This window comes from Zalophus californianus, chromosome 16, assembly GCF_009762305.2.
Source record: "Zalophus californianus isolate mZalCal1 chromosome 16, mZalCal1.pri.v2, whole genome shotgun sequence".
NCBI lineage: Eukaryota > Metazoa > Chordata > Mammalia > Carnivora > Otariidae > Zalophus > Zalophus californianus.
Genome location: NC_045610.1, coordinates 42420739 through 42481686, shown reverse-complemented (window position 1 = coordinate 42481686; position 60948 = coordinate 42420739). Strand labels below are relative to the sequence as shown.

The window sequence follows — 60948 nt, the reverse complement described above, 5'->3', positions numbered from 1 at the left end:
TTAGTAGGTGAAAAGGGACATCACTTTTTATTTTCGTTTTGATTCCTTTGATTATGAGTCAAGTTGGGCATCTTTTTGCATGTTTGTTGACTGTATCTTTTTCTTTTCTAGCAAAGTATTTTTTTAGCCATTTTTCTTTTTTTCCATCTTTTTGATTTGTGTGAATGTTTGTAAATTAAAGAATTTAAGTATTGATCATACTGCATGCCATATCCTACCACGTTACAAATACTATTTTTGTCCATAAAAGTGTTTACATTTCACTTAGTCACATGTATCTTTTTCTTTATAGATTTGGGTTTGGATTTTAGCTTAGAATGGCCTTCCCTCACTCCAAGATTATAAAAATAAATCTACTGGAGAAGTATTTTCGTGTGAGGAGTGAGGTGGGGATCCAGCTTTCTTTTTTTCTTTTTGCATAAAGAGTAGCTAGTTGTCCCCACACTATTTTTTTTTAGTAATTCCTCCCCCCACACTTATTTATAATGTCATCTTTCTAAAAAGTTAAATTACCATATACATGAGGATTATTTCTGCACTTTCTAATCTGTTCTATTTGTCTAGCTGTTGATGGTTTCTTCAGTATTAAACTTTAAAAAATTGTTTTCATGTCAGAAATGTTTCATATCGGATGGGGCTAGCACCTTGCACACCACACCACCTGGTCCTATAACTCTTCTTTTCTAGAATTTTCCTGCTGTTCACCAATGCTTATTTTTCCAGATGAATTTTGGTCGCATTTTATTTTATTTTAATTTTTTTAAAGATTTTATTTATTTATTTATTTATTTATTTATTTATTTATTTATTTATTTATTTATTTATTTATTTGACAGAGAGAGAGAGAGCACAAGCAGGGGATGCAGCAGGCTCCCCACAGGGATCCTGATGCGGGGCTTGATCCCAAGACCCCGGGATCATGACCTGAGCTGAAGGTAGACGCTTCACCACCTGAGCCACCCAGGCGCCCTGAATTTTGGTAGCACTTTAAAAGTTTCATCTGAAGATCCTTTTTATACTTTAATTGGGATTGCATCAGGTTTGGAGAGGATTTTAGAGCGAAATGACATATTTACGACATTAAGCTATTCTTCTCTGTATCTTTTGAGTTACTGTTTATTGTATATATGTTTTACTAGTGTTTTTAAGGTCCCTTCCCCCACATATCAATGAGTATTCAATCTTTTGGTCACTCTCTTAGTTTGCAATTTTTTCTTCCATTATACACTATAATTATCTATCTCTGTTCATAAGAAAGTTATTGAATTTGTAATATGAATTGCATATTCTGCTCTCTTAATCTCCTCAGTACTTCTATTTCTATTTATTTATTTTTAAAGATTTTATTTATTTATTCGAGAGAGAGACAGAGAGAGCACAAGTAGGGGGAGCGGCAGAGGCAGAGGGAGAAGCAGGCTCTCCACTGAGCAGGGAGCCCGACATGGGGCTCGATCCCAGGACCCTGGGATCATGACCTGAGCTGAAAGCAGATGCTTAATGGACTGAGCCCCCCAGGCGCCCTATGCCTGTTTTGCTTTTGTCTCATCCACTCACATTGGCCGCCACACCCAGAGCAATGTTAAATAACTCTTGTGGTGATGGCAGGCACCTTGAGGTTGGACTATTATGTTCATGCAGTTAGGGTTGACATGGCTTCTTGGCCAACTGATTCCTTCTCATTATAAAATATCCTCCCTTATCCCTGGTAATATTCCTCGTTTTGAGGTCTACTTTGCCTGACATCAAAGTAGTCACTTCAGCTTTCTTAATTAGTATTTCCAAGGTAAATCTTTAATCCTTCATTTTCTTTCATCATATCTGTATTTTTATGTTCAAAGTGAGTTTCTTCTAGCTGGCATACAGTTAAGTCTTGCTTTTTAAATCCAGTCTGATGATCCCTTATAAGTGGAGGCTTTAGTCCATTTGCTTTTTATAAAAACAACTTTATTGAGATATAATTTACATACCATAAAATCCCTCCATTTAAAGTGTACAATTCAATGGTTTTTAGTATATACAGAGATTGAAGAGTAACATTTTTAGTAGATTCACAGAGATTAGTATATTCAACAGACAGTTGTAAAACCAGCACCATAATCTAATTTTAGAGCATTTTCATCATCTTAAAGAGAAAGCTGGTACCCATTAGCATTCACTCCTCACCTCCATTCCCCCAGCCTAGCCAACCGTACCTCTTTCTGGCTCTGTAAATTTGCTTAGTCTGGAATCTTCATATTCATGGAATCATACAATGTGTGGTCTTTTATGAATGACTTCTTCCATTTAGCATCATGTTTTGAGGTTCTTCCACATTGTGGCACATATCACGACTTCATTTCTTTTTATTATTTCATTTCTTTTTATTCCATTGTATGGGGATGCCCCGTTTTATATATCCATTTATCAGTTGATAGACATTGGGTTTTTTTCCACTTTTTGGCTATCACAAATAATGCTGCTTGAACCTTCTTGTACAGGTTTTTGTGTTTTCATTTTCCTCTCTTGGGGTACATATCTAGGAGTGGAATTGCTGGATCATGTGGTAACTCTACGTTTAACCTTTTGTTCACCTTCATTTTTGAAAGATATATTTTTTAAATTTTTTATTTATTTTTTTAACAGAGAGAGAGACAGCGAGAGAGGGAACACAAGCAGGGAGAGTGGGAGAGGGAGAAGCAGGCTTCCCGCCGAGCAGGGAGCCTGATGCGGGGCTGGATCCCAGGACCCTGGGATCATGACCCGAGCCGAAGGCAGACGCTTAACGCGTGAGCCACCTAGGCGCCCTTGAAGGATATATATTTTTTAAGATTTTATTTATTTATTTGACAGAGAGAGACACAGCGAGAGAGGGAACACAAAGCAGGGGGAGTGGGAGAGGGAGAAGCAGACCTCCCGCTGAGCAGGGAGCCCGATGTGGGGCTCGATCCCAGGACCCTGGGATCATGACCCGAGCCGAAGGCAGACGCTTAACGAGTGAGCCACCCAGGTGCCCCCTTGAAAGATATTTTTAAAAAATTATGTATGGGTGCATCTATAGAATGAATATTAATTTTTTACTTTTTATTCTATTCACAGATTACTTTACATGGAGTTACAGTAATAGATTTCCAAATAGTAAACCATTTAATTTCCAAATACTAAGCGCTTTTTAGAATACACTCTACTTGATCATGGTGTATTATTTTTTGGTGTTCTGGTGAAACTGTCCGCTCATACAGTTTTCAGGATTTTTTCGTAAGTGAGATAGGTTTGTTGGGTTGGGTTTCTTTGTTTTTTGCTTTCTTCAATAGGTTTTAATCTCAATGCTATGTTTACTTCATAAAAAGAATTTTGAAGATTTCCTTCTGTCTCTATGTTTTAGAAGAAGTACGGGTACCTGTTTAAGTGTTTGGTTGAATTCTCCTGCAGAGCTATCCAGTGCTTTTTGAAGGAGAAATTTTTTGACAACTCTACTCCATTTTTAAAAAAATTTTAACTAGGCTCCATGTCCGGCATGGGGCTTGACCTCATGACCCTGAGACAGAGAGTCACATGCTTTACTGACTGAGCATGGGGCCCCCAACAACTCTACTCTATTGAAATGGGTCTGTTCATAGTTCTCCTTCTTCTGGGATAATTTAGGTAATACGCATAATAACAATAATACTTTGGGTTTCTGGACCAGTCAAGTCCTCCTGTGCAGTGACAGCATCAAGATCACAACACCCCACGAATGATACAGTATGTGTTTTTCTGTCTGCCTTCTTTCATTCAGCATAATATATTTTGACATTCACCTACGTTGTTGCATGGTGGGGATAATCTTTGGATAGTAGTTTGTTTCTTTTTAATGATGAGCAAATATACCACCATATGGCTATACCACAGTTCATCCGCTCACTTGTTGAAGGACATCTGGATTGTTCTCCATTTTTGATTATCATGAATAAAGATGCATTGGATATTCTTATACAGCTGTTGTGGCCAGATGGTTTTATTTCTCTCGGATTAATACCAAGGGATGGAATTGCGGGATCACACAGTAGATGTATGTTTACTTTTTCAAAGGAGCTGCCAAACAGTTTTCCAAAGTGGTGGTACCACGTTATATGCACATAGCAGTTGGAGAGTTCCAGTTGCTCCTCATCTTTGGCACCTTAGGTGTTAGGAGTACTCTTTGCTCTCACCCTCTAGTGCATGCACAGTGATACCTGCTAGGGGGCTGTAATTTCTATTTCCTGATGACAAACGATATGGGATGAGCACTTTTTCTTATGCTTATTAGCTATTTATATTCTTTTGTGAAGTGTGTGTTCACATCTTTTGCCGGGTTTTTTTGGCTGTGTTGTTTGTATTTTGTTATTGAGTTGCAGGAGTTCTTTATTCCAGATACAGGTCCTTTGCCAGATATATCTGCTATGAATATTTCCTCTCAGTCTGTGGCTTGCCTATTTTCTTGACAGTGTTTTCTGATAAACAGAAGTTTTAAATTTAGATGGTCTATTTATAAATTTTTTTAGGGTCTCTGCTTTTGATGTCCTTTCTAAGAAATCTTTGCCTACCAAAAGACTAAGAAGATATTCTCCTATGTTTTCTTCTAGAAGATTTATCAGTTAAGTTTATGTTTTGGACTATGGTCCCTCTCAAATTGAACTTTGTTTGTGGTGTGGGTAGAGATTGCAGTCTCCCCTCCCCCCACCCACTTCACATGAATACCCAGTTGTTTCAGCAATCATTTGTTGGTGAGCTCATCAAAAATCATTTGACCTTTTATCAGATGGCTCTTGGTATCTCTCCAACACTAAGCTCCCAGGTGTAAATATGTCTCATGCAGTGTTTTCTGTACTCAAAGTGAGTCCCCAAGACAAGGAGCATCACATCACCCGGGAGCTTGTTAGAAATGCAGAAACCAGCACCACTCCAGCCCCATGCAACCTCCAGATAATTCACAGGCACATTACGTTTTGAGAAGCACTGGTGTACATCATTTTTTATGAGGGAGGGGGAATGTCACCGTGACACACTCTGCCATTGACAGCCTCCCCATGTACTGCAGGCTGCGGGGTCCTGGGAACTCATTTCCACTTCTTAATATGCTAGACTTACTCCCAGACGCAGTCTCAGGGTCCACCACTCCCGACAAGGGCTGCTGCGCGTTCCTTGCTGCTGGGAGACAGGGAGGGAACTCACTCGCTTACTCCTCACTCTCTAATACCCACAGCCACCTGCTCACTCACCCAGCAGCTTCTGCCCTCTCTTCCATACACATCTTCCACCCCTGAACCTTAGTTTCTTCAATTACGGAGCCCAGATAATAATGGTGTCTATCTCCGGCGCTAATGTGATGCAAAGTGATCTGAGGAGTACCTGGGCATAAAGACAGCACAATAAAACTAAGTGATCTTCACGGCCATTTCAGAGCCCGTTGCCCAGGAGAAGCCCCTGCATACAAGCTGCCTTGCCCCTCCCCGCCCCTCACTCCCGCTCCGCAGCCCCACCCCCAACACCCGGGCAGAACTGAGCCTTGCAGTCTTCCCAGCTCGACTTCTCCTCCCTCCCTTCTCCGCGCCCCCAGGGCACAGTGCACCGATAAATCTTCCCCGGCACGCTGCATTGTTACAGCCACTTGCCCTCGCCTCTGACTGGTGCCCCGTCCGGCACGAGAGTTCCTCAAATCCAGGTTGTCTGTCTTGGTGGTCTTTGAAGCCCCAGCCCCCGGCACAGTGCCTGGTACTTGGAGAGGACTCCATAAATGTTTGCGATTTTGGATAATACGTGAAGCAAGCGTCCAGCCCTCAACTCGCGGGGGGTGGGGCATGTGCGGGCGGCGGGGGGCAGAAGGGGAGGCTGGCCATGTGCCGCCTAGAAGGACACAGGCGGGGGCTGCTCGGGGCTCGGTGGGTGGGCGCCGGGGCGGGGGCATAGGGGGCCCGAGAGCGGAGCCCGGGTCCGCAGAGGACTGGCGGGGTTGGGACGCCCAGGCTCCCCGCGCTCCTCCCACGCCTCCTCCCGCGCCCTCTTCCCCCGCCTCCTCCCGCGCCCCGCCCGCTCCGGCTCCACCGTCCCCGCCCCGCGCGGCCGCGGCAGGGAGGGGCCGGGGAGGCGGAGCCAGCAGCGGCCGAGGCTCCGGGCACCCGCGCGGCTCCCGGCGGCGGAGCGGAGATCCCGGAGCGCCCAGGTAGGAAGCCGCGCGGGGAAGCGACCCGGGAGCCCGACTGCGGCGGGAGGGGCGCGGCGGGGGCGGGGAGGAGGCGCCGAGCCCCGCCCCTCGCGCGCGCGGCTGCCTCGCGGCCCCCCGAGCCCCCCGCCTGGGGGAGGGGGCGCTGAGTCCCCGCCCCTCGGCCCCGGGCCTTCCTCCCCGCGCTCGCCCCCCCCACCCCGCCCCCCGTGCGCCCCGCGCCTTTCCCGCCGCTCGGCATCCTCCGGACCGCCCGCGAGCGGCCCCCGGGGCTCGCCTTCCCTTCGGCCAGCCGCGCTCCTTGTTCGTCCCACAGGTTCCTTCCGAAAGCGAGCTGGAGTCTGGCCTGGTCGCCTCGGGGAGTGGGGGCACAGCTAGAAGGAGCCAGAGCGTGAGTGTGGCGGAGGGCGGCGCAGTGGCTGGAGAGAGCCCAGTACCATTCTTTTGCATCTTGGTGTGCCCGGTGCTCCGCGCACTGGGGCTGGCTCCATGTTTGCGGAATGAATGAATCATTACTCTCCTTGTCCCCTTCCGAAGGAGGACTTTTTGAGGTCCACGTGCTGCAGAGCACGTTGGGGCGGGGGGCGGGGGGCTCCTGAGCTAGGGCTGCCCAGTCCTGCATAGTAGAGACCCGACTCTCATTTCTCCACCTCCTCTCCGCCCTCCGTTCTAGGGGATGCTCCCTTCAGTTTGGGACTTGGGGGTGGTGGGGGAGGAGGGAGCTTGTAGGCCCAGACAGGTGTGACCAGGGACTTGAAGGTGAACAAGGGACTTGTGAAGGACAAGGGACCTGCGCAGGGCCTCTCGGAAGGTAACAGGGCACAGGGGATGCTGCAGAGCAGAGCACCCACCGTGAGCAGGGGCCACCTCCTACCTTTGGGACCAGCCCGAAAAGGCCACCAGAGTATAGATTCTGACCTGCAAGCTACTGAACTCTGAGCCTCTGTTTCTTCACCAGTAAAATGGGGATATTAGTACCCATTCCTCAGGGCTTTGTGCACATTAAGAAAAATGTCATATGAAACTAGCCAGCAGAATGCTTGGCACATCCGGGGTACTAGCAAATCTTGGTTTTCTTTCTTTGCTCTCTGGAAAACAAACAAACAAACAAGCGGAGAGTTATTCATCACCATCCCCTCTGTCCCCAAATTGGTCATGGACAGACACAGCAGGTGTGTAAGCACTGTTTGTTGAATGAATATGCTTGATGGAGCGACACCACTCACTGTCCTCCTCTTCCCGGAATCCACAGGCAGAGGTCGGGAGCTGAGCAGCAGAGACATGCCCGTGCTGTCTGAGGACTCCGGTGAGTGCCTTTCCTGGGCTGGGCCTGCCGGAAGCCCTGGAGAAAAGAGCCTGCCCCAGCAGCCCCAGGCTGGGAGGAAGCAGGATGCTGCCTGCATTAGCTCACAGGAGCTGCCCTGCCCCAAAGCCCTGGGGATGAGAGCCTGTGGAATGTCCACACGGCAGGGTCCACTTGGGGTCCCACAGGGGCAGGAAGTACCCATGGCACTGGCCAAACTTCGTGTGTCTTATCCTCTCCTCAGGTTTGCATGAAACCCTGGCACTATTGACTTCTCAGCTCAGACCTGACTCCAACCACAAGGAAGAGATGGGCTTCCTGAGGGATGTTTTCAGTGAAAAAAGCCTCGGTTACTTGATGAAGGTAAAGCCCCCATATTATCCCATCTGCTGAGGGTTTCTAGAGGTTTTCCTAGCTGGCTGAGGCCCGTGAAGTTCATCTCAAGCATTCCCTTGCCCCGGGAAGGTCTTCGTTAGCCCACTATGAATGGCTTTCTCTTGGGCTGACCCATTGGTGACCCGCTGTGCAGCCATCCGCACAGTCATGGGCAGTCTGTGGGGTACCCAGGGTACACCTGGCAGCTGACTTGGGAGGCCCCAGCCTGAAATTGTCTGTCTTTGCAGATTCACGAGAAGCTTCGCTATTACGAGAGGCAAAGTCCAACCCCTGTTCTGCACAGCGCTGTGGCCCTTGCTGAGGATGTAAGCCCCGGGTTTTTCCTTACGGTGCCCGCTCCTGACCCCATAGAGCCCCTTCATCTTTTTTTTTTCCTTTTTTGTTATTGTTATGTTAATCACCATACATTACATCATTAGTTCTTGATGTAATGTTCCATGATTCATTGTTTGTGCATTACACCCAGTGCTCCACGCAGAATGTGCCCTCTTTAATACCCATCACCAGGCTAACCCATCCCCCCATGCCCCTCCCCTCTAGAACCCTCAGTTTGTTTTTCAGAGTCCATCGTCTCTCATGGTTTGTCTCCCCCTCCGACTTACTGGGCCCCTTCATCTTGCCCGTCACCATCGCTTAGCCTATAGGGGACACAGGGGCTCGGAGCCCAAAGGTGAAGAGACATCACCTCCCCTTCTCCTCTTGCTCCTCCTTGGGCCTCCTAGTGGGCAGGAAGGAACTTGTGAGCCTTGGACTGAGCCAAGGGACACAGGCACATGAGCATGCCTGCTTACTGTGTGTTCCCGAGAAAGTCTGTTCCCCCCGCTGTGAAATGAGAGCATTTGGATCAGATCAGCAGTTCCCAACTGTTGAGGACTGGCGATATGAAGGTCAAACAATCGCCTTGTACTGTGCTTTGGGGAGGCCCAATGTGAAGACCTGGGGTCAGGTGACTTGCAGTGTGTCCCTGCCTATTGGCTCAGGATTCCCATTTTTTTTAAGGAATGCTTCCTAACTTCTTTTGGACCTGCCCTCTATGTTGCATGGTTTGGGAAGTTGATGGTCAAGGTCAGCTCCTCAATAAACTCACCTAACCCAGGAGATGGCCTGTCAAGGCATGGGTGCAGACCTTCCCTCCTTTCTCCTATGTGACGTGATTAGGAGCACGTTAGGCTGTCAGGCTCCCAGGCCCGGCACTGTCTCTCCTACCAGCTCTGGGACCTGCCACAGGTCATTCAACCGCTCTGAGCCCCAGTCTCTTCATCTATAAACTAGCACAGTGGTGAGACCACAGATAACAGAGCCACATAGGCCCAGGTTCAAATCTTGGCTTTTCAACCTAGGGCAAGGTATTTAATCTCTCCTATGTAATTCTCATCTGTCAAATGGCAAAATAATAATACCTGCCATGTTGAGTTCTCTGTGAAATTTAGGTGGGAAAGTCCGCATTAAGCAAAGAGCACATAGTAAGGGCTTAATAAGTTAGCTCCCATTAGGAGTACCCTCCATGAGCTACTCTGGCTCTTCTGATCCAGGCAGGCTGTGATTTCCCTGAGAGTGTCAGTGCTGGGGTGGCTGAGGATCCCATGCACTCAGATGCTGTCACAGTTCCTGCGAGGACCCTTGGGTCTGAAGCTCAGGGAGCAGGGTTTTCCCCAGAGACTCCCAGTGGGCTCGAAGCACCCACAGCCGCATGTGATGTTCTGTCTCATTCCTCCACAGGTGATGGAGGAGCTGCAGGCCGCCTCTGTGCACAGCGACGAGAGGGAGCTGCTCCAGCTGCTGTCCACCCCCCACCTCAGGGTAGTCACGCGGTCCCTGCCTGCCCACGCAGCTTGTGTCCCCTGGGATGGGGGCTGTGGGGAGCGCTCGGCTGGGAAGCTGAGGAAAGAAGAGTTCTGCGTGAGGGGGTCCTCAGGACCAGCGTCTGGGTGGTGGTTTCTCTGGCATGTGATTTGAGACCCCCGAATCACTGCCCAGCCAAGGCCCCCTGACCCCTGGTAGCTTTAGGGCTGGCCCTTCACTTCTCTTGATTTCCTGACAGGCCATGCTCATGGTACACGATACAGTTGCTCAAAAGAATTTCGACCCCGTTCTTCCCCCTCTGCCCGATAATATTGACGAGGATTTTGATGAAGAATCAGTGAAGATTGTCCGCCTGGTAAAGAACAAGGAACCCCTGGTATGTGACACCCACCTCTCTTTCCCCAACCCCTCCATGTACCACTCTCCCACCTACCCAGAAACCTGGGAAGAGACCCCCCCCCCCGAAGTCCCTGGAGTGAGTGTTAGTAGCTTTGTCAGGGCTGCCACTAGTCCCCGTGGCACCTTTGTGTGTAGGGTATCTCTTTCTCTGGGTGGACACAGCCTCACTTGACTGTGGCCAAGCTCCTTTGTGCAGTAAACAACCTGCGCAGCTGTACAGGGCAGCCCTGATCATCATGCTCCGCATCAGAGGTTAGCAAACTATGGTCCAAGGGCCAAACCCAGCCCACTGCCAGTTTTTTTTAAATAAAGTTTTACTGGTGTGTGGCCATGCCCGCTCATTTACGTATCGTCTGTGGCTGCTTCTACGTTGCAACGGCAGTGTGGCGTAGTTACCACGGAGACGGTGTGGCCTGCGAAGCCTAAAATATTTACATTTGGCCCTTTACAGAAGTTTGCCAAATCCCGCTCTGAATACTGAGGAAGCACGGGGCAGCTGCCGTTCTTCTCCCCAGCTGACAGATTGTTATCATTCTGGTCCTAGTGCAGCATTGATTTACAGAGCGAAGGGACAGGGTTATTTATTAGATGGTGGGAAGTGGCGGAAGTCCAGAGAGTCGAGTGTTTGCCCCAGAGTATGCCACAGCTGGCATTCTTGATTTTCAGCTTTCACCAAGGGCGCTCAGCTTAACCACTTCTGCAAATGGAAGGGAAGCTCTTGGCCCCCTCTGTTTCCCCCACTGCAAATGGGGCAGGCATCCATTGACATGGTCAGGGTTGTCTTTCCTTTTAATGTTTGGGTAGGTTATGGGTCATAGCTGGGGTGGTTTCTGACCGAGCCTGCAGCCAATCATCGAAGGGGCTCCTATGAGTTGGGAGCAGGAGTTTTGGGCCCCATATGGGCCTTGTCTGACCTGTCATGGCAACCATTCTGGGGGAGGGAGGAGGGAGGACGGTGTAAGGGGTTAAAACCCACAATGTTAATGTATTATAATGAAGCTCTAGGTTACTGGTAAGGCCAAGGTCATAGGGAAGAAGGCAGGCATCTCGCCTGGGGTCTGTCCTGGCTGTTGGAACTTGGCCTCCACCCTTTTGTCAGTCGGAAAGCACTTGTTCCCTGCTGCTATCTAGCTAACTGCCTACTCTGTCATATTCAGGGAGCTCTGGGCTTCCCAGTGAGGATGTAGAAAGCCAAGTTTGTGGTTAGGAGTGACGGAGGTGGGGCCGGACCAGAGGGAGATGCTGATGGTCCACGCAAAGTGTCATAGCTTGTTCCTGAAGGCAGTGGGGGGGGGGGGGGGCGGTCACTGTAAGGTTTTAAGAAGCAATAACATGATCAGATTTGCGGTTTAGAAAGATCGCCCTGGCTGCTGAATAGAAAGTGGCCTCGGGGGTGAGGCCAGAAGCGGAGGGCCGATTTGAAGGTGGGGACCAGGTAGGGGGAGGGCCAGAAAGGGGGCTTGGCCTAGGCCTGTGGGGACAGGGAAGAGAAATCCAAGAAATAAGTCAGAAAAAAATTAATGTCACTTTGTGACTGCCCTGGTTTGGGCAGGAGTCTTGGGGGGGATGCCTAGGGTAGCGCTGAGGTGTCCAGCTAGGACGATTAGGTGGCCACTGCAGCCGTCATTCAAGGGATGGAGCTTAGGTCCCATTGAATTCAAAAGTGGAGGCATCCAGGAAGTGGAGGGATTATTTGTTCAGAGACACAGACTGGGCAGCTGCCAGCATCCGGGAGGGGTTAAAATCACACCTGAGAAGTCGAGACCACATGGGTAGAGAGCAGACAGTGAGGCCAGAAGGGGGCCAGGGCCAAATCCTGATTTGAAAGGCAGATAGAGGAGGACCCAGCCATGGAGACCTGTCGTCTCTGGGAAGACCCGGGAGAAAGGGGTGTCACCAGGGCCCGGGCTAAGAGAGGAACCCAAAGGGAGGGCGGGCACCCAAGGCAGACAGGCGGGAGGTAGAGGTGAGAAGGCTGAGAGTGTGTGGGAGCCGGCAGCTGGTGGGCGGTCAGCGCTGCGGCCAGTGCTCTTGAGGGTGCAGGTGACAGTGACTTGGGGGGTAGGAAGCAGAGACAGCAGGTGCTTGCTCCAAGGGAGCAGAGACTGGTGGTTACTAGATGGAGGCGCAGGCTTTTTACTGATGAGGAGGACGTGATATTTATGGAGCCAGGAGAAGGAGCCAGCAGAGAGAGGGCACTGAGTCTGCTGGAGAGGGAGGGAGGGGACGGAAGGACCAGCCTAGGCTGGGGGAGCCGCTCTGCTGAGAGCAGGGAAAGGAAGACAGGATGGACAGAGATGCCAGAAAGTTTGAAGGTCTAGGGGGCAAGATGCCATGGGGTTCTTGGCTGATGGTTTCTGCTAGCAGTATTTGTCCTACGGACTTCAAATAGGTGACATAAATGAAGTTAATAACAAGTGGGCCCATGTGTTTGCAGTAACAGCCAATAATAAAAGGTTAACATTTATGGAGCAACTACTGCATGCACTTACTGTGTGCAACATAATTGAGGCTTGCCTGCATTACCTGATAGAATCCGTGCACCAACCCTGGGAGGTTAAATGCTATCCCCCACCCCAGAGGAAACAGACTCACAGAAGATAAAGGGCTTCCTTCTAAGGCTGCATGCTTTCAGGGAATGGCAGGTGGATTCAAGCCCAGGGTCGTCCAACATGGGAGCTCAGCGCTTCACCTGCCACCGTCCCGCCTGCCTGCCACCGTCCCGCCTGCGGGGTGCATGAAATTGAGGGCTTGTTAGCACCTCTCATCCTAGACATCATTCTGCTGTGCTCCACCGGCCAAGTCCTGGTCCTAAAGCTCTGGCTGGTCATAATTGGTTCCCCTTGGCAACCACAGAAGGCCCAGTACCCTGTGATTGATTAGAGGTTGAGAATTTGCAGGCATGTTCTCTCCTTATTATTAAATGTCTTTGCAAGAGACAAGGGCTGTGATGTGAGAGACATGCACTGGGCTCGGCGTCCCACAATCCTTTACACCTTCCCAGCTGGGCGACCTCGGGGATGCTGACCTTCTCTGAGCCCCTGTCCCTCACCTGTGAAATGAGATGTGGGAATTGCTGGGCTGTATTAACGTGAGATGCTGGTTTCATCGCATCCTCAGCACTGGAAAGGGCTGCCCTTGGTCTGCCCTCTGGGGTGACAGAGGGAGAGATGGGGAGGCTCTATGGGGTCCAGAGCCTCGGGGTCTGAGGTTTGGGGCTGCCTCTTAGGAGCCTGCCTGCTCTGTCTCCGATGCAGGGTGCCACCATCCGGCGGGATGAGCACTCCGGGGCTGTGGTGGTGGCCCGGATCATGCGAGGGGGCGCGGCCGACCGGAGCGGTGAGTGGGGTCCGTGCTGGCCTGGTGAGGGTGATGGCTTGGAAAGGATACAGCATGCCCCAGCCTTCCCCTTGTGGCCACGAGAGTCTCCTTTCCTTCTCCTCTCTGGTCCCGTTTGGGATGTGCTTTGCTTTCTGGGAGCAGGGCTGGGATTCTCTTCTCCTTCCCAAGCCTGGTAGAAATTTTAACCGTTTGAAAATGCCTCAGGCACGGAGAACATTGGGGTTGATCAGAAGGGCTCCTGTGCTGGCCTCGCTGAGGCCTGGGGTCCTTAAGCCCGCAGCATGGGCTGGGCGGGTTTCCTGACTGCATGCAGAGCAGGGACGCCCTTCCCCACCACCCCAGTTGTCGCTCTTATGGAGGGAAGGGTGTTCACGCCCCAGATTTGTTTGGGTGGAAAACAGGTTGAGAATCAGTGTTGTGTGAAACAGCTACTCAGTTGGGAGGCAAACCTTCTGGTGTAGAGAGGTGTTACCCCAGAAATCTGGGGATCACTCTTGTGGAGACCAGAGCTTCTTAAACATTAGCAAGCACCGACACCCCCCCCCAGCATCTTGTTAAATGCAGATTCGGATTCAGCAGGTGTAGGGGGGCCCCCGAGATCCTGCACGCCGAACTGCCTTCTGGCTGCCGCTGCTGTTTGGCTAGCAGTTAGGGCCTCATGTGCAGAGACACTGGTCATTAGAGCCGAGGCCTCTGGACAGGTGTCTTAACACTCTATACGTCACCTTTCCTGGTGCCTTTAAGTTTTCTTAAGATTTGAGAAAGACCTTCTAAGAGTATGTCTGTTAACCTAGGAAGGTGAAGAGTTAATGATATTTCTAAAGCAGAGGTTATAACGGAAAGAACCAGGCTTTCGATGTCAAAATAAGTGTGTTTGAACACAGGCTCCATTATTTCTTAGCAGAGTGGCCTTGGGCAAGCTGCATAATTGCTCTGGGTCTCAGGTGCCTACTTGTAAACTGGGGGTTTCCCTGGGTGGTTTTGAGGCTGAGATGCTGAGTGGGGTGCCCCGTGCACAGTAGGACTCAGCCGGGCCCAGGCCCACCCACTGTCTTTACACCTTGAGTCTGCTGTGCGTGTGGCGGGTTCCTCTGGTGGGTGCCAGTGGTGCGCTGGGGCTGAGGCCCCTTCCTGTGCTGATGGGCAGCCCCTGTGTCTCCTAGGTCTGGTCCACGTTGGAGATGAACTCCGAGAGGTGAACGGGATCGCAGTCCTGCATAAACGCCCCGATGAGATTAGCCAGATTCTGGTCCGTGCTGCATGTGTCCTGGGGGGGCGGAAAACGGGGGGCCGGTCTTTGGAGACCAAAGCAAGGCACTTCCAGGAGCCAGGGTGGATTTTGGCTCAGTCTCTGTGTTCATGAGGAGGCTGCAGGCAAAGTGGCCTGGTGGCATGCCCAGGGTTGGGGTGGGAGACAGGAAGAGTGGCACTCCCGGGCCACCTGCCTGTCAGACCTCTTCAGCATAGCCCCACTCCCTTTCCTGAGGCCCCTTCTGCGACATCCCCTCAAAAGGGTCCCCTCTTCCGAAGGGCTGAGGAATATGGAATAAGAAGCTGCAGTACAAGGAGGACCCAAGAGCAAAGGCTTTGGGGTCAGCTGGTCCTGGGTTCGAATCCTGTCTCCACTGCTTTTCAGCCGGTCAGCCTTGGGCCAGCCATTAGGTCACCCTGGGTTCCACTTTCCTTTCCTGTAAAGTAGGACCAGGGAGGTTTCTCATCCAATGCGTGGTTATGATCAGGATGTAAACATCCTAGAAGGGATACAGCCCTTCACATCTGTGAGGAGATTCTAAGGTCTTAGGTGCTGGGGTGCAGGTAACCTCCAGAGCCCGTTCTGCAAGTTCAAGTCAAGCTGCAGTTGTCAAAAGCCCCAATCACAGTTTTGTCTTCTTTATCCTTCTCCCCCGACATGACCCTCTTCGCTAATTTCTGATGGTTTGGGAGGGGGCAGAAATGGGCTGATCTGACGAGAGAGGACCCCCCACTGTAGGGAGCCCTGGTTGCAGGCAGGCTCCTTTGGTCTTCCTGACCCCACTGCCCTTTCCCCGGTTCCGGGCCCCGGGATCCTTGTGTTCTAGGGCAGTGCGGGCCCAGGGAGACTGTTGGGCGAGGTGTGCTCTTATGGGCGGACTGCATTCTGCCTTGTGTCCCCCTCCCCCCATGGGGATGCAGGGTCTGTGTCAGGGGAGAAGGAAGGGGAAGCCCCAGCAAGGTAGGGGTGACCTGAGGTTGGAGAGCCCGATGGGCAAGATGGAAGCAAAGGGAGGGAAATGAAACTGAACTTGGTTATGAAAATAATCTGAGAGAAGAGAAAGAAGGGTGGCCTGTGGGTCACTAGAGGTCAGGAGGGACGGAAAGGAGGAATTCAGGGCGTGCGCTGTTCTTGGTGCTCATGTAGAGTTCTGTGTCCCTTTGTCCCACGAAAATGCAGATACTGGGTTTTGAGGTTTGCTTTAGTTAATTCACGGGAGCCACCCCTGGAGGGTGGGCCACAGGGGAGGGGGTGCACCTGACTTCCTTCTGAATGAGTTTCCAGATCGGGGCAGGAAGACTTGAATTCACCGAGGGTTAGACATGGGAGGTGGTAAGCTTCGAACTCCCCTCTCAGGCGCAGTCCCAGGGAGCCATTACCCTGAAAATCATCCCAGCCACCCAGGAGGAGGACCGTTTAAAGGACAGCAAGGTAGGATGGGGTCGGAGGCCGGGAAGGGCTTTGAAGCAGTCGTTCGGGAAGAGATCACATGTCTGGTCCTCGGAACGTGTGCTCAGGAGAGAACTGTAATTCAGTCACACTGTGATTCATTTATTTGTACCTGCCTTTTTCTAAACCGGATTTGACGTAGCTTACTAATAAAAGACAAGGTTATTTTAATTGAAATAGAAAATTAGGGCCCTGAAGAGGAGAAACTACCAAATGTGCTGGTTTCGGGACCAATTAAGTGACTGCCATTTGCTTAATTCTTTGGTGAGCCTACCTTTTTTGGGCACCTCCTCTGTGCCAGGTGCTCTGCCAGATGCTGGAGACAGGGACAGTTGGTAGCTTTGAGGACTCGCTCGTTCAGAGCGGGAGGCCGGGGAGCAAATCTTTCATGGCTCTGTGACTAGTGCGAGTGTTTCAGAAAGATTCTGAGCAGAGTTACAGATGCCCCGGAAGGGGCCAGGTAGTAGAGGTGCTGGAAGTGAGGCTTGAGGCAGGTGAAGGCGGGTAGGACTTCCCTGGTGAAGGAGAGGGGGAGGGAAGTTCACACGGAGAGGTCTGCATCCACAGAGGCTCAGAGGTGCGGAGAGGAGTACTTTTGGGGGTTGGTGAGAGAGAGCACCCTGGTCGGGCTCTGGAGGGGTTGTGCTGGGAGGTAGGTTAAGGCTATCTTCAGAATGGCCTTGAATGCTTTCTTAAGGGTGTTGGCATAATCCCGGCCTGGTCTGGGGGTCTCAGAGGCCAACCCCTGAGACGTGGCTTCGAGCACAAGTAGTTCATTTGGAGGTGACCCCGGGAAACACTCTGCGGAAAGGAAGGCAGTGGGTGCAACAAAGTGTGTGTCATCCAGCAAGTTACCACTGTGTCATCCTGCTGGGGAGCTCGGGGATCCCGCGTAGACACGTGCCTTCCCACCCAAGAGCCAGGGGAGCTGGGAGATCTGTGCACCGACTCCTGCCAGGCTGCACCCAGGGATGGATTCCCAGCATTCTCGGCTGGCTGCATTAGAGTAGAGCGGTGACCAGAGAAAGCCCTTGGACAGAGAGGCGCCAGGGCTGGCTGCTGGAAGTCTGGCTGGGGGGGGTACTGAAATGGTGAGTCCCCGGGGGATGTGGGAGCTCCTGGGCTGCCACGTGGGGGAGGGCTGAGTGGGTAGAGACGGGAGGCAGGGAGACCTGGTAGGGAGGCTGTTGTAAAAGCCCCCGACCCGAGCTCAGGTGGTGGTAGAGAGAACAAGAGAGGGCGTTGCTTTGGTTTCAAATAAATTGGGATCTGAACTGCCTGGCAGCCAGGGCAGAAAGGAGAGAAAAGGCAGGACATACCTTTCCTCAGGAGATGGAAGGAAGTGTGCCCATTTTTCAAGAAAGGTGATTCCCAGTCCCTGGCTCTGGGCACGAAATGCGGGACAAGAAGGAACAAATTACAGCACTAGGCATAGAGTACATGTCGATGAGTCTTTTGGTGAATGGGGATCAATAATGGACAATGTCTTTGATGTCAGACTTTTACAGCAAACGAAGACATCATCTTTGTGTGACTGTTCTTTATTTGCACACTTTGATCGAATCCCAAGGCTTGCATAATATAGACTCTTATCTGATGGAAGGCAGTTCTTTCTTGGATATGCTAATGTGATCTTCATAGGCAGCTTTTGCATGTTCTAACTTAATACAGGGAGAAAACTTGGTTTTCCTGGAGAAAATGGGTAACCTGTCCCTTAGCCCATCCTTCTTAAATATTTCTTCTTGATCCAGAAGCTTGATCTGGGCTGGCCATATAAGATTATGCTCTTTTCCGAGTGCCTGGGACCCTGACATCTGTGGCTGGATGAGGGTATCTGTCCTCATAATATCTGGCCAGAAAGTTCTTACCCTTGTCTAACTGAATCTTTTCTTTTCTTTCTTTCTTTCTTTTTTTTTTTTTTTTAAGATTTTTATTTATTTATTTGACAGAGAGAGAGAGGGCACGATCAGGGGGAGAGGCAGAGGGAGAGGGAGAAGCAGGCTCCCCACTGAGCAGGGAGTTCAATGTGGGGCTCGATCCCAGGACCCTGGGATTATGACCTGAGCCGAAGGCGGACGCTTAACCGACTGAGCCACCCAGGCTCCCCTAACTGAATCTTTTCTGGTTGACACATAAAGGAATATGACTTGGATCTGTCTAAGGAAGACCTCTGGCTTTTGTTTTGTTTTTTTCTTTTCTTTTTTTCTGTTTGTTGTTGAAGTAATTGGACCCTAATGGTCTGGTAATAGAGATAAATAAAATAAATCCATCCACTGAATTATGGAACAAGAAAGTGTGATAAAATGCTGTATCTTCCCCCCATCATCTCTAGACGGGTGACTTCAGGGTAAAGGGGAGTGTTGGGGGTTGGCCGAGGATGTGGCAGATGAGGCAGGGTGAGCTAGAAAAATGTGGACTGTCAGTCACCCACTGCAGAGTGATGATGAGCCAGTAACAGTTGTGTTGTTGATATTTGTGTTCTAATCAAAGCATCTAGATCACTTATTTAACAGATGGCTGCGGACTTCATTAGGGGCAGTTAGCATATCAAAAATACCCTGCTGGTTCCCAGGACTGGTTGTTGCTTTGTGTCTGCTAAGAGGCTGCTTTAAGGACTGCAGGCTGGGGAAATAGGGAAGTACTTAGGCTGGAAAGAGAAATTCAGATAGAGGGCCCATCTCTTAATTTTCTGAACCTCGATGGATTTCCCGACTGTAATATTCACAACAGCTGCAGAACGAGAGGAAACCATGTGCCTTGTTTCTGATTAGCTTTCTGTCCTCGAGGCTGGTTGCTCGTCCTGATGGCGAATGATAGGTGTCATCTGGCCTTCGATGCGGCAGAGACACATCTGTGCTCACCCCCTCTTCAGGTGTTCATGCGGGCCCTCTTCCACTACAACCCGAGGGAGGACCGGGCCATCCCCTGCCAGGAGGCGGGCCTGCCCTTCCAGCGCAGGCAGGTCCTGGAGGTGGTGAGCCAGGACGATCCCACGTGGTGGCAGGCCAAGCGAGTAGGGGACACCAACCTTCGAGCTGGCCTCATCCCCTCCAAGCGGTTCCAGGAAAGGTGGGTCTGGGCTGTGCTGTCAGGGGGTGGCTCTGGAGTGGCTTAGAGGTGTGGGTACACAGCGGAGCCCCGGCCAGAGGGGCGCGCGGTGTGTCGTTGCGGAGGGAAGTACCCATCGCCCTTGTGTTCGGTCTTCTCGCACTCTAACCAGCGGTGATGGCCGTTTGAGATTTAAATACATGCACAGAAATCTATGTTGTCACTAAATGCGTGTATGTTGTATAATACCTACTTAAAGAAAGTTAAAAAATAAAATATAAAAATATAGACGAGGAGGACGAGGGAAAGCTAATTACTCCAAGCCTCGCCACTATCTGAGATGGCATGTTGGATGTCCTTCCCGTGCTTCTTATGGGAGAGACACAGAGAGAATTGGAAGTCGTGCTTTTGGGGTCTGTGTCCCTTAACATGGCAACTTCAGCATTTCCCATGTTATTACCTAGTCTTTAGTGTGTGATTTTTAATAGCTATATAATATTTCATCTGAAAGGAGACCATGCCCTTCTTTCCACTGCCCCCTTCCAACCTAAGCTAGAGCCAGTGGGCCTCCGGCCCAGCACAGCTTTCGCCATGGCCCTCAGCGATGCTGACGTGCAAAAGCAGATTAAGCATATGATGGCTTTTATTATTGAACAAGAAGCCAATGGGAAAGCAGAGGAAATGGATGCGAAGGCAGAGGAAGAGTTCAATATTGAGAAATGTCGTCTTGTGCAAACCCAAAGACTGAAGATTATGGAATACTTCGAGAAGAAAGAAAAGCAGATTGAGCAGCAGAAGAAAATTCAGATGTCTAATTTGATGAATCAAGCAAGGCTCAAAGTCCTCAGAGCAAGAGATGACCTTATTACAGACCTATTAAATGAAGCAAAACAGAGACTCGGCAAAGCGGGAAAAGGTACAACCAGGTACCAAATGCTGCTGGATGGGCTGGTCCTCGAGGGTTTGTACCAATTGTTGGAGCCCCGAATGATTGTTCGTTGCAGGAAGCAGGATTTCCCTCTGGTAAAGGCTGCAGTGCAAAAAGCGATTCCTAGGTACAAAATTGCCGCCAAAAAAGATGTTGATGTCCAAATTGATCAGGAGGCCTAGCTTCCTGAGGAAATAGCTGGTGGAATTGAGATCTATAATGGGGATTGTAAAATAAAAGTTTCCAATACCCTAGAAAGCCGGCCGGATGTCATAGCCCAGATGATGCCAGAAGTACAGGGAGCCTTTGGTGCAAATGCCAACAGGAAGTTTTTGGACTAAACCTTTGGGCGAGGTGAAGTTCATCCACTGCTCTCCTGCTGTCATGCGGAACTCTCTGATATTTGAAAAAACAAGATACCTGTGTGGCTTCCTCTTCGCTGTTCTAATATTCTGTATTCATCAGTGGATCCTCTCTGTAGCTAATGCCCTTGGCCTAATTGTTAAAATGAGAGAAAGTTTCACTTACTATGATCAGGAAACCTCCTTCTTAGCTTATCTGAAAGCACAACTTTCATCTGCTTCTGTAGCATGAAGGTGAGGGTATCAGATGGTGGTTAGCGGAGCTTCCCCAAGTCTCTGCTCTTCCTCTCGTCTTCTGCTGTCAGTTCTCGAGTCTAGAGGGTGATGTGTGTGGTGTTCTCTGACATTCAGTCTCTGCTCTTTAGGCTTCAAATGCATGGGGGGCATGCATTCCTGCCAGCAATAGTAGCTTCACCGTTCACCTGTTTGGGCCTAGAAGTGTTCCTCATCTGTAAATGTGATTTAAAATCTAAGCCATGAATAGGTCTTATTTATTAAAACAAAAGGTTTACATGGGGGAAAAAAAAAAAGGAGACCATGTACTCATGGGCAGCGAGTCTGGGTTCTGCCCCCCCACCCCCCGGCCCAGGAACTGACAGTGTAGCAGGAAAGTCACAGGTGGTTCAGACGAACACTTTCTAGAAATGTGATGGGTTCGGGGGAGGAGGACAGCGGGCTCTGCGAGGTCAGATCCTGGGAGGGTTGCCCCTCACCTGGGTGTGCTCCGAGCGTCTCTGAGTGAGTTCACTCCTTCCCTGTGGCTGTACCTTTAAGTTGTCCGCACCGTCTGGCTGCCACATGACCGCACTAATCACCTTGCACGTGAGACTGTGCCTCATATTTCAAATGATTTCCTTAGGATAGATTTCCAAAAGTGTAAATGACCGCATCGCCTCTCACCTGTGCCATCCAGGCCTTGGTTTCCCTGAATTTTCCAGAAGGTTCTCTCTGACTGGTTTTGTGGCGGAGCTCATGGGCCTGCCTATCTCCTTGTGTCCCCACAGGCGACTAAGCTACAGGAGAGCCACCGGCACCCTGCCGAGCCCCCAGAGCCTCAGGAAGCCCCCCTGTGAGTAGATGGGCAGGGAAGCCCTTCAGCGAGGGGCCGGGGCTAGGACTCAGGGGCTTCGTGCCCCGAAGAAGCAAGCGCTGGACTGGAGAGGGCACCAAGGGTCCCGTCTGAGCTGGGGGGCCTCCAGAAGAAGGAGGGGATGGGGAGAGGGGTGAGGAGGGGAAATGGGGGTAGGTCGGGGAGGGAGGAGCTGTTCTCTGGAGAGGAGCTACTGTATTTGGGACCCATAGATGATACCGGGGTGGGGCATGTTAAACACCTCTTCCAAAATTGTGTGCAAACGTGTGTGTGTGTGTGTGTGTGTGTGCACGCACGCGCGTCTGAGAGAGTGTCCCCTACCAAGGGGCCCTCTGATCCTGATAGTTTCAGAACCACCGATGCTGGACGAGAGTGGAGAAGGCTGCACGTGACCCTGTGTTAGCAGTCAAATTTGGCAAATAAAAATAAAGGATGCCCAGTTAAATTTGAATTTCAGATCAATAATGAATGGGTTTCTAGTGTAAGTATAGCTCATGCAGTATTTGGGACATACTTATACTAGGGACTTACTTGTTGTGTATCTGAAATGCAGATATAACTGGGTGTCCTCTATTTTATCTGGCACCCCTACCCTGTGCAGCCCCTGCCGTCAGAAGACACTCTCACCTGCCACCTTGCCTTTTAATCATCACAATGTGAAGGAGTGGAGTCAGGACATCCTCTTTTCCAACGTGGGAAAATGGAGGGTCATGAGGTCAAGGGAGCGGGGCTGGGGTCAGGTTTTCAGAGGGCCTGTGCCCATGGCCTCCTGGTTAGAGCTCTGTATAGCGATGAAGCTGCCCTGTGATATGGCTTCTCTGGCTCAGGGGGGCTCGGAACCAAGTAAGGGGCCCAGAGGGGTGTCCGGTGACCGGAGTGCAGCGGCTGGCAGCCCTGCTCTGCACCGCTCCACCGTCTGGCACCCGCCTTTGCCCAGGCCCGTCTGAAACCCCGGAAGAGAGAGAGCAGGTCCGGCCCCACTGCAGGCATCCTGGGGTGAGCTGCTCCCTGGCTCGGGGCCACTGCCCACGGCCACTCTTCCAGACTTGCTCTCAAATCAGAAGGGCTACTGAGTAAATTGGCTTTGGGGCTGCTCACGCCGGTGCTGAGCTGTTTTGCTCCGGGCCGCTCATGAGACACACACAGGAAGACTAATTAGAGCTAGGCTCGGTTTAATAATGCACCGCAGCTCAGATCACAGGTTTGTTGGAGGAAAGAGAGAGGGGACAGATGGAGGGCTCCTTACGCACACGAGGCCACGGCTGCCTCTCAGCCACAGGGCCTCCTGGTTCCCCTCCACTAACACTCTTCCATCTGTCTTTTGTGCAAACCGCAGATGATCAGCCTTGTGACAAAGGTAGGCTGGTATTTATCCCCTGTGTACCTGGACAAGAATGTAGACTGTCTGGAGCTAGAGGGCTTTCTTTTCCTCCCCCTGTGCCCTGAGGTGTGAAGAGCCGCTGGGGATAGAGCGCCTCCCTGCCCACCGGACACATAGTGCCCCACCTTCCCTGGACTCTGGCTGGGCTAACTGTGCCACCAGCTGGGTGGGAGGCAGGAGACGGGAAGGTGGGGCGGGCGAGTGAATCTCCCCTCCTTCTACTGTTGGAGATCCTAACCCAGAGGGGCCTGCTGGCCCAGAACCCCTGCCACGGCCTGTAAAGTCTGTTTGGGGCCTAAACAGGGAGAATTGAGTGAAACAGAAGGACTCGGTTTCCTGGGGAGCCAGGACATGGCATCTCTCCCGAGCCCCCGTGAGACATCATTCCAGTGGGCTCCTCCTCGCCACCCAGGAGCCGGGTCCCTTTGGGTCAGAGTATGTGTCCAGCATGGCTCACTGGCTGCCCTCTCTCTGTTTGGTTCCCAGAGACCTGTGACTGTGAGGGGTACTTCAAAGGGCACTATGTGGGTGAGTATCGGGCCTCGCCCCCCAGCACCCCCTGCCCTGCCCACACACAGCCAACTGTGGGCTCTTGGACCAGGGGAAGACAAGGGCAGAGTGACCTGAGCCCCAGCAACGCTTCAAGAGCAGCCGAGCCTGGGGGACCCGTATTCCCCTTCATCTCTGTCAGCCAGGGGAGGGACTGACTTGCCCAGGCTTTGGGGTCCCCCCCAACTTCCACCCAGCCCCGGGGAGCAGAGCCCTGGCAGGGAAGGAATGCGGACCGCTCCATTAACACTGATCTGTTATCATCACGGTCTCGGCCATGGTCCAGTCTGTGTGTGTGCCGCCACCACACAGTGACGGAGCCTTTTACCAGCCTCCAAAGGTCCTGTGCTGCTTTTATTTTGCTTAGTCTTTTCAAAGGCCTTAGAGACCGGCAGAGATTTTTTTTACCTTTCGTCTGGAAGTAATTTCAAACTTACCGAAAAGGTGCAAGAATCGTACCAAGAACTCAGATTCACCAGATGACACTTTGCCGTATTTGCTTTGTCATCCCCTGTCTCACACATACGCAGTTTCTTCCTGAGTCCTGTGACTCGGTTGTAGACATCACATCCCTTCACCCCTAAATGCCTCAGTATGTATCCCTTAAGGACGGGGACATTCTCTTACAGAACCCAGGGGAATTACTGAAATTCTGGGAGTTTAACATGTATACAGTTCTCTCATCTAATACACTGTTCATTTTAAAATTTGGCCAGGTTGCCCCAGTAATGTCCTGTAGAGCATTTTCCCTGATCCAGGATCCAACCCAGGACCACACATTGCACTTGTAGATTTGTATTCCCATTTCATCATAGATAAGGAAATGGAGGCTCAGAGAGGTGATGATTCACCCAAGTCGGCCGTGTGCTAAATAAAACAGTGACCGGGGCACCTGGGTGGCTCAGTCAGTTGATGGTCCAGCTCTTGGTTTCGGCTCAGGTCACGATCTCAGGGTCGTGGGATCGAGCCCCCGGCCAGGCTCTGCGTTCAGCGTGGAGTCTGCTTAAGACTCTCTCTTCCCCTGCTCCTCCCCCTGTGCTCTCTAAAAGTAAACATCTTTAAATAAAACAGTGACCTTGAACCCTATTTTTGGAGGCCAGATGGTCACCTTTTCTTCACTGTGCTGTGCATCCTGATCAGCCCCTTCCTGTAGCAGGAGGTAGTTGGGAGAGGTTCAGTGGGACTCAGACCCCCTTCTAGGTCTGGCCAGGTAGAGAAAGTCTTTCCTGGGAGATTCTGGGACAAATGCCACAGTTCTCCCTGCCCTTCCCACAAAGCTGGTCTTCGGAGAAGCTTCCGGCTGGGCCGAAGAGAAAGACCGGGAAGCCCCCAGGAAGGAAAGGGGTCTGCAGGAGCCGAGGCTCCAGAGCTGCTGACCTATGAGGAGGTAACCAGGTACCAGCACCAGCCTGGTGAACGGCCCCGCCTGGTGGTTCTGATTGGTAGGTGAGGTCCCGCATTTCCAGGGAGTGGGCTGGCTTCCTCCTGGACTCCTTCCTCCGGGAGGGAGCTCAACAGGGACCCTGGTCAGCCTTCCTTTTGTTTCCTAGGATCCCTGGGAGCCCGACTGCATGAGCTGAAGCAGAAGGTGGTGGCAGAGAACCCACAGCACTTTGGCGTTGCAGTTCCACGTAAGAAGGCCCACACGGGGGTTTGTGTGTGCATGTGTGAGCATGAATAATAGTTCATAGGGACTTGACTCCCCATATCCATCTAATCCTTACTTTGGGTCTGAGGGACCGATGGGCACTGCCTGCTATGGGCGGATCATGGGACCTAGGCATGATAAGAAACCCACTTTCAGTGGTCCACTAGGACCCTCTGAGGCAGAAGCTAGAGGACCACTTGCCCCGTTCCTTCCTGGGGTGGCAGATGAGTCTAAAGCACATTGCAGGCAAAGTAGCAACCTCAGGATGACACCAAGGGGCTATCAGCACCAAGGGGGCATTCCAGCTTCCTCTTCACAGTGACTCTGACTCCAACGGCCCCCGCTCTCTGCTTGGGTGAGAGAGCAGGGCAGAGAAGGCGGGAGCCTGGTGAGTTATGATACTGCTTAGGCACTCCCTTGTAGCTGGCTTCCAGCCCATCAGAGTGGCTGGGCACCCTCCAAGGTGCTCACAGCCCTGCCAGTTCCTGAGGCTAGGAGCAGCTGTGGATACTGAGGACCAAGGAGGCAGGAGGCCCTGGTTCTGGATGTGATGCAGAAGAGGGGCATGAAGGGTCTAGGAGCTTTTATGTGCAGTAGCTTGGGCGGCCCTCCCAGTACCCTTGAGGAGAAGGATGATCACCATCCTGTACAGCAGAGGAAGACACTGGGGCTCAGAAAGGTTAAGTAACTCGCCCAGTGTCACACAGTTGGTAAGTAGTGGGGCCAAGATTCAAACCCAGGCAGCCTGCCGAGTCACATCCTTAATGAGGCCACACGAAGGGCCTCTCCCCTGCCGCCTACCGCTCCTGTCCTTGGCTGTCCCTTCCCTTTCTGGGACCCTCCGTTCTTCTGGCCTCAGAGGGATGCAGTGTGGGCACTTGGGGTCACCGAAACGGAAGGCTGTGGTGGCAGTAATTAGACTTTTCCAGAATGTTCTAAGGGCAGCTACCAATGCTTTCTTTTGCCAGACGCCTCTCCCCTGGACCTCGGGGTCCATAACCCAGGGTGTGGGTTGTCAGAATTGTCTTTTGGAGCCCTACCTGAAGTGGCAGGGATTGGAGGGGGCAGCAGGGTTCAGGAAGCCATTCTAGTGGCATACCTCTGATGGACCTGGTAGGTAGGCTTCCGAGGGCCACTGCCTTCCAGGGCGGACTGAAACAGGACATGTGGAAGCTGCTCTCACATGGGTCCTTCAGAAATGCCCAGATCCATCCCCCAAGACAGGGGTGCATGGATGGCCAGGCCTCCCTGCTTCAGGCACCCCACAGATAGGTGACTTCCCCCGCTTTGCTCTTAGGAACTGAAAGAGTCAAGGCAGACTTCCCGAGTCTTCCTACTTCAGAGAGGTGGTGACTTTTATTCTGGGCTTTGAAGCATAAATAGGAGTTTTCCAGGCAGAGAAGAAAGGAATAGTTCTCTATACAGAGGGAATGGTTTATGGAAAGGGATGGAGGTGTGACCCAGGGTAGCAGCATTAGGGACTGGGGAGGCTAGTGTGGATGATGTGGGAGGAGACACTCATCAAAAGTCTTTAGGATGTTATCGGTGGTGAATAAAGTTTTTAAACAAGCGAATGACACGGTCAGAAAAGTGACCCTAGCAGCTCTGCCCGAGATGGGACAGGGATGCCACATACAGAGCACAGAGCATCCCTGTGTGGTCCCCAAGGGCATGAAAATACTGTCCTTCAAGACCCGCATCTTTTCTTTCGGAATGCTCTGGAAAAGAGCAGTGTGTTCCTTCATGCGTGCTCTCCTTCTGTGAAGGACCTGATTTTCCCCTGAAGTGTGCACCTCAGTTCTATCACAGAAATCCGTGGAGAAAGGCTGTATGTTTTGTAGTTATTTATGTGAGAGCCAGCTTTGCTGAAACCATCTAGTCCATCACGGGACTGTCTGTTTTCATGTCTCTTTTCTCAAAATGAGAAATAACCGAATAAGGAATTGAAAGCCTACAGCAGGGCCGTCTGTATCTGGGGCCCCCTGGCTCGCAGAAAAGACACACCCAGCCCATGGCGGCTCACAGCCGCCACTCAACTCCCGGTACCACCGCCACTGAGGAGGAAATCAACGGTTAGGACTAGGGATCCCTTTAGCGATTTTTTACAAGCCACACCACCTCAGCCAGGCTGTCTGGCGGGGCCCCTAAGGGCAAACGCTTGGCATGGGACGGAGCTCACACCCTGGCTTGGGGCTTGACCTCCCTGCACCTCAGTTTTCCTCCCCTGCAAAGGGGGAGGCCTCCTTTCCCACATCGAGGAGGGTGCCTGCCCCTCAGGGACACTGAGGAATGGGAGCGGTGCGTTCATCCACTGAGCAGCGATGAGCTCCGGAGGGGAAGGAGGGCCCAGGCTCGCTGTTGTTCTTGCGCACTGTGAGGGGACATCTCTTTGCCCAGTTTCCCATTTCCTTTCTTTCAAAGATACCACCAGGCCTCGAAAGAGCCATGAGAAGGAGGGGGTGGAATATCACTTCGTCTCTAAGCAAGCATTCGAGGCTGACTTACATCACAACAAGTACGTGGCCTGGCGGCCCAGCTGGCCCTTGGTGCAGCCGTCTGGTGTTCCCCCTGACCTTGTGGGAGGGCCTTCGGGAAGGATGGGGGACGCGGGAGAGGAGTTATGGTGGAAAGTCTATCTATCTTGCCCTGCTAATTTAGGCAAACTCGGGAACTAAAGGCCCATTCCCTGTTGGTGGTGTTTTAGGTTCCTGGAGCATGGTGAATATAAGGAAAATCTCTACGGAACCAGCCTGGACGCCATTCAGGAGGTGATGGCCAAAAACAAAGTGTGTTTGGTGGACGTGGAGCCGGACGTGAGTTTCTGAGCCAGTTGGGCGTTTTCTGTTGGCAGAATATATAAATGAGGGGAGGGACGCCTGGGGGGCTCAGTCGGTTGAGTGTCTGACTCTTGATTTCAGCTCAGATAATGATCTCAGGGGCGTGGGATTGAGCCCCGCATCTGGCTCTGTGCTCAGCAGGGAGTCTGCTTGAGATTCTCTCCCTCTGTTCTCTCTCTCAAAATAAAAAAAAATGATAATAAAAAAATAATAATAAATGAGGAGACTGTATATTTTACAAAACATTTGACCCCAGTCTAAGGCTTTTTTAGTCCAGAGGACTGGATGTTAAAATTTCCTTAGGTCTGCCTTTGAGAATCTAAGGAAAGCTCTGTAGCCCGAAATGTGCACATGTATACACAAAATGGCATTCATTGTAGGGTGCTCCCAGGCCCCCTGGTGGCCTGCAGACCTGGGATCATAGCCTCTGCATGGTGGGGATCAGGCAGTGGGCCGGCGCCGCCGGTCCGCAGTGACAGGACAGAGAATTAGATGCCACTGCACAGGTGGATGCTGGGGCCCAGCTCCCCGTATCAGGACACCGCCCCCGCGCCCCCACGACAGGTCAAGTCAGTCAAGTCAGTGGCTCAGGGCATCACCGAGAGAGGCCACCCGGAGAGCAGTTGGAAAGAGAAAAGGGAAGGAGACAGTGACCCTTTGAAGGGTGTCAGATCCACACCCTGCCTGCTGTGTGTTTGGCGGGGGCTCAAGCATCTTCTTAACCTTGTCTTTGACAAATCTTCTAAGCTTTGAACTCAATCTGGGTGTTTTTTTTTCCTCTATAGAAATGGAGCTCTGATTTTATGCTATAAGGTGTAGACTTTATTTAACAGAAGTCGGCTTGAGACAGATTCCAAAAAGCACATTGTGTCTATGAAGGAAAACCCTCTCTCATTTGGACTTGCTGGGGGTTGGTCCTCAAAATTAAAAGTCTAAATTGCAAAATTTTATTTGAAAAGTGATTTTATTGATTTTGGTGGGGGGGGTGGTGCAGATTGTACATATAACAGTCTAATACAGTGTTCCAAATGAGGCCCTTACATTATAGGTCATAGGTGCTAATGAAGAGGATGAATTGCATTTGAAAACCTTCTAATGTCTTTACAGTTTGTTTCAGATGATTTCTTAGCTTCTTCATTTGCTTAGCAAACCTTTCCTTCTCTGAATATCATAAGGAGGCCTGTGTGATAATACATATTGTGAATTAGCGTAGTCCAAATTGACGACGTTTGACTAGGAGATGCACATTGAATCTTCTGTCAGGACTGGGCAGGTGGAGAGGGCATAAAGAAGGTTAATTAGAGCTTGTGGGCTCAGAGCTGAGAGAGATGGCAGCAGTTGGGACCAGGGCTTTGGAACGTTCTTTCTCAGCAAGTGGGCCTTTGGGGCCCAGCCAAGTCCAGTGTCAAAGTGGAGGATGGGAAAATGAGGAGCTGGTCTGCCCGGTTGAAGTCCATTGTCACAGGACCATGTGATCAGGACCTCTGCCACTGAGGTTATGTGATAAAGCACACTGTTACGGAGCATTCAGAAAGTGTTTCATAATAAAATGCGTCCTATTTTTGAACTTTCTCAGGCACTTCAACAACTGAGGACCTCAGAGTTCAAGCCCTATGTTATATTTGTAAAACCTGCGATTCAGGAAAAGAGGAAGACGCCACCCATGTCTCCAGCTTGTGAGGACACAGCAGCCCCATGTGTAAGTTTAAAGTTGATCATTTCTGAAGGCCTAAAGGGGCTGTGACAGCTGTGTAAGGGGCTTGTACCTTCTGCATGGAGCTGTCTTTCCATTTGCCTGTTGGCCAGACTTAGATGGTCAGTCAGGTCACCGGAAAGCCCAAGGTGCGGCAGCTGAAAGTTCCTCCCGCTTCAGACAGGGATGGCTCTGCCTGGGCTCCCCACCCTTCACTCCTCCACAGAAGGAGCCTCCCAGAAAATAAGGGACATCTGTCAAAGACTTGATCACACTAACCTGTTCAATTCCCAGGCCAAACCCAAGTCGTTTTTAATTGAAACACCAACTTCGGATCCAGCAAGTGGATCCAACATGGGGCAAGGGACAGCATGGCGGGAGTCTTTCCTATGGGTTGTTCGGGACTGTGACTCTCTCCCTGAAGCACAGGGGGTTGAATTCCACCTTTACAGGCCAGGAAAAGGGTTCTGGAGATCTCCCCCCCGCCTTTTTTTTTTAAGTAGGCTCCAACAGGGGGCTTGAACTCAATGACCCTGAGATCAAGACCTGAGCTGAGATCAAAAGTTGGATGCTTAACCCACTGAGCTACCCAGGTGCCCCTGGTTCAGGGGATTTCTGGCTGCAAAACAAATGTCATACTTTTTACTCCATGAGAGATTTACTTGAGTTCCTTCAAGACACAAATATTAGAAAGATTGAGGTACTTAGTGGCGAAAATGTTCCTTCTATAGTTCCTTAAATAGCTATATGCTTCCAAGCTGAACAATGAGGGTGCCTGGAGGAGGGGAAACTCCAGAAGCAGGGGACAGGGGAGGTAGGATTGAAGATCCAGGGACAGCATCAGATACTGCAGAGTGCTTTTGAGTATGAGAGGAGCCCTGCAAGAGAGAGTATGGATTTAGCAAGCTTCTCCTGATGTCATCTACCTTTTCTCCTCCTGGGAGAAAGTAAGGAGAAGTGACCTCAGCCTTCTGTTCAGTCTCTACCGTCTTTGTGGCAGCATGCCCAACTCTTTCCGAGCCCTTTAGAACCTATCTTCAGACCCTGCAGGTGCTCTCACTAAAGTCGGGATCTGGGGCTGATGGGGAACAGAGAGAAGAGAAGAAGGAGGAGGAAGAGAGAATATTTTGGAATGTGGGTCTCTTTGGGGGAGGGCGGCTCACCCCACGCTCTAAAAGCACTGAGTCTCTGTAAGCACAAGAGAGAAGGCGGCAGAGGCCTGGCTAGAGATAGAAAGGGAGTGGGTGAATGCCAGAGATGAATTTCATTTTGCGATGTTACTTAGAGGTGACCTGCCACGTGCCTTTTTCCCCCAAATCAAGCTAACCATCAGTCAACTACTGGCTTGAGGTTCTGCTTCTTCAAGGTGTTTTTGAATGAAGAAACAAACCCTACGCAGGCCGGGCGAAGGAGGGATGCGGGCAACCTGTCCCTCAGGGTTAGGGGGCAGGAAAATAGTCTGATGAAGGAAGTTGGGGACCCCAGGGAAATGGGGTGTTTGGTCAGGATTGTCCCAGCACTTTTGGAAAGAACTCTACTCTAGCTACGGTGCTCATGTTGGGCTCTGGTATGAGGAAATGGCAAGAAGAATTGAGTTCTACGTGATGAATTTAGGAGTCTGAATTCAGAGAGCCTTAGAGTTATTTATTCTCCTTCTTTGCCCCATCATTGAATCCAGAAAGGCTTGCTTTGGTTATAGTTAATAGTATTTGCCATTCTTTGCTGTAATTACTTAACCAAATTGACACACAACACAATGGTACCCCTTCTTTGGAAATACCTTCCACTCGGAAGTGTGTATTATGGGTACACACAGATATAGAATCGGCATCCGCCCAAAGCCCGTGTCATGGCTGAGGTTAACAGGTCCTAATATCTAACAGTAGATATTTTGAGAAGATGAACAAGGATTGTGTCTACTTCTGGGCAACATTTTCGGACATGTGATCGGGTGTTATCACCACATTCTGTTCTTGTGTACACCATGGGTTTTTCATGGGCCCAAGTCAGCCACTCAAAATTAGACGTTAGAACGCTGCCCGAGAAAAAGGCTGGAGGTTTCTTATTTTGAGGGAGAACAACCCAGTGGCTCCCCAGCTGCCCCTTTCCCTGCAGGACGAGGAGCAGCAGGAGATGGCTGCCTCTGCCGCCTTCATAGACCAGCACTACGGGCATCTGGTGGACAGCGTGCTGGTGAAGGAGGACCTCCAGAGTGCCCACAGCCAGCTCAGAGTGCTCTTGGAGAAGCTGAGCAAGGACACTCACTGGGTGCCTATTAGTTGGGTCAGGTAACTGTATCCTAGAACATCCGGGTTGGAGGGGACCTAGAAGACCACCTCGTCCAGCCTCCCCCATGCTACCGTCAAGGAATCTCAGCTGTGGAGAGGAGCAGAATTTTCCATAAACTCCATTGTCAAGAAGAATATATGTGTGAAGTCTCATCCGTTATTGGGTTTTTGTCTGTTGTTTTTCACTGCACCCCTTTGGAGCAGAGAACATGAATTGAAAGGGGGCGTATCACAAAATAGCATATTTCATTCACTCAAGTATCACAGGCAAGGCGACCCTGATTTGCACTGAAGTTAAGTAGCCACTGTCTTTTGGGGGTGGGGGTGGGAAATTTACACAGTTCCAATTTGCAGAGATTATAAATGGAGCAATGCTTCATTTATTCAGCTTTGTTGGAAATGGAGTTGTCCTTACCCACTGAGATTTTCCATGCAACTGAAGCTCCCCTGTCCTCAAGCACTAAAATGTTGGTTTTAACCTTTGCGATTGTGTTTGCTTGGCTGTAGAAAACTTGGTTCTCTGCCTTCTTAAATAGCGAGCACACACAAACTTTTTTTTGAAGACTAAGGCACACTTCGCCATCATCGTGAATTTCTGCGCTATTGTATGATACGGTGGTGTTTTCAGGGACTCTGGAGGAATGTAAGGCTGCTTGTCCCCTTTCTAAATCCCCTCAGACTCCTAACCTTGAGCCCTGGCTTTGCTTTGTTCCATTCCATCACTTGTCCCTCTTGCTCCTCTCACCAGAGCTTGGAAATTACAGTAAAATGCAGTGTGGCTTTAACTTCTGAGACTGCAGAGAGGCTACTTACACATGCCAAGCTCTTTCCCTCACGAGAAGAAAAGGGGGTCAGGTTCAGGGCAAAGTACCAGGGGGAAGATTTGCTGCCCGTTTAGAAAATTTTCATTTTGCCTTCTCAAACAAGGCCACCTTTGCAACTTTCTAGCTCACTAACCTGATAGGTCCATCTGCCAGGATCACATTTTTCAGGTCTTTCTAGCAAAAGGATAAGGACTTCTTTGCACTGACCAAGCACAAATTCTAAACAAGTGAAATGAGTCTTGAGTTCTCCCACATAGCCACAGGGCAGGGAAGACAACTGCCCCGTGGAAGCGTGAAGGACACGTACAAGGTTGTGTGGGTTATATGGGAGAGCCAGGATCTCAGGTCAGGTCTGAGGCCGAAAACAAGTCAAAACGACTCTTGTTTTTTTATTTTTTATTTATTTATTTGAGAGAGAGAATGAGAGACAGAGAGCACGAGAGGGAAGAGGGTCAGAGGGAGACACAGACTCCCCGCCGAGCGGGGAGCCCGATGCGGGACTCGATTCCGGGACTCCAGGATCACGACCTGAGCCGAAGGCAGACGCTTAACCAGCTGAGCCGCCCAGGCGTCCGGTCAAAATGACTCTTGAGAGACACTAACCAACTCTTAGCAAAGTCCCATCTGGGTGGTTTTTCCTCCAGTGTACGAACAGAGGGGTTGAACGCCAGATGGCGCTTTTTTTTTTTCCCGTTTATCATTTTACTCAACAGGCATTTTTGGCTTTGTAATGTTTTTATGCAATTGTCAGATAAAATGGTAATAATTCTCCTCATGTATATTATGAAGCAGGTCCTGAAAATGGGATGTCTGCCTCACTTCCCGTCCAAGTAACTTTGCTGCCCCTGAGATAAGCTGTTTGCTGCTCGTCTACAAGAGTAGAGTGGGTAGGGCCCTGGAGACAGAGGTCATTTGTAAAGTGTTTATACTGTTTGTAAAAAGCAGAAAAGCCTTGCTTTAAAAACAACAACAACCACGCAATTGTTTACACATAGATATCGGTGACATGTGTGTAAATGCCACGCCAAGTCCCATCCCAGCTAGAACTATATACGTTCTGAGCCCCTGGGCAAAATCTTGACAAAAGTCCATCACTCTGGACCCCCATACTGAGAAATCTCTTTATTACATACCCCTCAAATACAGCTTTTTTCCCCCCATGGGCCTTCAAACTCAGGTAAGCTCTGTGTCTGCAAAAAGCATGTGAGCTCTAGAGGATGTTTCTAGATCTGGGATGTTCAATGGGTGGGGCATATCCACTGCCACCGACCATTCAGGACTCATTGAACATGACACTCCTACTGAATCTAGGCATGGCTTTTGGATCTCTCAGGACAAAGTATCCAGTATCAATTGAGCAGAATGAGCAAGTGAATTAATTCTGTTTGCCATCCTTGATCCAGCAATTTGTAAGCTCCTTTGCCATCCATTCCACTCTCTGCAAGAGGGGGGTTTAAGAAAGTTACAACCATCCATCCTTCAGGCAGTGCTCAGTGATGATAAACATCAGCTAATTATGCATTTACCCTTGTATGTTTTTTTTTTTAAAAGATTTATTTGAGAGAGAGAGAATGAGAGAGAGCATGAGAGGGAAGAGGGTCAGAGGGAGAAGCAGACTCCCTGCTGAGCAGGGAGCCTGATGTGGGACTCGATCCCGGGACTCCAGGATCATGACCTGAGCCGAAGGCAGTCGCTTAACCAACTGAGCCACCCAGGCGCCCTACCCTTGTATGTTTGAATACATACATAAAGATGTGTAGCCTTTCGCAATTTTACACCCACTTACCCGGGGTCACATCACTGATACCACCAGTCACAGGAATTATGCATCCTGAAGCGATAGCCCTCAGTGATTTATTTAAAGACAACACACCAGCACAAGCTCAAAGCCCAATCTTGAGTCATCCAGGTCAGAATCAATGAGCAGCATTTATCTGGGGGAGCTGATGTGGGGCAATTTCTTACTCTATTTTTTTTGTCCTGCCCTCTGAATATAGTCTCAAATTATTGCTTCCTTTAAAAGGCAGGCTTGTGGTTTCAGAACAAGATGGTGTAGAATCACAGTTTCCTTGTCCTCTAAGTACAGCTAAAAACCTTGGAAGTTTAAAAACAATGATAAAAGGACTCTGAAAGCTAGAAAGACGATGGTGGGGGGTGTAGGGGCTGGGCCTGGGTGGCTCAGTGGGTTAAGTGTCTGCCTTTGGCTCAGGTCATGGTCTTGCAGTCATGGGATCGAGCCCTGCATCGGGCTCTGCACTCAGCAGGGAGCTTGCTTCTCCCTCTCCCTCTGCTCCTCCCCCTGCCCACACTTGTGCGCTCTCTGTCTCAAATAATTAAATTTTTTTTTTAAAAGAAAGAAAATGGTGGGCTGGCTAAGGACCTCAGGACTTGAGGAACAACAATGTGGTGAGTTTCCTGGGTTTTCTTTTCGTCTCCCATATTCCCTGGACTAGCTCTGAAGGGGCCTGCAACCCAGAACCACCAACAGGCATAGATGAAGAAGGGGGAAAAAAAAGGAAAGGAAAGTTTGCTTTCTCTGCCAAAGGACAGGGAGCCCAGTAGAGACCTATGGGGAGCCCCCACCCCAGTTTCACACCAGGGCGCCAGCAAGTGGCCCAATTCGTTCCCAGCAGCCACAAAACCCTTTGCCTCCGGGCCCTCCACACAGTGGCAGCCCCATCTGCCTGCCCTTCTGCAGAAGGCGGCCCAGCAACACCATGCAATCCAGGGAGGCATCTTCTGACACCACAGAAGACACCAGCAGGGAAGGATTGGGAACCCTAGCAGCACCCAAAGAACAACGCAGACCAGAACAGTATCTCGAGGGCTCAGAAAACTGCATCGCCATCTCCTTCTCCTGGCAGCCATCTCTTACTCAGCATCATGGCCGCCCTCAGACCTCTGGTGAAGCCCAAGATGGCCAACAAGAGGACCAAGAAGTTCATCGACACCCATCAGACCAGCATGTCAAAATTAAGAGCAACTGGTGGAAACCCAGAGGCATTGACAGTAGGGTGCACAGAAGATTCAAGGACTAGATCTTGATGCCCAGCATTGGTTACAGGAGCAACAAGGAAAGAAAGCACATGCTGCCCAGTGGCTTCTGGAAGTTCCTAGTTCACAAGGTCAAGGAGATTGAAGTGCTGCTGATGTGCAGCAAATCTCACTATGCGGAGACTGCTCACAATGTCTCCTCCAAGAACTGCAAAGCCATTGTGGAAAGAACAGCCCAGTTGGCCATCAGAGTTGTCAATCCCAATGCCAGGCTGCACAGTGAAGAAAATGAATAGACAGCTTATATGCATGTCATTCATGTTAATAAAACCATAAAACTAAAAGGAAAAAAAGAGAGAAATGAACTTCCATTGGAACTAAAACCCGTAAAAGAACCAAGAACAATACACTACACCTAAACAGGACTCCTACCTGCTAAAATAGAAGATGTGAATAAAATTAAAAGATCCCTAACATAATAACCCAAATGTCCAGGATACAAGAGAAAATCACTCATCATAACCCAAACCAGGAAAACAACAATGTAAAGAAAAGACAATCAACTGTACCAATACTGATATGATTCGGATGTTAGAATTTATCTCACAAGGATTTTAAAGCAGTTGTAATAAAAATGCTTCAACAGCCAATTGCAAATTCTCTTGAATTGGAAAATCTTAGCAAAGAAATGGAAGTTATGAGAAAGAACCAAATGGAAATTATAGAAATTAAGAATTGTTGTAAAAGTTAAAATTTGGATGAACTCAGTAGTAGAGTGAAAATGACAGAAGATCAAATCAGGGTACTTAAGGGCAAATCAATAGAATTTACTCAATCTGAACAACAGACTGGAAGAAAAAAAAAAGAAAAGAATCAGGGACCCATGAGACAATAACAAAAGATCAACGTTTGTATCATGGGAATCCTAGAAGGAGAGGAGAAATGTGGAACAGAAAAGTATTCAAAGAATAATGGCTGAAAACTCCCCCAAATTTGGTGAAAGATAGAAACCTACAGATTCAAGAAGCTGATAAACTCCAAGTAGGTTAAGACCAAAGAGATCCATAAGACACATCATAATTAGTCTTCTGAAAACCAAAGACTAAGAAAAAATCTGAAAAACAGGGAGAAACAACCAGGGAGGAACACCAATTCAAGTTCTATTTTGGTATTGCCTATTAAGGAAACTATGGAGGCAGACAGAAGTCACACAACATTTATAGAGTGCTGAAAGCAAAGAACCATCAATCTTGAATTCTATATGTGATGAAATTACCCTTAAGGAACAAAAAGGAAATGAAGACATTCTCGGATGAAGGGAAACTAACAGTAGCACATGCAGACACTGAGCAGTAAGAGTGCTGGTTTGAAAATATGTAGCCATGGGCTGGCGGTGCTGGTTAAGCTCAGCTGGTTAAATGGGTCAGCTGGTTAAGTGTCTGACCTGGGCTCAGGTCATGATCTCGAGGTCCCAGGATCGAGTCTCACATTGGGCTCCCTGCTCAGTGGGGAGTTTGCTTCTCCCTCTGCCCCTCTCCTTGCTCGTGCTCTCTCTCAAATAAATAAAATCTTTTTAAAATATTGAAAAAAATCATTTACTCAGGGAGAAGGAGAAAGAGAGGTAGTAAAGGATGACCCTGAGGTTTCTAACCTGTATGTCTAGAGGAAGAATCTAGATTGAGGTGATTCCTCAAACTGAGATAAACTGGAACCAGTTAATAATGAATTTATAATTGGACATTTGATTTATTCTTTAAACTTTTTATTTTGAGAAAATTGCAGATTTACATGGGTGTAAGAAATAACATAGAGATCCTGTGTGCCCTTTACCCCATTTCCCCAGGGGTAGCACATGGTAAAATTATGGCACAATGTCACCAGGATATTGATATTGATATCAAAACACAGAACAGTTTCGTCATTGATAAACTGGATGGCATCAAAATTAAAATACTTTGCTCTATGAAAGACTCTGTTAAGAGGAAGAAAAGACAAATTACAGACTGGGAGAAAATATTTTGCAGATCACATATCCAAAAAAGGATTTGGTCTAGAATATATAAAGAACTCTCAAAATTCAATATTAAAAAAATGAACAGTCCAGTTAGGAAATGAGCAAAAGATATTCACAGACATTTCACAGAAGAGGATATCCAGATGACAAGTAAGCCTATGAAAGTTGTTCAACTTCATTAATCTCTAGAGAAATGCAAATTAAGACCATATGAGATGTCACTATGCACATATTGGAATGGCTAAAATGAAAAATATCAAATGCTGGTGAGGCTGTGGAGAAACTGGATCACTCATCCATTGCAGAAATGTGAATGGCATAGCCGCTCTGGAAACAGATTTGGGGTTCCTTTTAAAATGGGCTTACCATACAACCCAGCAATTGTACTCTCAAGTGTTTATCCCAGAGAAATTAAACTTATTTTCGTGCAGAAACTTGTAACATATATTCCTAGCTGCTTTATTCATAATAGTGAAAAAAGCTAGAAACTACCCAAATATCCTTCAACAGTTAAATGTTTAAACAAACTGGTACATGTATACCTTGGAATACTACTCAGCAGTGAAAAGGAATGATCTTTTGATGTACACAACTTGGATGAACTGCAAAGAAATGATATGGAATTTTAAAAAGCCAGTCTCAAAAGAATGGATACATACCGCATGATCCCATTTATGTAAGACTCATGAAATAACATAATTACAGAGATGGAAAACAGAATAGTGACTGCCAGGGGTGGGGGGTGGTTAGGAATGGGAGGAAGAGGGGGGCTGTCACTAAAAGGGGTGGTACCATGGAGTATTTTGATGATGGTACAGTCAACTATGTATCTTGAATGTGACTGTAGTTACCCAAAGCTACACATCTGATAACATTACATAGAGCTACACACAGACACACACACACACACACACACACACACACACACGAGTGCATGTATAACTGGTGAAATTTGTATGCACTCTATGGATTGTACCAACGTCAGCCTCCCGGATTGATATCGTATTACAGTTACACAAGATGCTAACTTTGGGGGAAGCTCGGTGAAGGGTGGAGGAGCCCCCCTGCCCCCGCGTACATTTATTTGCAACTTCCTGTGAATCTAATTATTTTAAAATAAAAAGTTTATTTATTTGTGATGAGAACACTTAAGCTCTACTCTCTTTCAGTATAAAAAGCTTAAAAAGGCTCAAACCCAGCACGATCAGTCATGGCAGTCATGCAGCGTTGTCTTGCCATATGTTTTGAGATATGTTTGACACTTTCACTGTTGCTGTTCCCTATAAATGAACAGAGTACGTGGAAACTTCAATGGAGCATTCTTTTCCAATGCTGTGTATTCACAGAGAGACTAATGGCGTTTGTTTTCTGTGTTGTCTGAACCTTAATCTTACCAAGTGCTTCTGTTTTCCATTTTCACAGAGCTGTACTTGGGGCCGGGTCATCTTAACCCCACCTTCCTCCCCTCTAGGATGATGGCAACGGTGTTATGTTTTTTTTTTTTAAGATTTTATTTATTTATTTGAGAGAGAGAGAATGAGAGATAGAGAGCATGAGAGGGAAGAGGTTCAGAGGGAGAAGCAGACTCCCTGCTCAGCAGGGAGCCCGATGTGGGACTCGATCCCGGGACTCCAGGATCATGACCTTCCCGGGACTCCAGGATCATGACCTGAGCCGAAGGTAGTCGCCCAACCAACTGAGCCACCCCAGGTGCCCGATGGTGTTATGTTTTAAAAAGGCATTCCTCTCTCTTACTTTCTCAGAGAAACTTCTTTTCATAGTCCCAAATAAAAATGCTTATTGCATTCTCCCTTCCGCATGCTCCACTCTGTCCCCATTTTGGGATGGGACTTAAAGCCTTTGGATAGTTTCAATGTAACTTACTCATTTTATGTTCCAAGCTTTATTGTAGCATCCTAAGATTAAGCATTCAGCCACTTAGGAGTGTCTTGAAATTCTAAGCAGCTAAGAAATCTTAGGGCTTTCTCTTGTATCTTTTCCATGGTGAGTAACCTTGTATTCAGGGAGAGGAGAGGGAGAGAAATGGAGAAACATCAATTATACAGAACTATTCTTTGGAAAGCCTGAGTGTCCATTTATCCTTCTCCCCAGGGGCAAAACACACACACACACACACACACACACACACACACACACACACAACTTAGTCATTCCTAATAATGTGAAATAATACAAAATGCCAACACAACCGTACTTGAATAGTGACAGAGTAAAGTAACTTTGGCGCAATAAGAAAGCCATGAGACCTCCTGTTTACATCCTACTGCAACAAATCACTTCCCCTTAGACTCACGGAAAGACTCAAAGCTGATGACAAAGCCCAGCCATTTCCTCCTCGTTTGGAGAGAGGAAACAGAGAGCTCTAAGTTCCTTCTGTACTAGAAGGGCAAAAATCCATCCCTTTAACTGGGTCCCTTGTGCTCCATCTGTATAGTTCTTAGGGCTTTGCTATCAGCCATGATCACTGTATTTCCCAGTAAGAAGCAGCCGTGTTAAGACATACCTATTCATCTTGGGAGAGAAGATATCTTGTTGTATTTTTGATATAGCGCCTTGAATTCTTGAAGGGAAAAATCAGAAAGATTTATGTCAATGCCATGGGGCTGGTGCTAAAGTTGAAGGTCTAGCTCCTAAGGCTGGCTTAGAAAAGGCTTACAGACCCAAGCCAGGGAGTGGGGTTTTTTTAAAAAGACCGCAGAAGGCTTTTTTTTCCTTCTTGAAGGGTTGTTCCTAAATGAAGGAAATCGTGTACCCTTCCTCCTTTTTGCTTGTACATTCAGTCTTTTTTTTAATGAATTAAAGCTTGAGGGAAGATGCTACCAGATAGTTTCTGAAACTGACGCATGGTGGCTTTTCTACCCAAGGAGCAAATGGATTAGCTCCTGGATGGTTCGCTCCTGTCGTTAGCTTTGTTTGCTCTGGGTGGTTTTTCTTTTACCAGTTGCTGCATTTTGCATGATCTCTCCCTCAGCCGCTTAGGGGGTCTCTTCTGAGACCGACTCTACTCTGAACACAGACGAACTGTGTGGGTGCAAGGGAGGAGCACAGAGTAGCCACGTGCCTGCCAGTCCATCTCGGACAACCTGCGGTCATAGTGGGGTTTGCGATCACCAAGCCTCTTCAGAATGCCCTGGTTTTCCACAGTGATTCTCACTAGTTCCCGGTTCCTTGTTTCTCTGTTTAAGCTGAAAAACACAAAATCCTGAGATGGCCGGAGAATAAAATTCCTTTCCTGGATGAAGTCGTGATGTCGTAAACCCAGGCTGCCTAAGTGCAGGGAACAGACTTTCCTGCTGAGCCCAGAGAACCCCCTACCCCTGTTGAACTAGACTACGCTCTGGGGTCCGGGCACAACGTTGGCAGGTTTCTATCAGTGGTTCTCAACCCTGATGTCCACTAGAAGATTCTACTTTATTGGTCTGGGTGCAGCTTGGGCATTGGCATTTTGTAAAAGCACCCCAGGAATAATTATGTGAAACCAGGACTGAGAATGTCTGGTTTATATGACGGGGGAAGGTCTTGCCTATGGACACATCACAAAAGGCTGGTGACGAGTTTTGCTTCACTTCATCTCACCGTTCAATGGTTTCAGATACACAGGATATAGGAAAGGCACCTTGACACGCCCTCCCCCCTCACACGACCAAATTCTTTCCCTTGCATACACTTCTTTTGTAGCCCTGTCTACACAGCATTATTATTTACAGAAAAGTCTCCCCTAACAGGTCTTGAGTTTTTTGAGGCTGGGAAACATATATATCTCATTTCATCTTTGTATTCATAGCACTTAGCACATAATAGTTCCTCAGGAAATATTTGAGGAACCGATTCTTAAGAATGCTGTGTCATAGTCCCAGCTACGGTCACCATTTTATAAAAGTGTGCAGTGTTTTCTTGTGACAAACTCTGAATAGAATTCCAAAAATTCTCTTGGCTGCAATAAAAGTTAGCTCTTTACCAACTAGAGAAAGGTCCCCGTTTTGGATAGTTTTCATTCTCCTTAACCTGGTCTCTGGCTACCATCAAGATACCTTCTCTCGAGTACACCTCCTGCTCAGGAGAACCTCGCACTAAAAGCCAACAAGGGGAAAGTCAATTTTGACTTCCCAAACATGAAGAGAGGAGAGAGAACACTACCTCTTGGAAAAATATTCATTCCAGCAATCCACCTTGGCAGGGCCACGATGGGCCTTTGCGATTTTCTGACACAGTTGCTTGTTTTCGTATTCGATTTTGTCGATTCGCTTTTGTTCACCCTGGTAAGAAACCGCATCCCCACCATGGTCACATCGTTCAACACCCAAAGGCTCCGCATCACCCTCCTCTGGAATGGTGGGAAAGGGGCAAATTGAGGGCCGCAGTGGAGCCTGGGAGGAGAGCATAGGGATGGGTGGTGTGCAAAGGGCAGGGAATCTTAACAAATCTCTGGGTGAGGAGGGTATTTATAACTCTGGGAAACTGGGCCTCTTCAGGACATTGATAAAAATCGATAATAAAGTACATCCACAGAGGGCAAGAACGAATACCTGTAGTTTGCTCAGTTTTAAAATGTGATGTGTGTGCGCCACTGGAGGTTTGGTATCAACAGTAGGCTTCACTAGAGGATAAAAGAGAGCCATGTTACTACACAGGGGTCCTCTTAGCTACCTCGGAAAACCTGCTCACGTTCCAGACAACTGCCCCGACTAATAAACATGACAATTTTGAGTTCTGACCTTACTCTGGTTCAGGAATTTTAGGTTAGTTTAATTTCCCAAACTGACATCTTTGAAGAGTTTTCAGCACAAATAACAGAATGTGAGGACGAGAAAAACTACAACAGAGATGAATGTCCTTTGCATCTAATGAAAGATTCTCTCCCATCCTTTCCCAGTACAACTAGCCTGTTGGGAGCTGGAGTTCTACTGTCTCTCTAGCTTACTCTGGCTTTAAAGAGTTTTAAGTGAGCATTTCCATCCATTGGTAAATTTTGTCACTGACGCCAACGTCCTCTTGACCCAACCCAGCAGAGAAGGCCATATCATCACAAAGCCATGTACTGGTCTGGTTTACTGTCACTATCTCTAAGGTGTGGACCCTTCCAGAACTCCTAATCACAGTGTCCCACCCCAACTGCCCACATACCTATTTGTATTCTATTCTTGTGAAATATGTAGTGGCCAAAGTCCAGCTTCTTTCTGAAGGTTGTGCTCTGTCTGTGATTAGAAACAATTACAGGGTAGGCTAGATAATCCAGGGAATTGTTCATCTTCTCTTCCTAGTCTCACTTCAGAAATGAGGCACCCAGGCTCCTCTGTGAGGTACTTAGCGGTCCCCATTACAGGTTGTCATAGTTACCCCCTTATGACATCAGGGACAGGTCTTGGGGAAGGAAGAGGAGCGGCAGAGCATGCTTGGCTGTCCCTGGGCTTCTGTTTGGAAGCTAACACAGGTCCAAATCAAGATGAGGGTCAAGACTCAGAATCTCTCCCACCCGCCCGGCCTGCGGATGCCACCAACACCAGGGGGAAAAGGTGTGGTGTGCTGGGAGGGGTGGGAAGGCACCCGGTGGGAGGTGGGGGGTGGGGATGGAGAAGTCCAGCTTTGGTCACACACCTTCAGCTATAAGCTAAGGAGTCTCCACCACAGTAGATCTTCTGGAGGTGTGAGACCACAAGCTTTTGTGGGGAGGTGAAAGATGACCTTAATGAGAGTCTCATCCAGTTTTTTCATTTTGCAGATGAAGAACCTGAAGTCCAAAGCAATAGCCTGCTCTGCTGCTCAGGAACCAAGTTAGTGGCAGGGCAGGGCTCAGGATGGGGGGTTTCCTAAATTCCTGGGATATTCGCTTTTTGGAGGAGTGGGGGTGGGGTGGGAATCTGCCATCGTCAGGAGGACAGAGATTGTTTTCTGCTTTTAGTGGGATTTCAGCAAATGGGGGGCTGCCAACACTGACGAGGCTCATGGTAGGCTAGCGGCTGCTCCTGGAAGGGCTGCAAAGGAGCCTGATTCATCTCCATGCTAGCACGTGTAGTGGCACCTAGTGGGTGATGTAGAGGGAGAACACCTACTGAGTGCTCACCGGGCGCTTTCCTTGAGTGTCACATTCAATCTTTCAAAGAACCCTAGGAGTTAGGTACTAGTATCCCATTTTTTACCCCCAGCAAGCAGGCTCAGAGAGGTTGATTTGCCAGGGTCAGAATGCCAAGCCTGGTTGCACAGAGTCCAAGCTTTGAAGCCCGGTGCTGACTCCCAGTAAAGGTTGGAAGAAATGTGCCTCAGAGTTGGGCTTCCCAAACTTTAACCTTTCTAAGGATCGCCAGGGGGGCCTGTAAAATGCACATTCTCATTCAGCGGGGCTGGGCTGGGGCGGAGATTTCGCAATTCTGACCAGCTCCCGGGTGGTGTCAATGCCGCTGGTCCGCAGCAGGCAGATCAGCGCACAAGCGGAATCGGGTGTCCCGGTAATCCTGCAAAAACTAAGCGACACCTGTGTGTACCCCGTTCAGTGGGAACATTTATTGCTCTCTGCGTTTAATCCAATGAAGTTACTGCACTTCCCCATTTATAATGATGCAGGAAAGGCCTCAGCTGGGCGTGGGCCGAGGACCCCCGAAACTCCTGGGTGGCGCCATCTTCGCCGGGGTGGGGGGGCCGACAGGCCCGGGGTCCCCCAGAGCGTCCGCGCGGCGCCCGGCGCCGCGCCTGCCTACAGGGAGCGCAGCGCGCCGCTCGTCCGCGCTCCGCCTTTTCCCGCGCCCGGCGGGCCCGCCTCCGGGGCGGGACGGGGCGGGTCCCGGCTTCGGAGCCCCCGCCCAGCTGACCCGGCGGCTCTCCCCTCGCAGGCTGCTGCCCCGCCGTGCAGGGCCCGGCAGCCGCCATGTCCGGCCCGTTCGAGCTCTCGGTGCAGGATCTCAACGACCTGCTGTCGGACGGCAGCGGCTGCTACAGCCTGCCGAGCCAGCCCTGCAACGAGGTCACCCCCAGGATCTACGTGGGCAACGCGTGAGTAGCAGCCGGGGCGCCCCGCCCACCCGAAAGCCGGGGTGGGGGCGTCGCGGGCGTGCGGGGGGGTGGTGGTGGGCGGTGCGGGGCGTGGTCGCCGTCCGGGAGCATCGCAGGGGCGGGGGAGGGGCTGGAGTCGCCGACCGCCCCCGCGCGGGGAGCGGAGGGGCTAGACCCCGCCCCGGCCCCGCGCGGTCCTCCTCCTCGCGGGGGGCCCGGATCCCGGGACGCTCGGCCAGCCCGGCGTCCGGCCCGAAGCCGCCGCCCTCTAGGGGCTCGGCTTTGGGCGGGGTCGGGCTACCGTGATCACTTAACAGGTGGCCCTCTGTCACCCGGCCGGTCTCCAGCCCGCGCGTCATGTGACAGCTGCCTGGTTCTGCAGTGAGGTCACCGCGGAATGTCTGCCTTCGCTGCCATGGCAACTGGCTGACGTCACAAATCGGGCGTGGAACTTTCCTGGCTGGGCAGGCTAGATCAAGGAATCGAAATACTCCAAATGAGGGATCCGGAGAGCTGGGCTGGGGTTCCCTCGCTCCTTCGCCTGCTTTCCGGATAGGGTTTGATTTACCGACGCCCTACGCTCTATGGGCCAGGGTCTGCGTGTTGGAAACCCAGAACTAACTTCCTTCTCTCCTTTTATCCGGGAGGAAATGGTGGCCCAGGGTGGTTGAGGGACTGTGAGGACAGAGTCAATGTCTCGTTCATGTCTGTATCCCCTGTCCTGCTGCTTATCCTGCTAAGGGCTGCCGCAAAAACGGGGGTCCTCGCGGGGCTAACAGGGGTCCATAAGGCAGGGCCCACTTTCATGGGGGACAGTCTCATCCACTCCATCCCTTCATTCACCGTATTGAGCACCTACTCTGTGTCAGGCACTTACAGTGCACATTCATAGTGATAGTAATGGCAATGGTAAATTTGTTGAATGTTGAATTTGTAATGCATAAGGGAGGTGAATGGGAGCTCACCTTCAGAGTTTTTTTAATCAACCACTGCTTTACAACCATGTGCAGCGTTGTGAGCAGGGACAGCTGCAACAGTCCCAGAGCCTCAGCCAAAGGGCTCAGGGAATTGCAAAGTTCTGAGGATAGCGCCCTGTCCAGACACCCAAGCAGCATGTAGCCGTGGCACCCTCAGGGACCCTGTGCTCTCGGACAGTTTGGCATATTCAGCTGCCCCTACTTCCTGGGTGGAAACCGAGGTTGTGAATGTCTGTCTGGTGGCAGCCAGAGTGGCCAGTGCTGAAGACCACTGTAGAAAAACACATCCCCTGCCTGATTAACGAATCTGGCTTTGACCTGACCAGGGGTGTGTTGGGGGGGGCACTCAGCAGGGGGCCAAGTGCTCCCTGCCCATTGGGAGCCCCCTGAACCAAATCAGGGCTCACAGGCAAAGAGGAGCCTGTATGAGCCTCATTTTCTAGAACTCAGGATATGCAGTTGATGTGGACATGACAGGCAGAGTGAGGGGGGCGGGCAGAGCAGGGCTGGTGTCAGGCCTCCTCCCAGCTCGGCTGCCAGCAGCCCGTGTGACCCACAGCTCATCCTCCCGCCGTCCTGTGGGGCCAGAGCTCAAGCCCAGGCCTTGCTTCCTTACAGGCTGCTGTGACAGGCAGACGCCATCGAGTCGGAGAAAGCGTTTTGTGAAGTATAAACTGCTGTTTGAATTGGGATGTTGTTGGGAGATGAAATAAAGGAGCCCTTTGACTATTCAGATCAAATGTTTTATAACCCCCAGAGTTCTGTTGGCGCCACTCGGTCCCCAAGTGCTTGCTCACCCAGGAGGGCTTCAGAGACGTGGCTAGTGCTCTGTGGCGGAAAGGTCCCTCTGGGGGACTGGAGGGGCTGCCGTTCTTTATGATCCGAGGAAGGAGGCTGCCTCGGATGTGCTGATGTCCTTCTTTTTCACTGATTCACTACATAGTCATTCGGCACCTAATACGTGCCCGGTGCTGTAGCAGGTGCTGGGAAGGCAGACCGGGTTACTCCCTCCAGGAGCTCAGAACAAATAAGCACAATCAGGCATTAGAAGAACACGGACCACAGTGTCACGCTCTGTCTATGGGACCGCTCATTTAACACAGCCACCCCAAGGGGTATCAGCCCCATTTGACAGACAGGGAAACTGAGTCACCAAAAGGTTAAGTGGCTTGCTCAAGGTCATCTGGCTGGGAAGTCTGAGGGTTGGATTCAGACCCAGGCAGTCTGGCTCTAGAGCCCATTTTGAGCCACTGGGTTGTACCACCACCACAGGATAGGGGAGCACGATGCCAGATGGGGTGGAGGGGCGATCGGGACATGCTGCAGAGGGTGGTGGAAAATGAGAGGGTGTGTGTCCAGGGAGAAGCTTGAGAAGGGCATTCCGGAGGGAGGGAACAAACATGGGCATGAAACGCCCCAGCTATCTGGGGAAGCTGCCGGTAATTAGATATGGCTGGAGGGAGGGAGGTAGGTCATAAGATGAGGGGAAGCCGGCAGGGGCCGAGCGTGGACAGTTCCTAGCTTTGCCAGGAGACTTAGAATCTTCTCCATCTTCCTCCCCCCGCGGCTGCCAGTTGGTGAGTTAATCATCCCCTGTTGCTGTCTCCTGTCCAGGTCTGTGGCGCAAGACATCCCCAAGCTGCAGAAACTAGGCATCACCCATGTGCTGAACGCTGCTGAGGGCAGGTCCTTCATGCACGTCAACACCAATGCCAACTTCTACAAGGACTCCGGTATCACCTACCTGGGCATCAAGGCCAATGACACGCAGGAGTTCAACCTCAGCGCCTACTTTGAAAGGGCTGCAGACTTCATCGACCAGGCCTTGGCTCAAAAGAATGGTAAGACACCTGCGGTCCAGGAAACAAGGCAAGGGCAGCTTTGACTGGACTTTTTTTCTAGAAAACAGGCCCACAGCTGGCTTCCTCTTGGAACCTGTCAAGAGGCCCCACGTTACACAAGATGTACAAACCTTTCTCACAGTGGCAGCCTCCGGGGTCCTGGTGTTTGAGTGGACTTTGGCTGGGAGTTCATTTCTAGCCACTCCCCGCCATGCCCCCAATTCAGATAGGTTCAGCAATAACGATTTATCTTCTGTGATAAGAAGTGCTGAGGTGTTGGAGCTCTGGGGCTGGTTGATTCAGCAGCTCAGTGGCGGCATCTTCCCCCTGCCACCTTCTGGGCTCTCCCCTAGTGGTCCCAAGATGGCGGTGGCAGACCCAGTCACCACACCCTGGCGGGACGAAGTATAGCAAAAGACCTGGCAGCCGTCTCTTCCTCATGTTTCTTCCTTTTTTTAAAGAGCAAGTAGAAGGGCTCCTGGGTGGCTCAGTTGGTTAAGCGTCTGCCTTCAGCTCAGGTCTTGATCCCAGGGTCTTGGGATCGAGCCCCGTGTCGGGCTCCCTGCTCAGCAGAGGGAGTCTGCTTCTCCTGCCCCCTCTGCTCCTCTGCCCGGCTCGTGCTCTCTCTCTCAAATAAATACATAAAATCTTAAAAATAAGTAAATAATAAAAATAAAGAGCAAGTAGAAGGGTCCTCAGAAACCCCTCAGTGGGCTTCCCCTCACATCTCACTGGCTGGAGTTGGCTTACATGAATGCCCGGCCAGGGGAATGGGGCAGCCATGACTGGCTTAGGCTGGTGCTCAGCAAGCTATAGCCCACAGGCCACATCTTCCAGCCACTTTCTAAATGCTTCCTGCAGCACAAATCTAAGACTGAAGGAAAACTGCGGAGGCACTGGAAGTCAGGCAGGCCGCCCCCCGGGGGGAAACCTGGAAGGCAGAGGGCAGACCTCAGTTGAGCAGGCCGGGCCACCTGCCCTTCCTGCTTTTAGCTTGTTCCTCTCAGCATCTGCCTTTACCTTCAGGCTGCGTCCCCCAGCCTCTTCCTCCCTGACCCACAGCCTTTTCAGGGGAGGTGAGCCCTGTGAATGTGCAATCAGCCTTGTCCCCCTGCTTCTGGCCTGTCTCTGCTTCTCTTGTCCAGCAGCCTCCCCCTGGAATGATTTCCAGTGACCAGTGTGGACTAGACGCTGGTTATCACATGTCTGGGGCTCAGGAGGGAGGTTTTATCACCCGGGAAATCTGCAGGCTCTACTATCAGCCCCTTCATGGTCCATTACAGTCTCGTGTATGTCACCCCCTCCGTTCCGGCTGTACTGAGTTCCTGTGTAGATGGGAGCGAGCGGCCCAGTTAAGGGGATGGATTTTGCTCTTCTTGTATATGGGTTGGTCATGCACTCGGGGAACTTAGAGCTTTCTGACTTTGTTTCCCCTTCCCCTACCACTAGGAACAGACCTTGACTTTTTGTGACCTCCTGCCTTAGCAGGAGGTGGCATGGGCTAAGTTGTCAGTCTGGAAAGTTCTCTCTGCCTCTCCCTACCTTGTCTTCTGGCAAACTCCACCTTGTGCCTTAGCACCGGGCATAGTGTTCTGTCTTCCATGAAGCCTACCCTCAGGCTGGGTCCACTCTGTCCCTGTCTGTCTCCCCAGCACGCGATATAGCATTGGGCACGTAGCAGACACATTGCAAATAATTACCGAGTGAGTGACAAAAATAAATTCCGTGGGCTCTCATGCCAAGTGTAAATGCCTCTAGGATTGACTGGCTGAGTGAGTGAACAGAAATACACTGGCCTCCCGCAGGGTGCAGGGCTCGGGGGAGCCAGGCGTCCCTCACTTTGGAGAAGTGGGATGAGCCAGGAGTGCTCAGAGGAGGAAGCAGTCACTTCCTGACTGGATCAAGGGAGGCTTATACGGAGGAGGTGTTATCTGGGTGGGGCCTGGAGGGATGGGAGTCGGACCTTCCCCTTCCCGATGGGCTCTATGAGTCCTGGGCTGCTGATTATCTACCAGGTGGTGAGGCAGCGGCTCTGCAGGGCCTGGGCAGGGAGAGCCCCACTGCGCATCCTTTGGCTATACTGGCTAGAGAGGGAATGGGCAGGAGAGTGGCGGACTCCCCCTTCCTGCTTGGGAGGCACGGGGAGAATAGAGTCCTGTTTTGGGGTAGGGTGATGGGAACAGAAGAGACTCTGTTTGACCTCTGGGCTAGCAGATTTCCTTCAAAATAATGGCAGGATAGAGGCATTGGTGGATAATCATTCACTTGGCTAGTCAGCAAATATTTATTGAGCACCAAGTGCATACTAGAAGTTGTAGGGCATCCAGAAATCAATACCCCACAGTCCGTGCCCTTAAGGCACGCACAGTCTGGTGGAGGAGCATAGATCTGTGCATGGCCAACAGTGGCACAGAGCCAGGCCGCTGTTGTAGAAGGTTCTGGGTGCCACCAGACAACTCCTGTTGCTGGCTAGGAGTTCATTATTGAGTGCTTGCATATGCCAGACACTAGCCTAAGGGCTTTATATGACATTACCTTCAGTCCTCTGACAACACGGTGCAATGGGTAGTATTAACACGGATGAGGAAATCGAGGTGTGGGGGCCTAGGTGGGTCACAGAGCTCATAAGCAGTGTACTGGCCAGCAAAACAGAACCAATAGAATAAATAGATATTATTTATTTTAAGGAATGGGCTCACATGATTATAGGATCTGGCAACTCTGAAATCTGTAGGGCAGAGTGGCAGGCTGGAAATTCGGGGCCAGGCTTCTTTATTACAGCCTCGAGGCAGAAGGTTTTCTTCTCCAGCGAACCTCACTTTTTGCTCTTAAGATCTTTAACTGATTGGGTGAGGCCCGTCGACATGATTAAGGGCAGTCTCCTTTACTGAAGGTCAACTGATAGTTGGTGTTAATTACATCCAGGAAATACCTTCTAGACTAGTGTTTGCCCAAGCAACTGGGCATCGTAGACAAGCGGAGTTGACACATGTAACCATCGCAACCAGCAAGTTAAAAGTTAAGCCCACATTCATATGACTTCAAAGGTCTTGGTTCTTTTTTTTTTTTTTTTAAGATTTATTTTTCGGGGCGCCAGGGTGGATCATTCAGTTGAGAGTCCCACTCTTGGTTTTGGCTCAGGTCATGAGCTCAGGTTCCTGAGACTGAACCTTGCCTATGGCTCTGCGCTCAGCAGGGAGTCTGCTTGCCCCTCCCTAGCCCTCTGTCCTCCCCGCCTCCTAGCCCCCGTCCCTGGCTCACGCACGCACGTGCTCTTTCTCTCTCTCAAAAAAAGATGTATTATTTATTTGAGAGAAAGAGAGTGTGTGTGCACATGTGCCCCTCCGGGGGAGGGGGGGAGGTTCGGTGCAGGGCTCAGTCTCATGACCCTCAGACTGTGACATGAACCGAAATCAAGAGTCAGACACTCAACCAACTGAGCCACCAAGGCGCCCCAAAGATTTTGGTTCTAAATCCCTATGCTGACAAAGGAAATACTTGAACTGGGGTTTTAAGGGATGAGTAGGAGTTTGCCAGGTGGCCAAAAGAGAGACTGTGTTCCAGGTAGAGGGAATGACACGTGCAGAGGCACTGGGGTGTGGGAAAGCACGGGGAGGTATCAGGGCCGTGGGCACTTGGCCTTGTAAGCCACACCTTGGAGACTAGAAGTCCTGCAAAGGGTGACAGGTTGTTTTTAAATTTTAGAAAGCCCCTTCCGGCTGCTGGGGGGAGTGTGGATTGGTGGTGGTGAGGGTAAAGCGAGAGCTCGGTTTGGAGGCGTGGAGGGGGTGGAGGTGAGGGTGATGAGGACCTGAACTAAGGCTCTGTGGTGGGAGGGGCTGATGGCAGAGAGAAGCCAAGGCTTGTGGGTCCCAGGGACGCCCCCCTCCACAGTGGAAATGCAGTGTGCTGGGACTTGTTGATGCTTTCTTTCACCAAATGCTGGGGATGCAGCGGGGAGCAAAACGGCAGACACCCCTGCCTTGTGGAGCTTCCCCGTTTCAGGCAAAGCTGACAGCAAACAAGTGAAAAAACGTTTCCGGCCTGTGTGGTGGGGGGCACTAAAGCAGGCGGGAGAAGGGCTAGGAGTGGGGGGGGGGTTGTGGCTTTAGAGAAGGTGGGTCGGGGAGCAGACACCTGAGGAAAGAGGTTTGCAGGCTGAGAGGCCCGCTGTCTGGAGAGACAGAGAGGAGGAGATGACTTCAGAAGGGGGGGCTGGATTGCGTCAGGCCTCGTGGGCCATGGGGGGGAGGGCGTGAGAGGGTGTTTTTGTTTGTGTGTTTTGATTTTTTCTGTCCCTGTGTTTGTATTCGACATGCATGTTCCTTTTATATTTTTAAACCGCTTTGTTGAGGTATAATTGACATTCAACAAATCACACGTATTTAAAGCCTACAATTTGGGGCGCCTGGGTGGCTCAGTCGTTAAGCGTCTGCCTTCTGCTGGGGTCATGACCCCGGGGTCCTGGGATCGAGCCCCGCATCGGGCTCCCTGCTCCGCGGGAAGCCTGCTTCTCCCTCTCCCACTCCCCCTGCTCTGTTCCCTCTCTCGCTGTGTCTCTCTGTCAAATAAATACATAAAATCTTTAAAAAAATAAATAAAGCCTACAGTTTGATGTTTTGGCATAGGTGCACACCTGTGAGACCATCACCGCAAGCACAATAGTGAGCCCGCCCGTCACCCCCAGCCCTGGCGTTTCCTCAGGCGCCTCTGTGACCTCTCCCCTCTGTCCGTCACCCCCCAGCCCTGGCGTTTCCTCAGGCGCCTCTGTGACCTCTCCCCTCTGTCGCCTCCGCCTTCCTTTCCTAAGCAACCACGGCTCTGCTTTCTGTCCCCAGACATGAGTGTACATTTTGTAGACTTTTGTATACATGGAATTACACGGCGGGTTCGTTTTCTTGGCCTGGCCCCTGTCAGTATAATTGCCGTGAGTTCCATCCGTGTGGCTGCACATGGCCGTAGCTCTTTCCTGTTTAATGCTGACGAGTTGTCCATCGTGCGGAGGTGTCCCAGTTTGTCCGTTCACCTGCCGGTGGACATTTGGGTCATTTCTCTGTTGTTTTCTTTTTAAGATTTTATTTTGTTATTTGATAGAGAGAGCACGAGTGGGGGTAGGAGCAGAGGGAGAAACAGAGACTCCCTGCTGAGCAGGGCTCAATCCCAGGACCCTGAGATCATGACCTGAGCCCAAGGCAGACGCTTCACCGACTGGGCCACCCAGTGGCCCTATATGTTTTGCTTTTGATGGAAATTTCAAATTCAGGGGTGCCTGGGTGGCCCAGGCACCCCTCCTTCTTGTTATTTATCTGTCCTGCTATTGATGGGCCTTCGGGAGCTGCCAGTTGGGGCCGTTATGAACAGCTCCGCCCTCTGAATATTCTGGCACGTGTCTTTTGGGGACACGCGTGCACCTCCCTGCTGGGCCATAGGACTTGCATGCGTTCCGCTTGAGTACGTGCGGCCCCACAGTCGGCCAGAGTGACGTGCAGGTGTACATCCCCGCCCTGCACAGCCTCAGAGAGAAGTCTTGCTTCTCCACATCCTCACTGGTGCTCTGTGTTTTCCATCTTTTTCCATGCGGGTGGGGACACAAGGGCGTCTTGTTGTACTTTTCATTGGCGCTTCCCCGGAAGAGTTCTGACTCGAGTCGGGCTGTGTGCGGACGGCCCCAACTCCAGCTCACGTGCCCCTCTTTCTTTTTCAGGCCGGGTCCTCGTCCACTGCCGGGAAGGTTACAGCCGCTCCCCAACCCTCGTGATTGCCTACCTCATGATGCGTCAGAAGATGGATGTCAAGTCTGCCCTGAGCATCGTGAGGCAGAACCGTGAGATCGGCCCCAATGATGGTTTCCTGGCCCAACTCTGCCAGCTCAATGAGAAACTAGTCAAGGAGGGGAAGTTGAAACTCTAGGGCACTCCTGCTGCCTCTTCTCTAGAGGCAGGGAGGGGAGGCCCTGGTCCAGGTGCCCCAAGCTGCCATGTTTAGGAAACACAGTGTACCCTGCTCCCAGCATCACCAGGCACTTGCCCACAAGTCTGTCCCAATACAGCCCTGGGCCACTTTCCCCCTGGGGAGCATATAAAGAAGCTTGCTAAGGAAGGCATTGTCGCTCCCTGGTGTGTCCTGTGCCTACAGTTTATGATGCCCTCTCCCTGAGGTGGGGGCGCAGAGGGGGAAGGCCTGCGACGTGCATGTTTCTCCTGGATGGCCCAAGGCAGGTCTGTGGGAGTATAAGGCTCGAGATGCCCCCGGGGCCCCTCCTGACCTCCGTTGCCCCCTGCCTCCCTCCCCCGCTCCCTGGCACCCACCCCTGGGTCTTCTCCTGAGTGGGGACCTCAGCACCTCGAGCCCTGTAAGGGAACTATGCAAACGCAGGCCCCTCTCTCCCCACCATGCCTGTGTGCCCCGGCCCCTCCCCACTGCCCACACCTTGTTCATAGGCAGAGGCACATTGTGAGGTCTGAAGCTGGCCCCGTGGCTGGCAGTTAGTGGGTGGAAATTCCCATGAAGAGACTGCATTTTAAAGTATTTCAGTAGGATTAAAGATACCCAAACAAAGAGGCCATCAGGTGGGCAGACATTCCCCTGGAGGACTCCTGTAAGTCCATAGTTTCTAAAATATGAATCTTTGGAGGGCTTGCATTCAGAATCCGCTGCTTTGGAATATTTCCCTTGGACTGCTCTCAGTCACTTGGATTGTTAGAAGAGCGATGCCTTGGGCATGGTTTTATTCTATTCTATTCTATTTTATTTTATTATTTTTATTCTATTTTAGAAAACAGGGTGTTGAAGTTCCAGCCTATTTAAAAACCCCACCATTTGAAGAATTACAAAGGTTTTGTCCTGAGTTACAGCGTTGGCGAGCTCAAGCCACTCATGCTAACTGCTTTTTGTCTTGGTTGCTATTCCAAGGACAGAAGGAGGAAGTTGGCCGATTACAGGGTGGGTGTGTGGGTGTGTAGGGGGGTGTGTATCTCAGAAACACAGCCAGAGGATGGAGGAGCAGGCTCTCACCCCGCCCACTTTTAGGTAGTTCTTAGGGCTCTGTGCTGCCAAGAAAGATCCTGGAGCCCTAAGAGCAAAAATGACTCAGCCAGGCCAAAATGAAACACGGCAGAGCCTCCAAATGTAGACTTCACTGGTGGTAGAGCAAACATACAAACCGGAACCACCTTTTTTTAGGACTAATTTAAGGATGACGTCAGAATGCACTAGCACTCACGCTCACACGTGTGTGCACATTCGTCAGAATTCAGGAGTTTTGTTTTGAATACAGTCTTGTTAGGACTTCAAATGATTGTTGCCATGGAAAGTGATTCATTCCTGTCGTCTTCAGGTTCCCCAACAGCAGGGAGGCTGGTCCTCAGCCATACCCCCCAGCTCCTAGCACACAGAGGTCTAGAAAAGTTTGCTGAATTAAACTTTTTTTGAGCCCCAGATATATGTAGGTTGTTGTTCTGGTGGGTGTATCAAGCTCCCAGAAACCTGAATTCATGGTAGGATCACTTGCAAGGATTTGCAAAAGGATTCTTACCAGAAGTGAAAAACCAAGGACTTTAGTCAAGTCTTTAAAATTCAGTTGTAAATGGAAATTCAGGCAGTGTTAACCTGTCGAGGTGGAGAATGTGCCTTTTTCAGAGTTGACCAGGGGCGTCTGGCTAGACAAGGAGAAGCAGGGTGCCACGGGGCCTCGTTCCCGGGTGTCATGGCCTTTCCCGCCACAGGGCCAGCAGTGCGGGGCCTGGACGGTCCCTTTCCTCTGTGACCACAGCCACCCTGAACAAACCAGGATCTGTCGCCTTTTCCAGATACCGGACTGCCCACATAGACCCGCCTCAGTAAAATGGCCATCCTCTAACCCATGCACCTCACCTCAGTTTCCAGTGAACCATCCCACTTAATCTAACTTGATCCTTCCAATAACCCTATCAAGTTGGTAGAGCTTATTCATGTATTGTGACCTTTTAAGAAAAAGGAACTGGGGTTTGGACTGCTGGAGGGCATGGTGCCTGGGCTGTCCCGGCTCTAAGGAAGAGCTGAGGCCAGATTTCAGGTTTGCTGCTCCCTGAAGCTGAATCCTTTGTCCCATACTACGCTCCTCACCAAGAAGGGAGCCCCCTGGGAGTGTCCAGGTGCACTGCATATGCCCTTGACCCAGCCCGTGTACGCGAGAGCCAGTTTTGTGGATGGAGTACAACCATTCAAGCTGGGGTGCCGCGGGGTGGGTGGGGGGTCTGGAATAGGGTGGGAGGGAGTTGATACAAACCCATCCCCGCTCCAGGAAAAGGAAGCAAAAAGTGTGGGTCCCCGATTCGGTTAGAATGTGTGGCTCTTCCTCCAGGAAGCGTGTAGCGTCCCTAAGTTGGAGCTTTCTGCTCTACTTCTGGAAGAGGCTCTGGGACTCGGGCGAGGGCTCCCCCTCCCACGCTCAGGAAGGGGTCACTCCATAGGACAGCCATAGCTGCTCAGGCTAGTTAGCCAGGACCTCTTGAAGGCCTTTTTGTGGGGGCATGAGGGCAAACAGGCCATTGGGAAAATTACTGCCTTTACTTGGGGGCTACTTTTATGCTGATAACTGGGGATTTCTTGGTAGTCTTTGGCCCCAGAAACCCTAGCTTTACTTCATGAGATCTAGCTCCTAATTTTTGAGTTAAAATAAAAATCTATTGTGTAAGAGCCAGCACGTGCCCACGGCCAGTGGAAGCTGTTTCTGGACGGCTTTCTACCCCTGGGAAGTGATGGAATAGGAACTCAGGGTGCCCTTGCCCTCCCCCCTGACCTGATCCCTTTCTTTGACTAGCAGACCCCCACCTAGGTCAAATTAGAGCACCAAATGGTTTTCTTCTCAAGTCTAAAAGCAGTACGCTCTCCACAGGCTGGTCTGTTTCTCTGCCACTCTGAGTTATCTGGAGAGCAGAAACCACCATCTGTCAAACGAGGGGACTCATCTAGAAGACCTCTAAGGTCCCTTTGGCTCTGACACTGTAGGATTCTCAGAATCCCCACCTGGAATTTACCCCAACCTGGGAATTATAGGGGATGTAATAATATGATGACCAGCAGGTGGCACTGTGTTCCACCCATGGTGATGGATGGTTTTTGAAAGGGAATGTTGGTGCCTTTTGTGTCACAAGTTAATGTTAAGATGCTAATGTTTTAATCCAAATAAGCACTGATCTTACAATAGGAAGATATGCGCTTTCCTCGCAGGAAATTTTCTGTCATAAAACCGGTGTCGAGAACCACTGAAGAGCCAACAGTGTGGGTCTTACCAAGTCAAGACTTTATCCTGATTGGAAGTAGACGCCCTCTCTGGCTGAGAGAGTAGAGCGGTTGGAAGCTTAATTTATCTCCTGTCAGCTTTCAGGGTAATTTGATTGTGAAAGTGTGAGTTTCCTGGACAGAAAAGGGGAAGGTATTAAATTGGTTTTAAAGGAAAGTAAGTTTAACGTCTGTTGTATCACCAAGCAGCGTTAAAGCACTAACTGTAACCAAAATAAATGTCTTACATTACATAGAAATGGTCTTTTTTGTCCTTCTTATCACTGCTGATTTTCTCTGATGCTCTTATGTTTGCTTTTGTCTAACTTTCAAAAATAAGTATCATCTAAAAATTAACCCTCCCGAACTCATTCTCAGTCCCGAGATGATTATAATTTATGCAGTAGATGTTGATTAAACTTATCTTGCCAGTACCAGAAATTTCCCGTGATAGGAATAATCTTTTTATTTATTTAGTTTCTAAAAAACTGCAGCTTTTGGGGGGGTTAATTGACTGGAATATTCTTGAATAGAGAGGCCCATCCTAAATGAGGGAGGTAGATCTATGTTCCTAAGAAAGTAGGAGACTGGGGGTGACAGTCTCAAGCTGGCCTCACGTGAAGATGATTAGGGTTTGAATGGTCCTGCAAACGGGCAGCCCCAAAACATAGCCCTGCCCCCAGGTGCCTTAAACTCCGTCATTAGCATTTATCTCCCTTATGGTAAGCATTGGCTTTTTTTCTCTGAATAAAAAACTCAAAAGAGAGCTGTGTGCCTTTTCTCCCTGACAGAAAAAAACCTCTTTGTGGGGCACCTGGGTGGCTCAGTCGGTGAAGCGTCTCCCTTCAGCTCAGGTCATGATCCCAGGATCCTGGGATCAAGTCCCACTCCCTGCTCAGGGGGGAGCCTGCTTCTCCCTCTGCTTGTGCTCTCTCTCTCTCTGACAAATAAATAAAATCTTAAAAAAAAAAAAATCCCATGCATCCGTAAGTACACATACGTGTGTCTGTGTATATAGAGATCTCCATGGAAAATGTTCTGCATTTGCTTTTGTGCTTAACAAAGAGTTGTTTCTTACAGCACCATTCATTTTACTAGCTACCTAGCATTCCGTTGTGTATGGTGTGCTGTGATTTCTGTATACTCTAATTTTAAAGGTCCAGGCTGCTTTAATGAGCACAGAATGTTGAAATGAGACTTATGAATAACAGTTGCAGTTTATCTGCTTAATATCCTGTTAATTTCTGTCATCTGTTGTGATGGCACAGTGTCAAAGCTAAGGAGGATTGTTCTGTGCTTGCTTGTGTAATTTTACGGGGGTGGGGGGATTGCCTGACTGCTCAGTGGGAGTGTGCAACTCTTGATCTCTGGGTGGTGAGTTTGAGCCCCATGCTGGGATGTAGAGATGACTTAAAAAAAAGAAAGATAATTTTATGGGGGTGGCATCCCCAAGCCCAATATTTAGACGGAGTCTCTGAGCCATGGCCTTCTGAAGTGATGACCCATTTATAAGAAGTTCAAATGCACAGAGATTCCGCTTTGGAAGTCTACACTAAAATGAGTTAACCTAGAGGCAACACAATGAATGGGTGGTCTCCATTTCATTAAAAGTGGAAATACACCACATTTAATTAATGTGTGTTTTTATATTTTTATTTATTTTTATTTAACTTTTACTTAGGGGGCGCCTGGGTGGCTCAGTCGGCTAAGTGTCTGTCTTTGGCTCAGATCATGATCCTGGGGTCTTGCTCAGTGGGGAGTCTGCTTCTCCTTCCCTCTGCTGCTCCCTGCTGCTTGTGTTCTCTCTCTCTGTCAAACAAAATCTTTAAAAAAATAAATTTTACTTAGTTAACATAGAGTGCAATATTGGTTTCTGGAGTAGAAATCAGTGATTCCTCATTTACATACAACACCCAGTGCTCGTCACAACAAGTGCCCTCCTTCATACCCATCGCCCATCTTGTCCATGCCCCCCACCTCCCTCCATCAACCCTCAGTTTGTTCTCTATCATTAAGAGTCTCTTGTAGTTTGTTTCCCTCCCTCCTTTTTTTTCATTATATTTTTACATAATTGAAATGTACATATTTTAATAAATATTTTTTGAAGATTTTATTTTAGCACATGTGCATGAGCAGGGGGAGGGGCAGAAGGAGAGAGAATCTCAAGCAGACTGTGCTGAGCGCAGAGCCCAGCACAGGGCTCGATCCCACAGCCCTGAGATTATGACCTGAGCTGAAGTCCAGAGTCGGACACTTCAGTGACTGAGCCACCCAGGCGCCCTGAAATGTACATATTTTTAAAACCGTAAGACATCCTTGTGGAAATGTGGAGTTCTGAGAAACCTAGTCCGAAAGCCCATGAACTAGATGTCCTTCCGGTGGAATGTTCCCAGTGCGCGGAGCGCTGGGGCAGCCGTCCTGAGAGGCAGGAGGGCAGAAAGAAGAGAGGAGTTGAAAAGGAGAATGGAGAGCAGAGGGCAGGTGCAACTGGGCTTGGAAGAGGGAAGCCAGTCTCCAAACCCACGGGGTGACAGAGGCTCTCTTTTGCCAGACTTCATTCTTTTTCAACTAGGCCCGACCTTTGGACTTCCACGTTTGTCTCCTTTTGTCCCATTTTAGCCAGAATTCCCCCAACCTCCCCATCTGGTCATCCTCAGTATCTAATCGGGTTCTTCACCACCCCCCCCCCCCCACTGTCCCGCAGGTGAAGTCTGATCGCCACCACTGCCTTCAGCAGGAATCAGGTTAGGTTGGTTTAGCCAGAATCCCCCCTTACCTTCCCTGCTTCCTCTTAGTAATTTTCCATCCACTGACCCCACACTACTCCTGGGCTATAGATTCCCACTTTCTGTGCTGTGTTCGGAGCTGAGCCTGGTCTCTCACCGCCACTGCAAGACCCCCATGCCAACTCTCCTTCTGCTGCTCCCCCTGCTTGTGCACTTGCTCACACCTGCACGCGCTCTCTCTGTCAAATCTTTATTTATTTATTTATTTGAGAGAGAGAGAGAGAGAGACAGAAATAGTGACAGCATGAGTGGGGAGGAGAGGGAGAAGCAGGTTCCCCACTGAGCAGGGAGCCCGACTTGGGGCTTAATCCCAGGAGCCTGGGATCAGGGCTTGAGCCAAAGACGGACGCTTAACTGACTGAGCCACCCAGGCGCCCCTAATAAATAAATAAAAACTTAAAAAAAAAAAAAAAAAAGACAGGCTGATTTGGACGTCCCTTATTGCAGACAACTGCCTATAAACAGGATAGCCCTCCAAATCCAGATACTCCATTTTACCCTGACCTGTGGGAGCAAAGTCTGTGTAAAAATGCAGCCCATAAGGAGAACCCTCCATTCCCATGAATTACAGACAGGTGGCTTGAGAACCAAGTAGAAAGTTAGATGCCTCTGGAGGCTTCTTTCAGATCAAAGATTCTATAATCCCGAGGATTCAAACAAACATAACTTTCTTTCCAAACTTGACCTGTCCTTCAAAGTGGGGTGCAAAGGCCACATCTTCCTGTGTGGGTCCCAGATACACCCCAGGCAGAAGAGACTGTTCTCCCCTCTGCAGGCTCATAACACTTTGTCCCTTTAAAAAAATGCATCTAAACCTTTCCTCAGTGGCACTAACCACTTTCTTTGCTGAAGAACTGTTTTCTTCCCCAGTACAGGAGCTCCTGGAGGGGGAGTACGGATCAGTTCACAGCTCCTGGCAGGGGTGGGTCTTGCCTCATGAAAGGTTTGGCAAGTGGACATACGAACAGGCAGCTTGGTAGAAATGAGAACCAGCAAATCATCACATAAAAAAAAAAAAAAGCCTTGCTAGAAATTTAGGTACAACTGTTAAATTATTAAATGCAATTTAAAGATTTTTAGCCCAAACCCAGAGTTGGTCACCTTGTGGAGGCGCGTGCTGTTATGGGCTGAACCATGCCCCTCCAAAATTCATATCTTGAATCCTAACTCCTAGTACATCAGAACGTGACCTTATTTGGAAGTAGGGTTGTAGCAGATATAATTAGATGAGGTCATTAAGGTGGACCTAACTGAATATGACTGATGTCCTTTTAAGAAAGGGGAAATGAGGGGCGCCTGGGTGGCTCAGTCGTTAAGCATC

The 60948-nt window shown here is 50.0% G+C and overlaps 2 protein-coding genes and 1 pseudogene across 5 annotated transcripts; 2 read left to right on the top strand and 1 right to left on the bottom strand.

Moving 5' to 3' along the window:
* The first annotated feature begins 6074 nt into the window (after window positions 1-6074).
* LOC113939572 (dual specificity protein phosphatase 3) lies at window positions 6075-53681 on the top strand. 3 transcript variants are annotated; one of them, XM_027625878.1, is made up of 23 exons: window positions 6085-6157; window positions 6474-6548; window positions 7410-7463; window positions 7705-7823; window positions 8084-8161; window positions 9576-9656; window positions 9898-10035; window positions 13316-13397; window positions 14564-14649; window positions 16009-16083; window positions 18974-19170; window positions 21444-21508; window positions 22866-22886; window positions 23397-23438; window positions 24737-24901; window positions 25010-25090; window positions 27529-27622; window positions 27812-27920; window positions 29521-29643; window positions 43498-43549; window positions 44603-44762; window positions 47354-47580; window positions 53285-53681. In XM_027625878.1, exons 3-23 carry the CDS (start codon window positions 7439-7441, stop codon window positions 53488-53490), a joined length of 2226 nt encoding a protein of 741 aa, XP_027481679.1. In that variant the 5' UTR covers window positions 6085-6157; window positions 6474-6548; window positions 7410-7438; the 3' UTR covers window positions 53491-53681. The 3 variants fall into 3 exon arrangements, with proteins under 3 accessions (XP_027481680.1, XP_027481679.1, XP_027481681.1); XM_027625879.1 differs by lacking the exons at window positions 43498-43549; window positions 44603-44762; window positions 47354-47580; window positions 53285-53681 and adding an exon at window positions 31753-32523 and having other exon boundaries at window positions 6075-6157; XM_027625880.2 differs by lacking the exons at window positions 6085-6157; window positions 6474-6548; window positions 7410-7463; ... (14 more) ...; window positions 27812-27920; window positions 29521-29643 and adding an exon at window positions 43155-43291.
* LOC113939573 lies at window positions 19038-20576 on the top strand (annotated as a pseudogene).
* Window positions 39641-43064, bottom strand: CFAP97D1 (CFAP97 domain containing 1). 2 transcript variants are annotated; one of them, XM_027625881.1, is made up of 6 exons: window positions 42903-43056; window positions 42305-42375; window positions 41916-42034; window positions 40840-40963; window positions 40282-40338; window positions 39641-39770 (listed from the first exon to the last, which is right to left on the bottom strand). In XM_027625881.1, exons 1-5 carry the CDS (start codon window positions 43024-43026, stop codon window positions 40282-40284), a joined length of 495 nt encoding a protein of 164 aa, XP_027481682.1. In that variant the 5' UTR covers window positions 43027-43056; the 3' UTR covers window positions 39641-39770. The 2 variants fall into 2 exon arrangements, with proteins under 2 accessions (XP_027481682.1, XP_027481683.1); XM_027625882.2 differs by lacking the exon at window positions 40840-40963 and having other exon boundaries at window positions 39642-39770; window positions 42903-43064.
* Window positions 53682-60948: the final 7267 nt, after the last annotated feature.

Coding starts and splice junctions, on each gene's coding strand:
- CFAP97D1 (XM_027625881.1), bottom strand. CDS start 43,026: ATGAACAATTCCCTGGATTATCTAGCCTACCCTGTAATTGTTTCTAAT. Junction 42,376..42,902: donor CAAGAATAGAATACAAATAG/GTATGTGGGCAG, acceptor TTTATCCTCTAG/TGAAGCCTACTGTTGATACC. Junction 42,035..42,304: donor TAAAACTGAGCAAACTACAG/GTATTCGTTCTT, acceptor GTTTCTTACCAG/GGTGAACAAAAGCGAATCGA.
- LOC113939572 (XM_027625878.1), top strand. CDS start 7,439: ATGCCCGTGCTGTCTGAGGACTCCG. Junction 10,036..13,315: donor TAAAGAACAAGGAACCCCTG/GTATGTGACACC, acceptor TCTCCGATGCAG/GGTGCCACCATCCGGCGGGA. Junction 21,509..22,865: donor GAGCCTCAGGAAGCCCCCCT/GTGAGTAGATGG, acceptor TGCAAACCGCAG/ATGATCAGCCTTGTGACAAA.